The sequence below is a fragment of the Wolffia australiana genome, chromosome 11 (genome assembly GCF_029677425.1).
Source record: "Wolffia australiana isolate 7733 chromosome 11, ASM2967742v1".
NCBI lineage: Eukaryota > Viridiplantae > Streptophyta > Magnoliopsida > Alismatales > Araceae > Wolffia > Wolffia australiana.
The window spans coordinates 2,963,070-3,035,158 of NC_135845.1; the positions used below are offsets into that span (position 1 = coordinate 2,963,070).

General features: G+C 41.9%; 3 protein-coding genes across 3 annotated transcripts; all 3 read right to left on the minus strand.

The window, feature by feature from the left end:
* Window positions 1-21,395: 21,395 nt before the first annotated feature.
* On the minus strand, window positions 21,396-23,708 carry LOC144709893 (uncharacterized). Its single transcript, XM_078583544.1, has 3 exons — window positions 23,111-23,708; window positions 22,902-22,963; window positions 21,396-21,858 (listed from the first exon to the last, which is right to left on the minus strand). The coding sequence occupies exon 1, from the start codon at window positions 23,683-23,685 to the stop codon at window positions 23,125-23,127; it is 561 nt and encodes a 186-aa protein (XP_078439670.1). The 5' UTR covers window positions 23,686-23,708; the 3' UTR covers window positions 21,396-21,858; window positions 22,902-22,963; window positions 23,111-23,124.
* A 2,318-nt stretch (window positions 23,709-26,026) lies between these two features.
* On the minus strand, window positions 26,027-31,124 carry ASP5 (aspartate aminotransferase 5). The gene is made up of 11 exons (XM_078583209.1): window positions 30,869-31,124; window positions 30,710-30,784; window positions 28,971-29,165; window positions 28,830-28,868; window positions 28,391-28,480; window positions 28,196-28,304; window positions 28,018-28,127; window positions 27,797-27,940; window positions 27,565-27,731; window positions 27,047-27,311; window positions 26,027-26,260 (listed from the first exon to the last, which is right to left on the minus strand). Exons 1-11 carry the CDS (start codon window positions 30,938-30,940, stop codon window positions 26,129-26,131), a joined length of 1,398 nt encoding a protein of 465 aa, XP_078439335.1. The 5' UTR covers window positions 30,941-31,124; the 3' UTR covers window positions 26,027-26,128.
* Window positions 31,125-45,633: 14,509 nt separating this feature from the next.
* STP7 (sugar transporter protein 7) lies at window positions 45,634-49,247 on the minus strand. The gene is made up of 4 exons (XM_078583519.1): window positions 49,061-49,247; window positions 48,658-48,977; window positions 47,319-47,945; window positions 45,634-46,195 (listed from the first exon to the last, which is right to left on the minus strand). Exons 1-4 carry the CDS (start codon window positions 49,203-49,205, stop codon window positions 45,749-45,751), a joined length of 1,539 nt encoding a protein of 512 aa, XP_078439645.1. The 5' UTR covers window positions 49,206-49,247; the 3' UTR covers window positions 45,634-45,748.
* Window positions 49,248-72,089: the final 22,842 nt, after the last annotated feature.

The following is a 72,089-nucleotide window of genomic DNA, read 5'->3' on the forward strand; positions in this document are numbered from 1 at the left end:
AATCATCGCACCAGCATCACTCACGTCTCCACCTAGACACGCCTCATCATGCATCATGACACATCGTCAAGGATAGATCCAGAACTGCCCTTTGACGTTACACAATTACACGCCGTCCGCTTTTATTTTATGTCATTTCTCGTATTTCCTCTTTCCACCAAGGCCTATATGTATGCCAATGTTGCAAGAAACATTTGGCAAATTTATTTTCAAGAACTGAGTTTTCTTCTTGGAAGATTTGCCCTAGCCCCTTTCCTCCTCTTGGACTGGCGCTACCGTCGATCTCGCCGTTACTGATGTTGTCGCCGCTCGGCGCCCCCAGCCACCGCCCAGCGCCTACGCCGTCTACACTCTTCCCTGGTTGCTGCCGTACACACAAGCTGCTGCCCAGCACCAAGGCCGTCCGCATCCCTTTGCCGCAGCCCAGCACTAGAGTCGCTGATAACACCCTAGATTCAGTCTTTATTTCATGCTATTAGCACAATGCGTTTAAGGATCTTAAAACAGGGTTGTTATCATATATTTACATAAATTTACTGTTTCCAAGTGATTTCTGATTTTTCCTTAATTTTCTGTTAATTTTATGAATTTCTGGTATTTATTTGAGCTTGAAATAATTATTTTTAAATGAAAATGACAGGTTTAAAAGTTTATTTTCAAGCTTAATTATTATGGGATGAAATACCGATTTTTCTAGAATTTTATGGAATTTTGAAGGATTTATTTAGGATTTAATTGGATTTTTTAAAGAGGAAAATCATATATTTATAATGAGAAAATGAGTTTTAAAGACATATTTACTCTTCCAGGGGCTTTCCGTAAATTACAGTTGCATTTATGCCCTCAAAAACAGCTCTTGATCGTGTATGCAGGCGTACAGCTAATATTTAAATAGTTACAAGGTTTTATTGCAATTCATTAGTGTTTTTTAATAGTTTTATGATAAATCAGAGGAGAGACAATGCGCAAGGGGCATATACACAATTATTTTTGGGCGGCGTTCAGCAGCAATTCCTGACTTTCTGAATGACTTTTCTTCCAAAAAGAGAATTCAAAATGCGCCCCCAAATGAGAGGACGACACGTCATGGCGTGTTAAAAAAAAAGAAATGAATAAATAAATGAATTTAAATCCAATGGCTTAAATGGGTTTTAAATTCATTTATGAATAACTTTTGATCGTGAAGTCCGATTCAGATGATTTATTTATGGATTTGCTCGTCTTGATCCCCTGTTTCTATTTGTACGGTTGGATTGTTCAGATGAAGCCTACATTGACATATAAAAATTAATTATTAAACGGGGGTTAAATGGTGATTTTGACCATGTAACCTAAGTATAAAAGTTAAATTTTGAGAGATGGAGCTCATTGTTGATGGTGCTCTATCACAGCTGCAAGATAGAGAGTAGCTCTAGCTCGGATCAACCTATTTGGTACTTTTACTTCTTTGTATTTGAACTTTTGGTGTATTTTGGATGTTGTTAGTTGAATTTCTTAATCTTCCATCTTGACCCCTGTCTGAACTTCTAAATCGCTTGGTTTGAGCGGAATGTACAAGCCCTGATTAGGATTGAGAGGAGAAATTGAGAGATTTCCTAGCTATTCCAAGTGCATATAAAATAAAACTATAAAAAAAACTTATAAAAAAGGTTAACATTCTAGGATATTAAATTTTCCATTTCATCATCCAATAGAGTAGTTATTACTGAATTGTCAAACCTACAGAACCCACCAAAACACTTCTATATTTTTTTCTTTATCTCTCTAGTTGAATTCTTTGATCTTTCGATTGGATCAATTAATTCAACTTAGAGCCCCTTATTTCATCTACGCCTCTCATCTCTCCTACCTCCCTTTCTAAATTTCTCATCTAATTAGGGTGATTTGATCGTCATTGTAGATCAAATTAACTTTCATTATTGTCAAATAATTCAATTAGATCATCAATTGAATTAACTTACTAGCTTCCCGTGGATGATACCATTTACTTATCACTATGCATCTTTAGTTAGGGTTTTATAAATTTTATTGTATAATCTAAAATTAACAATGACAAGGGGTTTCAAAATTGCAAAATTCACCCCTATTTTTGGCTTATCAATCGCCCAATGTCCAGGCCCCGCACTCCCCCCTTGGCTGTCGCCTAGTGCTAGGGCCACCCGCGTTCAGGCCGCGTGCAACCTTTGGCTGCCGCCCAGTGCCCAGGCCTCCTGCGCCTTTTGGCCGCCACCAAGCGGCCAGGCCGCAACCTAGCACCCAGGCCACATGCGCCCCTTGGCCTCCACCCAGCGCTAGGACCGTCTAGCGCCTGTGCCACGCGCGCGCCCCTTGGCCACCGCCCAGCGCCAGGGTCGGGCCCGCCACTTGGCCTTCGCCCAGCGCCAGGGCTACGCCGCGTGCGTCCGTTGGTGGCCGCCCAGCGTCAGGGTACCTGCACCCAGGCTGCGCGCGCCCTTTGGCCGCTGCCCAACGCTAGTGCCGCCCCGCCCCTTGAATGCCGCCAAACGCCCAAGCTGCTCATTCCCGGCCCTTCGCCCCGCACTCATCCCTTGCAGCCACTCTTGGTCAACATCTTGCAACCTATCGGCTCATGTCCACCGCCCTCATCGTCCTCACGGCCACTTGCTCTTTTTTGCTCTATCAGTGGATCACCTCTTCTTCGAACTCGTGAGCGACACTTCGAGAATTCCTTGCAACCTCGCTAGGCACCATCCGGTGCTGAGGTATTCCTAAACTCTTTGGTGTCCCGTGTTCTCCGTCCAGTATTCCTCAATAGTTCATTCACCGCCGTCGGATTTGCTTTGGATTTTGGATTTTCAAACGACTAGTGATTAGGTTTTTGAATCTACATGCGGACAATAATTTGAGTTTATTGATTTTGGTGCTTCGCACCGCCGAGGTGGTTGAAGACAGTACTCCCGCCCTCGATGAGGAAAGGGGCTGCACCACCACTATTTCATCAGATTTAAATCTTCAAAATCAACCGTGTGATTTGTGGTCTGAATTATCCATTCCATTCCTAAATCAACCCAGTACCTAGCACCCGTCTTGCCTTTTCTCCCCATCACGTCTAGTCAACCTGCATCTGTCTCATCTAGTTGTCCTGCATCAAGAACCAACCCAAACAAATCAAAATTTTCTCCTCTCAACCTCTCTAATTGACCCCTTTGACCCGTTTCTTTGGTTCAAAGAAGCCATTTCGGAGCCCCATATTCTTCTATTCCACTCATCTCTTCTACCCCGCTTTCTAACTTCCTTGTCTAATTAGGTTGATATTCATTGAAGATCAACTTAACTCTAATTAGGGTTGAATTATCAAGAAAATCATCAAATTGAATTCCTCACTAGCTTCCCGTGGACGATACCCTTTACTTATCACTACACATCTTAAGTGGGGTTTTCCTAATTTTTATTGTATAAGCTGAAATTGACAACGACAAGGGATTAAAATTTAGTAAAATTCACCCCTATTTTTGGTATATCACACTGCCCCGCTGCAGCGATTTCTAGAATAGGTGAATACCATATTTTTTGTATTTAGAATTTTATTTTTAAATAGACAAAAAACATAAAAAAAGGCGTAAAAATCAGAAAAATTATTTTCTGCATTTCAACATTCCGAAAAAATTAGGAAATATATAGAAAGCTCATATAATCAAGTTATAGTCATTAAAACCTAAAAACATCTTTAAAATCTATATCTCTCGTTTTTAGTGTTTATAGTTGTTTGTGATGTATTAAATTCCAAAAAATTCAAAAAATATATTTTTTAGTTATTTTGTTGAGAAGAAGTTAGTGTTTTGTGTTTTTCTTTCTATTTTGGCTTTAATTTAAATCACAAGGAGTTATCTAAAATTCCTAAAAATCTAGGAAATTTTATTTTGCACTTCTAAAATCATTTTCTTCATCCCTAGCTTGAGATGTATTCTGAAATTAAATTTCTGCCTATCTGTCAATCGACCCCTTACTTTCCCTATATTAATTATATGGTATTTAAGTGGAAAATTTTCATAAATATTGTTGGCTAAGTCTGAATCAAAACAACGACATAAAACCCCTAAATTTGGACTTATCAGGGGGGTCAATAAGCATGGGGGTGGGGCCTTTAAACCCAAAACAAACGACAACAAAAAAAACAAATGTTTGAAAAAGGATCGTGCTAGTGAATATGGCCCGAAAAACATCAAACTCACAAGGAGTGGTGTATCTTCGTCTTCGTCATGGCGAGCCATTCACGCTGAGCTCAAACCGACAGATCATTGGTGATGACGGTGAGGGCTTTGTTAATGTCTCTGAGGGAGCGGGGCTGCTCGCTCTATCATCTGTATAGTTAGATAAATAAGTGTTAAGCTTCCTTCAATCCTGGAATTATTTTGCCTTGCATTTTATTCATCGATATTATTTACTTATTTTTTCATTAATATTATTTACTTATTTTTTTCTCTTCTATGTGCATGTAGTGAGGGTGTTTTTTAATTTCTTTCAGCACTTAGGATGTTATGTTTTTTATTCTGATTACTCATTATTTGTTTAAGTCGTATTCTAATTGAATGTTTGACATGAGCTTGTTTTTAATTTTCTCTAATTTTGTTGCTGTGTGATCTTATTGCAATGGTGGTTTATCTCATACATTTTTTTATTTATTACCAAATTTTAATATCTGAAGATAAAACTAAGATGGAGGATCAATAATGTTTTGTTAATGTTTTGAAACAATAGATACATCTTTAAATATTTAGCTATAATTTGGTAATGTTTTCCTTTGATTTACATATAGTGTTCTTTCTTTGCTCCTGTTTGTTAAACTTTTTGTCTCTTTTTCCCTTTTTAACATAAAAAGGTTCATTGAACATTATGGTCGTTAGCAAGACCTTAATTAGGTATGTTATGTCTTCTTCCTATATTCCTGTAATCCCGTGGGTGTTTTCATTCAGACGCTTGATAACATCATAAGCACATGTGTATTAACATACATTTTTGTTGTTTTGGTATTATTAATTTAGAAATGATCCTGTTATCATTTTAATTGATTTAATATTTGTGCATTAGTTAGAAAGTCCAATTTTAGCACAATATGGTAATTCTTCAATAACTTCATTGACTTCTCTGTAGTTAAGCCGTTTGACTACTGATGAATATTTTAAAGGAGCAAACGTCCAGAAATTTACAGGTATTAAAAGATACAATTCTTAGGAAATTGGAGATTTTTGGTGAGTTTAGTGATTCAACAAAGGGGCTTGAATGGGATCAAGTGGAGTTGTGGAAATTTAAAAGAGAAATCAAAAGAGGGCTACTACCTGGCCCACCTGTCGGGCTCTAAAAGCTTTCCAAAGCAGGATGTTGAGGATGACAAAGGGGTTTCCATAACTTGTGGAGAAAAAGAGGCAAAATGGCAATAAAATATAATCAAAAATTGCCAAAAGGGGCATTCTAGTAATTCTTCCTATGTGTAAATACTCCTTTCCTCCATCATTTCGCATCATTCCAAATGTGCTCAAGCAAATGGCTGGCCAGAAGGACAAGGTACATTTCAGAATTCATGTTGCTCAACCTGCTTGATGTAAATTATATAGGTTTTCAATCAACTTCAACTCTTGTTTGCATCGAAAAATGCCTGATCCTGGAAACATATAATGATCCACCTTAGCAGGAAGCATTGAGGGCTCATTAAGCTTCAATTGAGGTTTTAGGATTTTAGATTTTCATTTTTGCATCATTAATCGGCCATTTTTACTTTAAAACCATCACTTTCTCCCTTTAAACACTTGTTTTACCTGCTTTCTCACTGTTGAATCATATCTTTCTCTTTGTACATTCATCCATATCCCTGGTTCATCCCCTGAAATGTTCATAAAAATCTCCTTCATTTGCATCTTCTACACCCCTTCTTTATTTTCTCTCTCTCTCTCTATCTATCTCTTCATTTTGAAAATGTTCTCTCTAGAGTAGTTTTATTCTATCTCTAAAACCCATTTCTATCTATATCTAAATACTCCAGCATTATGGTTGATAGCACGATAGTGTCATGTATAATTAATCATGACCTTAATTGTGCCTTATAATTAGCAACTAGGATAAAATAAAATTGGTTCATCAAACAGAATACTTCAAATGGAATCATAATGGTTATGTGAAACCAATTGATCGCATCACCTATGCACTAAATGGATGAGTGATTTCTCATTTTCTCTAGTGAGACATGTTGCGTGGCACAAGTGTATAGCCTGGGCGCATCAAATCGTCTCCTTCATCTTCACTAGCATCATTCTTTCTCCGCTGTAATCGTTATGTCATTGATGACTCTCAAATATGTCATCAAATAATCAAGTTCTCAAGCTTAAATTCATCACAACTATCTTGTGAATTCATGCTAAGTTCATGCATATATATATTGTTTTATGAAATTACTAACCCCACTTGATTCTTTGAATCAAGTGGAATATATTTAACATTTTATGGCTAGTGAACATTCAGAAACAGGTTAAGAAGATCAAGGAAGAGAGGAGGATCAAGAGAAGTGGGCAAAAATTCGAAGTGGCAAAAATTACGAAAATGCCCCTGGGCATGACTTAAGAGAAAACCTATAAATACTCTCTTGAGAGAGGAGTTTAGGTGTTCAGAATTTTCTCTAAGGAAACTAGGGCTTGGAGAAGAGGATTTCTGCACCCTCCAGGAGCTGATGAGCTTTTGGAGTTGGAGAGGAAGAACAGACTGAAGATAGCTTGGATTGAAGAACCACGCCGCCGCAGGACGTGACACCCGACGTGGGGAAATCTCAAGCTTCAGCCCTGTAATCCCTCTCTTCTCAGACAATTTTGGTTGGGTTGGAAGAGTCACAAGATCTTCCAATGTTTTCCAACTGAGGATTGTTTCGTTTCAGATTTGATTTCAGTTTAAACTTTGTTCCTTTTTTGTTCAAATCGTCTTCCCCAAATCTTCCAAAAGAACAGAACTCCTTCGGTTTTTTGCACAAGCAGCGTGCAGCAGCAGCAGCCGCACGCAGCGGAGCCGCCGTGTGCAGCAAAGCCGCCGCGCTCAGCCGTGCACAGCCGCACGCAGCACGCAGCCGCGTGCAGCACGCAGCCGCGCGCAGCACGCAGCTGCCGCCGCGCAGCCGCACGCCGCGCGCAGCACGCAGCCGCGCGCAGCACGCAGTTGCGTGCAGGCATCCCGTGCATAGGCAGCCGCCGCGCGCTGCATAGTCAGCGCGCAGGAGGCCGCCAAGCACGCAACACCTTGCGCGCAGGTTATCCCTGCACGCAAGGTGTTCGATCCCTTGCCCCAAAGGGCAAAGGATCTGTCTACAGAGAAATTCTCTGTAGACGGCTTGATTAAGTTGCACTTTAACGTAATTAATATAAGATAAGAGAGATCTTCTTTGCTGAATTAAAAATTAAAGAACGGTTCTGTGAGTTTCCCTGAAGATTATTTAGCAGGATTAAATACTTCTGTAAAGTGGAAAAGTAACATATCTATGGACTGAAAAGGAATTTCCTGCTGTTTTCTTTTGCTCCCTGTGGATCGACCCTCACTCGCCCTAACTTGTGAGGTTTATAAATTCGTTGAATAAGCTTAATCCTCACACATGTTACTGATAAATAACCAGTAAAAAACACAGTAAAATTGAGCTTATCAGTCATCCCAATCAAATCAGAAATGGAGAGGAGAAAAGGTGTGAAGAGAGAAGAATAATAGGGCATTATGTTTTTTGGGTTGGTGAATTGTTTTAGGTGCTTTGATTATTTATACTATTTCCCTATCTAGATTAATAAAATTATGTCATAAAACTCCTAAACATTAAGTATATCTTTTAACATCCAAAATACCATAAGCATGTGACCGTCTACGCTTATATGTCAATCTATTTAATGGGAGTATACTGAATAATTCCAATGGGTAATAAGCATCATCTGCGTTTCGAATAAATATTATATATCATCATATTGATTAATCAATGGCAACATCATTTTACCCTATTTACTGGCCAAGTTTTTAGACTTTTGGGTGTAAACCTAAACCTTGTGCTCTAGAAGATACATATGAGTGTAATTACCCACTCATAGAACCTTATAGTAATTATTTATCATGTACATATAGTCCCTCATTTGATTGATGCTCCAAGGAAGACTTGGGGTATGGTCAATTTTTGAACCCTAATCATTCAGCTGATTTGGTATTAATGCGTTTGAAATCATTAGAGAACTATTCTTCAATCATCCACAAATTAGGCCAAGGACTTTATTGCATCATCTTCCTGGACCTATGAAACCTTACATTGAGGGAAAATGATCCCATCTAGACCACTCATTCACATCTCATTCAATGTTCAATAATATAATATATTCATTATAATGACTGGGTGATGCTAATGATAAAGTATAGATTGCATGATACAAATTAATGACTTATGAAGATATAATAATAGTTAGATAACTAGAATGTAACTACGTGTTCAAAATGTTCCTATTTAAAGGGTCCTCAAGAGATATATCATGTTATCCAAATAAAATAACAATATCTAGTCTAGAGCATAAGATGAACATGACCAACCATTAGACACATTAAATATAAAGAGTGGGTTATCTTTAATGGAAAACGTTCACTAAATAGATGATGGCGCAGCACCACCCGCAGCCCTGGAAGCGTCGTCGGAGATGTCACCGTCGCTCCGACATCACCACTGGAACGTGTTCAGCCCGCCCGACAAGCCAAGGTGACGGTACGTACTCCTGGATTCAAGTATTCCTGGTAACATTACATTATCCTCATTTTTTGTCATCGTTTTCATTCGCCGTTTGGTTTTGATCTTCATTGTTTTTCGTTTAAAGAAAAAACCGCCATGGTCATATGTAATGAGGGAGGTTCGTCCTATAAGGATCTCCCTCCATGTATCGTCTTATTCCCCCCCCCCTGGTCTTTTTCGTTTTCCTTAGAGTCATATGTTGAATTTTAGGTCTAAGAGGTCACCCATATCCCCCCTATATAAGGGAAGAATAAGTGCCCTAGAACAGAACCTTTTGTTTTTGAAGAAGTTATTTTGGCGAAGAGAAGGGTCGCCGAATATAGAGAAAGGAAAGGAGAAGAAGGGCGACGGAAAAAGAATAATAGGAAGGGGAAGGAGAAAGCGAAAACCAGCTGCGGCCCAGACGCCGCCGCTGAGGCCTTTTCCCACCGCACCAGCGCCGCCTCCACGCGCTGGTGCAACCCCGCCGAGCCGCGTTGTCTCACCACATCGCGCTACCGCACCGCACCAAGCCATTTGCGCCATCCCGTGCTCGCCGCCGTGCGCTCACGCTGTTCGCGCGTGCTCACCAGCCGCCGCCGCCACCCAGGCCACCGCCGCTGAAGGCCAGTTCTCGCCAGACCCGCGCCGCCTTCGTGCAATGGTGCACCCCGCCGTGCCGTGCCGTGCCGCGTTGCCTCACCGAGCCGTGTACCTCACCTGCACCGCGCCGTGCACCCCGCCGTGCGCCGGCACTGACGACACGTGCGCACCCACCATCATCGACGGTTGTCTGCCCACTGCACGGCGCCCTCGCCATTTCGCCTAGATCCCCGGTTCCTTCGTCGCTTTTGGCGTCCCTCTTCCAGTCCTCAAGCCGAGAATGCAGCACCACAGCCGCGTGCCAGCCGTTGCCAAACACGAGCTCAGTTTGTTACGCTTGTCCAGCCGCACCATGCTGCGCCTGCTGCGTTGCGCCACCGCACTGCGCATGCCGTGCCGCACCCACTACGCCGCGCCACCGCGCTGCGCCGATCGCATTGCTCCAGCAGCGCCGCGCCGTGCACATCGCCGCGCAACCACTTCCACTGTCCATATCCGTCCTGGCCGTTGTTTCCCCGATAACGCTCTAGCACTCGTTTGCACACCGGATCCGTCGTCCACCACCTTCCCCCCTTGTCACCAACGACACCACAACTAACCGACGCATGAGGCTAAGATAGTCAATGCCTGGACAACGACGAGGTATGCTGTTCCGTCCCGTCTCATATCTTTTGCAGTGCGCTTTTGATTGCTTCCACTGCGCTTGGGTTAGACGTAGGTGAGCGTGAAAGGTTTAGCGAGAACTTAGCGCAAGACGAGCCTCTTCCCTGCTTGGTACGAGTCGGGTCCGCCTGTCCATGCGAGCACTTCCCGGTGGGAGCTTTTCCGTTCGGTGCCGTATCCCTCGACATCCCGAAAGTTAGCACCCCTTTGTTTGTCGGCAGTTGCCCGTACTAAACTCCCACGCCCGTACATTGCAACGTATGTTCCCCCTTGTAGGACCCTCGGTTGGACGACTTCCCTCAGGAACGACGTCCGACCTTGTCACACTCGACATCAAGCCATCACACCTTGGTGACGGCACGATCTCATCCCCAATGTTGTCCTGCATCATATTGGTATAAGAGCAGGCTGTGGTTGCTCACAGCGCGCCTCCGATGCCACATCGGCATCACTAGTTACATCCGCATCGCATCATTTTTGAAAGGCATATAGGATTCCGTAGGGATGGCCATAGAGATGCGATCAAGCCGGAGAGCTCAACGCGGAGGTTCTACCTCCCCGCGACGTTCTGAACCATCGCCCGACGTGAGAGACAACGCTACTGCCCTCTCCGAACATCGTCCCGTGACACTGGTAGCCGGTCTGATAAAATTGCCTATCAAAGCCTCGCTGACCGCACCCGCCGATATGGGTGCCCCGAGTTGTCCGTACCACGCGATCCCACCAGTACGTCCTGTGGCCACTGGAGTTCTCCACACGACTCAACGCGAGCCCGTGGTGAGTCCCCACCCAGTGATTTCGACGAAGAGACGACCGTAGGTCGTTGACCGCACGGGAAGTCCCCCATAGATAAGGCCACACCCCGGATTGCTGCTGCCCATGGCCGAGGAGCAGGACGTGCATGAGGGGGAACACACCGCCAACTTCGACCCCAGGAGGACTCTTCGGAGGACCTAGGGGCGTATATTCGTGCCATGGCTGCTAGGATGGAGCACATGGAGTAGATGCTCACTCCTGCGATCCCCAGTACACGGTGCCAAACAGGTGCTCACCGCTCGAGGATGATGTTGCAACCCGCCTAGGGCTGCTCAACATGCACACCGAAGGAGGAGCCCCTACGATGAAGATGACGACATGTACGAGGATTTTGACCCCAGGCACGACGACGTTCCTCAGCAGGGACGTCTCGCCAGAGACCAAGCACGAGGCCCACAGGATGCCCATACTTGGGATAGGCGACACCCGTGGGACGACCACGCCCGCGGGTACGAGGCCGATCTACCAGCCCACCCTGACCACAATGTCTAACAAAGAGATCGCGATTTGGGAGCCCACTACCCAGCCCACCGGGATGACCCCGTCTGGCACCGCAATCACAGGCAGGTAGCTGACCTACCGAACCGCCGTGACGACCACGTCTGGCCTCATCACCGCCAGTACGAGGAAGCCGATAATGCCCCTCGATACTCACCATGCGCGATGCTTGACAGTCGCGCACCTCGCGAAGATCACCCACACTATTGGGAAGATCCTGACCGCGAGTTGACACCACCTTGACGACGTGTGGACCCACGTCACGAGGACTACCCAGTGCCCGAGCGGCACTCAGACGACAAAGAGCGTTGACAGGAGGAGCACCGCGCCCGCATACAGAGGAGCGTGCATGCAGACGTCACCGTCTTCGAGGGTTCACAGAAACCCAAGGAGTTCATCAACTGGGCATCGACCATGAACTCCTACTTTTGGTGGTACCGATGGATGACGACCTATGCATTGAATATGCGAAGATGAGACTTGGCGGTCAAGCCAAGATCTACTAGGAGAACGAGCGCGCCACCGTCGAGCGACGAGGACGACCCATCACGTTGTGGGTCAACATGGTGTAGAAGCTGCGGAGCAAATACGTTCCTTGACAGTACCAAATGTCGTTGTTCCTCTTGTGGCTTGACCTTAGGAAAGGTCGACTAACCGTGACGGAATACATCGACCCGTTCAAGGAATGCCGGATGCGCTGCCGATTCGTGGAGGACCCGCGAATCATTATCGGGTTGTTCGCCCATGAGCTCAGACCGGCCCTGCGCAACGAGGTCCTCAAATGCAACCCGGCTGAGGTGGACGAGGCATACACTTATTCAAGCATATGGATCCTCCGAGTGACGAGGCAACACCACCCAGCGCAACCACCACACCTCGGACTACACCGGTTTGACCCACCACGGCTCAAACTACCCCGCCCGCGATCATACAGGCTACCCCGCCCACTAGAGGGCAAGGAACTGCCCCTGCCACTTCTGTGGGATCCACCCCAGCTTCTCGGGTCATCACGAATGACACCCCAACCTGCAGCATCACCGTCAGCAAAGCCCACGTGGCGTGCTTCAAGTGCCAAGGAGGAGGGCACTGGGCAAACCAATGCCCATCTTCAGCACTATTGACCAACGCTGGAAACGTCGACCCCGGCCATATGGATGACGTGGAGCCCCCGCAGGATGATCACTATCATGGGGAGGAGGAGTTTGCCCTCGAGTATGAGCCCGATGAACAGCTAGGGTATGTACAGATCACCGTACCTCGCGCGATTGTGCCCACGGCACCACGGGCCCCCCGCCGCCCGCTGGCCAACATAGCTGTTGATCAGCCCAACACTAGTAGGGCGCGGCCACCACCTCGAGCCACCCCACCTGTTTGGATCGCTCTAGTGGAGCCCCGACAGAACGCTAAGGTAGACGTCTCGCTTCGCACCTCGATATTTTACACTTCTGTAAAGATCCATGACAAAGTGTGTAAATTGATCGTTGATAATGGGAGTTTCATCAATGCCATATCTGATACGATGGTTACCAGACTCGGGCTAACCCTGATCCCACATCCCACTCCCTACGATGTATCATCGATAAACACTTCATCGTTTCCGGTGAAGAGTTAGTGCCACGTACTGCTGAAGTTGAGTGCCTACGATGAGAGCGTCCTATGTGACATACTTCCCATGAAAGTGGGAAGCATCATCTTGGGCCGTCCCTGGCTATATGACCACGATGTCACTCTAGCCGGAAGGACGAACACGTTTTCATTCCTATACCAAGGACGACGGGTCACCTGGCACCCATATACGACGAAATCGGCGAACAAGCCAGTCCCGACCAAGCCCGTAGGGCTAATGGTTGTTCGAGGCCCCTTGTTCGTCTGAGACTTGGGCTGCGAGGGCAACGACACGCCCCTCTGCCTTGCCGTCTCTCTCGACATCTCCGCTGACCCACACGTAGAGCACCGACCACTCGAGGTCGAAGCCCTTGTATCGGAGTTTTGCGATGTCTTCCCCGATCAGCTACCCAACGAGCTACCGCCAATGCGTAGTATCCAGCACGCGACAGATTTAGTGCCCGGTGCATAATTGCCAAACCTGCCCCACTACCAGATGGAGCCGGAGAGATTCAAAGAGTTACTATTACGGGTCCGCGAGCTTCTCACGAAGGGTCTCATCTAGGAATCCCTCAGCCCTTGCGATGTACCCACTCTCCTAGCACCGAAGAAGGATGACACTTGGCGCATATGCTGTGACAGCCGCGCAAACAACAAGATAAAGGTCAGATACCATTTTCCCATTCCTCGCATCCAGGACCTCTTTGGCACGATGGCCGGCGCCACTATCTTTTTGAAGATAGACCTACGTAGTTGCTACCATCAGGTTCGGATTCGTCCCGGTGACAAATGGAAGACCGCCTTTAAGATAAAGGACGGGTTGTATGAGTGGAGAATCATGCCCTTCGGCCTCTCCAACGCACCGAGTACCTTTCAATGCCTCATGAACGAGGTATTGCATGCTTTCATCGGGAGGTTTGTTGTCGTCTACTTCGATGACATCCTCATCTACAACTGCTTGAGAGAGGAGCACCTTGACCATCTCCGGCAAGTTTGCACTGTCCTTTGGCGTGAACAGTTGTATGCGCACCCTAAGAAGTGTAGCTTCCTCACCTCAGAAGTCGCCTTCCTTGGGTTCATCGTGTCCACCAAGGACGTTATCGTGGATCTAGACAAGGTCGGGGCCATTACGTTGTGGGCATCACCGGCTAGTCTCCACGACATACGGAGCTTCATCAGCCTTGCTACTTTCTACCACACTTCATCCCAAACTTCAGTACTATCGCGGCTCCCATCACCGACTGCTTCAAGGTGGAGCCGTTCACTTGGACGCATGCCGCCGAACGAGTTTCCAACATGTGAAGCTTTTGATGACCCAGCGCCCGTCCTCCGCCTACCCGACTTCGAGAAGGTATTCGAGGTTACTTGTGGCACTTCAACTGTCAGGATCGGTGGTGTCCTCAGCCAGGAGGGTCACCCCGTCGAGTTCTTCAGCGAGAAGCTGAACGATGCTAGACTCCGCTACTCGACATACGACAAGGAGTTCTATGCAGTCGTCCAAGCACTGAGACACTAGTGACACTATCTCCTTTCCAAGGAGTTCGTGCTCTTCTCAAATCACGAGGCGCTCTAATACCTGCACTCCTAGCAGAAGTTGAGTGATCGTCACGCGAGACGGGTCGAGTACTTGAAGGACTATTCCTTTGTCATCAAGCACAAGAAGGCCAAGGATAACATCGTCGTCGATGCACTTAGCCGACGAGTCCACGAGCCCAACATCACGGGAGTGAAGGTCCTTGGGTTCGAGACCATCCGGGAGGGATACGACAATTGCCCTGACTTAGGACCGATCATCAATAGAGTTCCATAGGGACCGTCTCGTGACTACTGTGATTACATCATCACGAACGACTATCTGTTCTACCAGAACAGACTATGCGTGCCACACATGTCCCTGCACGACTTCCTCACATGGGAATGTCATGCCGGAGGTCTTAGCGGTCACTTTGGACGTGACAAGACCATATCTGCCGTAGAATACCAATTCTACTGGCCGTCACTGAAATACGACGTCGGCAACATTGTCGCCCAGTGCCGCGTATGTGTCTTGGCCAAACAGGTCAAGAAGAGCGCCGGGTTGTATACCCCGCTACCTACGCCTAAGCGTCCCTAGGACGACGTTAGCATGGACTTCGTCCTAGGACTGCCCCGGACAGCACGATGACACAATTCCATCGTGGTCGTCGTCGATAGGTTCTCAAAGGTGTACGCCTCCATGGCCTGCCAGCTTCGACCATGTCCGACCAAGACGTACGCTTCACGAGCTACTTCGGAGGACCTTGGGGAGTCTCCTTGGCACATGGCTCAAATTTTTTACTGCCTACCACCCACAGACTGACGGTCAAACCGAGGTCATCAATCGAAGTTTCGGCAACCTTCTACGCTCCTTAGTGGGCGAACACCTCGCAACATGGGATTTGATCATCCCTCCAACCAAGTTCGCATACAACTCCTCGGTGAACCGTACCACCAGGTTGAGCCCTTTGAGATCGTCTATGGCCAAGCCCCTCATCGCCCACTAGACTTAGCACCCGTTGACCCGCATGTTAGGGTATCCAAGGATGGCATTGCATTTGCCCAGCATATTTATGCATTGCATCATCATATCCATGATAGGATCAATAGCCAAAATGTATTGTACAAGCAAGCTGCTGACTTGCACCGCCGATCGCGAGTCTTCGGCGTGGGAAACCTAGTGATGGTTAGGCTTAGGCTGAAGAGATTCTCTTTAGGGATGGTTACGAAGCTACACGCTCGTAGTGTCGGCACGTTCTCGATCCTCTGAAGGGTGGGCGATAACGCCTACATCGACAAGATTCATCCTACATGGAGAATAAGCTTCACGTTCAACGTGGCGGACTTGGCTCTGTACCGAACCCCTTCTCACCCCCTCGACCAAGCCTCTCTAGACCCATTTAGCATGAGTGAGTTTCCCGCGACCACTTCCCCATTTGTTTCACCCGATTGGCACGAGGCAATCGATTGTGTACTGTAGGAGATAATTGACTATGCAGGGAACGAAGTCTCCAGGAGGTTCTTGGTACGGTGGCTGGGACGGACCAGCGTAGACGACACCTGGATACCAAAGGTAGAGCTGCGCCGCTTTTGATTGGATCTACTCCAGCCGCTGTCCTTCGTCACACCCAACTCGCCGGAATCGAGTTCTTCCAACCCCGGAAGGATTGATGGCACAGCACCACCCGCAGCCCCGGAAGCATCTTCGGTGACATCATCATCGCTCCCGACATCACCACCGGTACGTGTTCAGCCCACCCGCCAAGCCAAGGCGACGGTACGTACGCTCGGATTCAAGTATTTTGGGTAACGGCACATTATCCTTGTTTTATGTCATCATTTTGATTCGTCATTTTGGTTTTGATCTTTGTCGTTCGTTGTTTAAAAATAAAACAGCCATCATCATATGTAGTGAGGGAGGTTCGTCCTATAAGGATCTTCCTCCATGTATCATCTTCTTCCCCCCCCCCCTTCTTCTTCGTTTTCCTTAGAGTCATGTGTTGAATTTGAGGTCTAAGGGGTCACCCATATCCCTCCTATATAAGGGAAGAATGGGTGCCCTAAAATGGACCCTTTTTGTTTTTGAAGAAATGATTTTAAAGAAGAGAAGGGTCATCAAACTCAGAGAAAGGAGAGGAGAAGAATGGAGAAGGAAGAAGAAGAACAGGAAGGGGAAGGAGAAAGCAAAAATCAGGCGCCGCCCAGACGCCGCCTCTGAGGCCTTTTCCCACCGTGCCAGTGCCGCCTCCGCGCGCCAGTGCAACCCAGCCAAGCCGCACCATCTTACCGTGCCATCTCGCCGCGTCGCGCTACCGCAGCGCACTGCACCGCTCGCACTGCCCCATGCCCGCCGCTACGCGCCGATGCTGTTCACGTGCGCTCACCAGCTGTTGCCGCCACCCCAATCGCCACCACTGAACACCAATTCCCCCCAGACCCGCGCCGCCTACGTGCGCTGGTGCATCCCCGCGGTGCCGCGCTGTCTCACCGTGCCATGTTGCTGCACCGAGCCGTTCTGCTTGCACCGCGCCGTGCACGCCGCCGTGCGCTCGCACTGACCACGCGCGCACCCGTTGTCATCGATGGTTGTCCGCCTGCCATACGGTGCCCTCTCCATTTCGCCCGGATCTCCGGTTCCTTCCACGCTTTTTGCGTCCCTCTTCCAGTCCTCAAGCCGAGGACACAGCGCAGCAGCCGCATGCCAGCCATTGCCAAACGCGAGCACAGTCTGTTACGCTCATGCCGCCGCACCGCGGAGCGCCCACTACGCCGCACCCACCGTGCCGGGCCCAATGCGCCACGCCGCCGTGCTGCGCCTGTCTTGCCACGCTAGCAGCGCCGCGTGAGCCGCGCCGTGCACATTGCGGCGCCCACCGCCGCTGCTTGTATCTGTCCTGCCCATTGTTTCCCCGACGACGCTCCAGCGCTCATTTGTGCACCCGATGCATCGTCCACCACCTTCACCCCTCGTCACGAACGACACCACAACCGACCGATGCACGAGACTAAGATAGTCAATCCGTGGATGACGACGAGGTACGTCGTTCCATCCTATCTCTTATCTTTTGCGGTGCGCTTTCAATTGCTACCACCGTGCCCGGGTTAGACGTAGGTGAGTGTGAAAGGTTGAGTGAGAACTTACCGCTAGACGAGTGTCTTCCCTGTTTGGTACGAGTTGGGTCCGCCCGTTCATGCAAGCACTTTCCGGGGGGAGCTTTCCCGTTCGGCGCCGTAGCGTCCTTGTCCACCTGGACGAGGGTCAGGAGGTCTACCTACTGTCTCTAGGCGGCTCTTTCGACGTCCCGGAAGTTGGCACCCTTTTGCTTGTTGGCAGTCGCCCGTACTAAACTCCCATGCCCCTACATTGCATCATAGGTTCCCCCTCATATGATCCTCTATTGGACGACTTCCCTCGAGACGACGTCCGACCTTGTCACACTCGACACCAAGCCAACACACCTCGGTGATGGCAGGACCTCGTCCCCGACATTGTCCTGCATTAATAGATCCATTAAAACTGCTTAATGGTATTCTTACTAAATATCAATCATGTGGATTCAGGTCATGGTTTTCTAAGTGGTCCTTGGACTTGAGACACCAAAGACATGTCGTGGATCCTAAATCATACATTGAATATGACCTAAAAATATCTATTCTTGGAATTCCAAATAGTCCTAAGTTAAGTGCAACTAGAAGTTTACAAACATGATTGAGAGGTCAAAATAGGATTTTTTCACGTTTGGTATAGGGAGAGGTGATTCAATTAAGATGGTGCCATGAACTCCTTAGACAAGGTAGTCAAAGATATAATAACAGTTCTCTAGTGATTTCTCAACACATAGAGGCCAAATAAGATGATCCATTAGGATTTTATAGTTGATCAGGCCATAAGGCAAATTTGGAGAATCAATCAGATGAGGGACCATACTTTAATGAGCGAGCCAATACACTTCATTATATTTTCTGGTGGTGACAACGTCAACGCATTGACACACGACGCGCCACCACCGTCATGCGATGTCGACATTGGTGCTGAGGACACGCCGCCACCGTTACCCGACCAAGTCAACACGCCAACATCGAGCACGTCTCCACCTCAGCACACCCCGTCACACATCACGACATGCCACCAACAACAGATCAAGAACTGCCCCTTGACATGACACAAAACCACGTCGCCCGTCTTTATTTTTATTTTATTAACTGTATTTTCTCTTTCCTCCAGGGCCTATATGTATAGGCCAATGTTCCAAGAAACAGTTAGACAAGTTATAATTCAGGAATTGAGTTATTTACTCTTCTTGGAGGACTTGCCCTAGCCTCCTCCTCCCTTCCTTTGATTGTCGCCGCCGCCGCCACTCCTCATCGTCATCCCCTTCATTGCCCTCCTCGCCTGCGCAAGTCCCCCCTCCAGCCGCCCGTGCAGGCCATCCCCATACCCCGTAGACCGCCACTCAGGTCGCCCACGCCTTGGCCGCCCGCGCAGGCAACCGGCCGACCGCCCACGCCAAGGCTACGCTCGCGCAGGCAGCCAACCCACCGCCCGTGCTAGGGCTGTCGGCGCCCACGTACGCCAGCGCCCACCGTCACCAGCGCAGCCAGCGCCCGCCGGCGCACGTGCACGCCAGCGCTGCCGGCGCCAGCACAAGCCACCGCCTGCCAGGCGACTGCGCATGCCAGCGCCCGCTGGCGCCACGCACGCCAGCGCCACGCACGCCAGCGCCACGCACGCCAGCTCCCGCCGGCACTGTGCACGTCAGCGCTTGCCGGCGCCCGCGCACACCAGCGCCGCCGACGCCAGCGTGCACCAGCACCCGCTGGCGCTCGTGCACACCCTACAGCCTTGTCTGCCGTCTGTCAGCATTCACCGCTCGTCCACCACGCTCATTGCCAGGGCCGCTCAATGCCCGAAACTTCTAGTTATCTCGTCCAGAGGACTATATAATGCCCAGATCGCCGAGCCTCGTCACAAACAGAATTTTCCACCACTTCATCACGCACTTCGGTGTCGAGGTATGCCTGAACTCTTTGGTATCATGTGTTCTTCGTCTAGTATTCCACGGGAATTCGTCCATCGCCCTCGGAGTTGTTTTTAAATTTCTTGGAATTTCAACAAATTAATGGATTAGGTCTTCTCGCGAGTTTTCCCGCGAACGCGAATTCGAAGGTATTGGATTCGGTGCTTTGGCATCGTCGCGGTGGTTGAAGACAGTACTCCTGCCATCAATGAGGAAAGGGGCTGCACCACCATAATTTCATCGGATTTAAGTTTTCGAAATCAATCATGTGGGTTTTTGGTATGTTTTATCCCTCCTACCCTCAACCAATTCCTGCACCCCATATCCATTGCCATCTGTCCCGTCTCCTCTAGTCATCGGCATCCATCCCTCTAGTTGTCTTGCATCATTTTCTGAGAATGACATGTAGTTATGCAACCCATGGGTGGGAAACTCAACTTATCAACCGAGTTAAGTCAATTTTGTGATTAATTAATGTTAATGACGATAGGAAAAATATTCCTCTCTTAATTATGCATACGAGGATAGCTGGCTTCATTTGTACAAAACTATGAAATTCATGCGTCCATTGGATGACTACCTCGATGTATATAAAAACTGTGATGTTTAGGACTCCAACTTTTATGACATACTGATAACCAAATCCTCTATCCTCGTTTGTATAGTTATATTTAACATATATCCTTTAATCAGTGAAACACGATGATCAACTCCAATCTTTTTACCTACCTTGGTTTTTTATTCATAATTGAAGAAAATAAAATATTGCAATTATATTAAACGAGATGATTTTACATATGTATAATAAGTTTTAGTATTTATTTTAAAATTTAAATTCATGAACAAATACAATACTTTATCTTACCTTTTTATGGCTCATGAAGTGAACGACAAAGTTATAAGTAAAAGAAGCTATTGTCTCATTTTTGCTCTCGCAATACATTTGGATTTAAGGTTTTTGAAATTATAGACTAACCACCTTCAATTTAAAAGTCTGTAGAGAAAGATCTATACCTAACTTTAAAAATTGCCTCTTCTCACCCCCCCTCTGGTGAAAAATCCGACTGCAAGGAGCAAGTATCAAACCTGGCCTTCTACAGAATTTTACATCCAGTTTTTGAGACATGCTTTGATATTATATCTGTTTCTAACAATCCATGGGATTTGGAATTGTGTCTTGTGGTGCAGGTTTTAACAAGTCACAAGGAGAACAAGAACATAGCTTAGGACTCAAGCCAATGGAAACCTTAGTATAAAGATCAACATTTGGATATAATTGACAAATATTTTTAATATTTACTATCTTTTAACCAAACATTTAGTACATGATTGAAAAAGTTAAGAGGAGAATACTGTGAGGCAAAGTTATTTGTAATAACTATACATTTTGAGATCATTTAGAGTCATGCCATGTGATATGATAAAGAAGACAATCACATCAAACATCAATTTACGCTCATTCTACGGGTTCTCGTGATTCTCTAAGTAGTTTACCCATTATTGGTTGTGAAATATTTTTAAATTGAAGGTATGAAAAGGAGAAAATATCCAAAAGACTCCAGCTAGATTTCAAAAAAATAATATTTTATTTTCACACATCTTCAACTAGTAATAATTCAATCTTGATAAATATTAAATCTACATCCTCCCAAGAAAAAAATGATAAAAACGAATTAAAGAAGAGACTCAATAGATAGGTAAAAGTAATGTATATTAACCCATCATGTTATACATGATTGTATGCTAAAGATATTTGTCATTGAAATACAATCAGCGACTATTTCCTATTGAGTATCATTGAAAGTCTATTTAGGTGGAACTATTTTTAATATCTTTGAGTTACATAATTATGAAAACATTTACTAGACTTCGGGGTAAACCAGGTTACAGGGTTGAAGAGAGAGGGTTGTTGGGGTTGAGTCAAGCATCAATGCTTCATGGAAGACTTAGGGGGCCAAGGACCATACAGCTTCACCAACATTTCAATTTTTGTATTTCTATTTTCAAGTGTTTTGCCTTAGGCCATTCACACAAATGTGGTAAAGGCCACCATCACCAACGACCGAGTACCGACCAACATTAATTACAATCCCAAGTTGTAAACAAAACTTGATGTACTTTACAATCTATCACATTCCCCTCTGGTGAGACAAGAGAAGCAACAATGTGATCATATATTCTAGCCCAAATAAGATTTAAAAAGGGAATAAATAATAAATCATTTTTTACTAATGATCCATCTTATATATTTGATGTTTTATTTTCAACTTATTTTCTCTTAATTATCTGCACGCAGGGTAGCTGAGATAGATATACCTATACAAGTACACCAGGCCCAATAATGAATCATGGTGCAACGCAGCCCGAGCCCCAAGGAAAGCCTTCCGAGATGTCGCCCGAGCCACAATAAGGAATCATCTAAACGAACAGAAAGAAGTTTCAGTGCATAGTAGTGTGAAATAACAGGATAAGTCTTTTGTAAAGCTGTGACCAGCGATGAATTAGCGATAACTATTACATTATTCGCATTATGAAGAAAAGATAAATAAGAAATAAGATGGATATTTTGTACTGTATGAACCCGTTTACCCCTCGTGCATGTATTTTTCTTTCTCTAAAGATATGTTTGGCAATTTGTTAGTTTTTAAAATAAAATTTAGTTTTATTTCAACTTTTTAAAAAATAAAACTTCCACTTCCAAGATCCATTATATAATAGTTTTGAATCCACCAATTTAAGGTTTCATTAGAAACAGGTTTAGTGTATAAGAATGCATAAGTTATGATACTTTCAAGATGTGAATGCTGAGGAAAATGTATCCTTGATGCAATACAAAAACTTCTGGAATCTTTAGATTTTGTGGCATCTAATTTCGGATATTCACCAATAAAGGGCAGCAAAACTGAGCCCCAGTGTGGTGCAAGAATTGTCCACAAAACAACATGAAACCCACCGTAATCGTGATTCATAAAGATAATAAAGCACGAGATATTTTCTGGTCTATTTACGGTGCAAATGATCTTTGATACCCTACAAAATTTTACTAAATGAATATCATACGGATAGAGAACACCGAATATGAACAGGCTCATAAATATTTTCATAAGTAGAAGTAAAAATCTCAAAACATTTGAATAAGCATGACATCGAGAAGAAAAACTCGGGTTTCGAACGAACAAATTAACAAGCCAAGCCCAAGAAAAAAATTTGAGTAAAAGAATAAAAAAGGATGAGCTATCAACGACACAAACACAGAAAACGGAGCGAATCGGAAACATTTATAGAGAAGGACGACCAGTTCAACTCCATCTAAATCATGTCACAAAAATATCAGAGGCCAGACTCATGGTTACGTGAAATAAACTTAACAGTAGCTATATCTGAAAAGTTACTGTTTCAAGGATAAAAATCAAAACATTTACATTGGCTGTAACCTACCAACTAGTAACAGATAAACTTACCGAATTCTCCCGTGATGAGAATATTTACACGGGCTAGAAGGCAGGCCCATGACAGAAACAACCTACGCGACAAAATTAAGAAACGGGTTTTTATGTCTAAAACTTTATAAACTAGAAGACAGCAAAAGGACCCGTCTATATATTCGGTATCCGGGAGACCATCTAAGGTCCTCCACTTTGCTTCGGACAAAAAAAGAAGCAAGATTTACAGGTAGCGCCTGAATCAAGGCAGATCGAGCCGCAGCATGTATCTCAAGGCTTGAGTCGCGAGATCCGTAGTTGCTGCAACTTTCTTCTTCAGAAACGATGACGAGGGCAAAGGAAGGGATCCTGGCGATGGAGAACGAAGAAACAGCGAGTCAGCGTAAGGGACGGACACCTTCTCTGGATCCGAAACCGACAAATCACGAGTCGAGATGTCTCCCAAAGCCCTAGTCCGCCCATTCTTTCTCGAAGCGCGATTCAAAGATCGGCAAGTGTCCTCCGCTGTAACTTCACCGCGATCTTTTCCCGGTTGATAATCGGAAGAAACATCATGCAGTGATGAACGAAAACCCTTCGAAGCCGTGGCCTGCTTCGATTTCAGATCTTCGCCGCGCTTCAGTATAACCACCTCCTCCATGATTAGGTTCTTCACCGGCGTTTTCGTCACCGTTCGATGATGAATGTCGCGATTCCTCTTCCAGAAGATGCGATCGCCGTGCGTAGACGAAGAACAACCGTTCTGAGACAATTCAACGTTTCCCTTCGAGTAGTCGCCCCCTCGCCGACCAACTCTCGCCATGGCCGCTTCTCAAGATAACCAAGTTTGAACGAACAGGGCGGGTATATATAGGCGATCAGGGGGGAGCCAATGACAAACTTACCCCTCTGAAGACCCCGGGACGGCCCCGTCAGTTCAAGGGCATTTTCGCACTTTCGGTGATATTAACCGCTAATATTTGGGCCGTAATTTCGACATGACATGTAGGTTCTAGAAACAGTACACGTCAGCCTTACGTGGCACGCTAGATGGAGATAAATGACAAAAGTGCCCCGCTAGGAGGGTAATGTCTTCTCCATGCTCAACCGTGGTAGTTTTGTAAGATGCCAGGAAGATGACAAATTTCAGTATCAAATCTCAATTTATTCAAATTAAGGTTGAAAAAGTTTATAACTTATAAAAAATATACATCCTGATATCAGACCCTTTTCTGGATGCATGGACAATACATACCAAAACTCTTAACATATAATGTATTGGTGACATGATTCATGACTAAGTTTCAAGGGACAACCTCCTACTACTTGATAGAGCTGATCTTGCGTATTATAAAAGAAACTCACCGAGCAGAGATTCATTCATGAGCGTACTGAACACGAACATGAACCAGATAATTTGGCTTTTCATTCATTGATAAACAACATTCGTTCGACATCAAAGTATGAACTTGACATCCCTACTTCTCAGATGGGACAGGACGGACGGCAAATGGTGACATGTGTGACGGGTAGTTACACATGTTTTCTGTACTCGAAAAAAGAGAGCAAGGTGAATAGAATGAGAGTGAGAGGGAAAAAGAGCGAGGTGGATGGAGAGAGAGAGAGAGAGAGAGAGAGAGAGGCAGCAGTGACGACATCGGAGATGGCCAACAGAAATGGGTTTTTTGATATCCATCCATACCAATATCCTGATGCCGGATGACGATATCAGATCTCGGTTGCTACAGTTCCAATATCCAATGCCGTTATCAGTTCCAATATCAGCATCCGTTTTCGTCCCAAAGGTTGGATGACGATATCAGACATCGACATCGGATATTTTTTTTTTTTTGACAATATCATTTTTTTATATCTGGTATACGAATTCAAATTATACTTTAATTTGTTTTTAATACCTCACTTGGGCACTGTGAGTCATATATACTCTTTCATTGAGTATTTTATAATTTGTTTGATGGATTTAAATTTATATTTCGCTTTTAATATCATATTTTTCCAGCCCAGTACAAAATGGGCCAGAAGTCTCTTACTGCTGAGCACATTTCTAGCCCACCTTACTAATGGATCTGACATTTGAGTACGGCGCATGAATTCTTTAACAACTCATTAACCACAGAATTTATACTAACATAATTTTTTACTTTTTCCAAATGGGACACTATTCCTCTATTTTTGAACTGATATCCAGATATCGAATATCTTTTTTTTGGTACAGATCTTGATTTCCGATATCCCGATAACAGATTTCGATATTGGATGTCGGATTCGATATCCAGTACTGGCATCCGCCATGTCCGGAGCCCTGCAATATCTGTCCCAATATCAGACATCAGATGTATATTTTGATATCCGATATCACAAACCGCCCTGATTTCTACCAGATATGGGGTATCGGTTGTCCGATATCAGATATCGGGTGGAATCAAATGGACAATCATTAGTATGAGCAAATGACTGAATGATACTAATATGAGTCATCCTAAAGTATACAAAAGAAGAAATAAATCGATATTGATTATGAAAAATGATAGTTATGACAGTTGTGGCAGCCACTCACATATACCGTTAGAATCTTCCTAGGAGTCAAGACAGCATACCCAACCAACGGAGGCATCTGAAGAGACACTAACAAAGGCATCTCCTGAAGACGAATCCAGGGGGAGTGTCCAACAGACAACATCCTTGGATATGTTCGAAGAAGGCTACTGAAGAGGCAGTATAACTGCCTGAATAAGGATAGTATATATATGTCTAGATAAGTGTGTATAGATCAGGAAAACACTCAAGGAGGAGTAATTCCTAAGGCTCTTAAGTTAATTCTCTTAAGAGATTGGGAGGCCAGTGATCGTCTAATGGGCCATATCCCGAGAGGGAGGGCCTGCATACTTGTATCATCAACTCTGATCAATAAATATTGTACTTTTCTTCTAGTTAACTCTGGTCTGAACTTAATGATCTCTGAGAAGACTGTCTCAGATACTGATGACGGAAAGGTGACGATGATGACGAGATGCGGACTGCTGGTGGCCGAGAAAAAATGTAAAGAGATAAACAAATGGTCGTTCAGTCCCATCCCATCCCATCCCCTTTGTCAGTAATTGCACCAAGTAGCTTCTAGAGACAATAATTGAAAGAGAAAGAAACACAGAGCAATATCTGATTTTTTTAAAAAATAACGAATAAGATCCATAGTATAAAGGATTATATCGAGTAAGTTCATACTCTTATTCAGAAGATAATCCACATCAACTGACATTGTGGAAGGAGTCGATGATGGCGTCAGCAAGATACTCGGTCTTTGCCAGGGACAATCCAGCCAGTGATATTCTCCCATCCTTGGTCATGTACACGTGCCACTTCTCCGTCATGTTGTCGCTCTGCAAGGTCAACACATATTCAAGAACATGATGATGGAAAGGTGACCAGTGCCTGTCCCCCCAGTCAACGGATATTCTAATCTCTAGGAGAGAGAGAGAGAGAGAGATAAAAAAAGAGAGAGAGTCATCCTCCTATACTAAGTCAACGGAGTTTCAAAACGAAGAGAGAGAGATAGTAAAGTGATTGTAAACAGAGATTCAAAAATATCTGACTTGAGCGTGCTCTGCTAGGTCAACGGAGATTCAAAAAATAGAAGAGATAGAGAGAGAGCGATAAAACGAGTCAGAAGAAGGAATTTTTAGGGTTCCAGAAGCTAAAAGATAGACATAGAGATCAACACCAAGAATGAGTATGAAAAGAGAGAGAACATTAGTTTCCCTGAGCCGACTTGGGAAGATCAACGGAGACTCTAAAAATAGAAAAGAGAGAAACATGATACAGTTAATTCAAAGAGAAATGAGAAGCTGGCATAACCCTACTCAAGGGAGGCTCTAAAAAATAGAAGAAAGAGGAAGATAGATATAGTGAGAGTGGCCACTGACCTGAACTGGCATAGCCAGATCAAGGGAGGCTCTTAAAAAAAAAAGATATAGAAAAGTAGTGGATCTGAAACCCCTCAGCCAGATCAATGAGGACCCTAAAAAATCGAAGAGAGAGAAACATCTATAAAGAGAAAAAGCAGCTGACCTGTTCCACCAGGTCAAAGTAGGTTATACAACACAGACGAAGGAGATAGAGAACTATAGATAGAGAGATAAATAGAAAGAGAGAGAGAAGCAGCTAACCTGAGACTTGTTGAGGCCCGTGAAGGAGAACATGCCAATCTGGCGGAGGATGAAAGACCAGTCCTTGCCGCTTTTGTCCTTGGCGCTAAGGCAGTCGAATAGGGCCTGCCGTACCTTCTTGATACGACCCGCCATCAGCTCCATCTCTGCTTTCCATTCGCCAAATAACATTGGATCGCCGACCACGTTGGCCACAATTCTAGCACCATGCACGGGCGGGTTCGAGTACATCGCCCTCGCAATTCTCTTTATTTGGCTCCTCACCCTGACCATGGAAAAAATGTGGAGAATTGTTTTTTGAAATATTGCAGGGTTAAAAGTTTAAGAGGAAAAATAACGCCCTTGTTATCAGTTATAGCTTTTAGCACAGTGGTAGCCTCTTGAATCTAAACATGGTATCAGAGTTTGAATCTTTTTATTTTTTATTTTTTTTGAAAAAAAATAAGGAAGACCACCCATAATTGGTGGTCAACCTGCCACCATTAACAATAGAAAATATGTACAAATCTTTTTAATACCTCAATGCGGCATCTGCAGAGGAGCAGACCACGTTAATGGCACCCACACGCTCGGCATAGAGACCCAGGTTCTTGCTGTAGGATTGAGCCACAAGAAGCTCCAATCCACAAGAGGCGAAAAGCCGGACCGATGATGCATCTGTGTCAAGGTCTCCACTGGCAAATCCCTGCCATTGATTGAGGATCAGATGGAGGAATGCTTCTGTGGTGTGAGAAGTGAAGAGTGATGTACTTGGTAGGCAACATCAAAGAAGGGAATGTGGTCCTTTTCTTGGATCACATCGGCTATCGCATGCCACTGTTCCGGAGTCGGGTCAATGCCAGTGGGGTTGTGAGCACAACCATGGAGAACGATGAAAGATCCAGTCGGTGCTGCCTAAATTTTTTGGGGAAAAAAATCGAATTAAACCCTTTTTAAGGAGGATTTGAAGAAGTTGGGGGGGAAATGAATACCTTAATATCTTCAATCATCCCGTCAAAATCCAAGCCAACGGTTTTTTGGTCATAGTACCGGTATTCAGACCAAGGGACACCCGCATCATTAAAAATGTTCTTATGATTTCCTGCCAGTAATTAATGCTATCATTCCGAATCAAACTTATGAACATTGATGGATCAAGATTTGAAGTACCCCACGTAGGAGCCGAGATCAGGGCTTTTGCCCCTGGGAAATATCTCTGGATGAATGCAGCAGCTAACCTCAGAGAACCGGTACCAGACAGACCTTGAACAGTGGCAACCTGGAATTTAAATCTTAATTAGGTATTTTTCAGCGATGAATAAATATCACAATACAAGAAAAGAGGATGGGTTAATAGATAAATACCCTTCCTTCCATGAGAACGGAACTATCTACTCCGAATATAAGCTCGGCTGTAACCTTGTTAAATCCGGCCAATCCTTCTATTGGAAGGTACTGCATGCGCAACGGTATCATAATTTTCATTGGAAGAGATATTTTTTGAACAAAATGGCAAGCAAGATAATTCTTTAATTGGATGCCGAATCTTTGGAGGAGTTAAATGTAGATTTAATCATATTTAAAGACTAATAAACTGTGAGCCAAGTATAGTAGAGAAGACTATTCAATAGTGGATATCTGATTTAAGAGAAGTTAAGGTGATTTATAGTACCATTAAATTATCATATAATCCATGAAATTCATCAAAAGCATGATTCCTTGATTTAAAATTTTATTAGTCCAACAATCATATCCAGTGTTTGCAAATGAATGCAAATTAACACTATCAATTTGCTCAAACTACCTCTTTGTTTTCAGCCTTCTCTAACAAAAGGGCTTCAGCCTGCGAGAATAATGGAAGACCAGTAATGAAAATCTCAAATAAAAGAGGAGATGAGGTAATTTAAATGATCTGGAGAGTTTAATGCGATGTAATTTAGTCCACCTTCTTAACTACGTTCAGAACGTAGGGTTGCAGTTCTTCTGTTCGGTAAGCGCCAACTCCCAGATTTAGTTTTAGATCATTAGTGTCCGCCTTGAAAGCCTCAGATACCCCCAGAATTGGGTCTGGAGGGGCCATGGTTATAGCATCGAATTGGGAAGCACTGGCTGAAATTCTCGTCTTTTTCGGTCCAGAGTACTGCAAATCACAGAGGACAAAATGAAAAATTAGGTGCCACATCAAGGATGATGATGATGATGAATGGATGATGAAACTTATGAATCATCTGCGTAGTATGTTTTAATCATCCGATGATGAATTTGTGATACATTCTACTCAAGAACTGAAAGGACAGGTCAACAGCATAAAAAGATACATGTTGACTCATTAGGGGGAACCCCTTGAACAAACAGAAGGGGAGCTCGAGGATCAATACTTTTGGAAATGCTTCAAGATATAGTGGTTACTATCTGTCAGGAGCAGGAGCAGCAGGAGCAGGCCAACTGAACCAGTGGAAAGGCGCATTGTCGAGAAGGGGAGCACCTCTACATCTGCTTTCTTTTTTTCTATTCGCTCTTGCCCTCTTGTCCTTGGCATTCATCACGAATTGGATCTTTGAACTATCTACATTGTGACACATCTTGATTTACGATCGAATCTGGTTTTCGATATTACCTTGATACGTTTGAGGTGCATGAATTTTACATCCTCTTGTCATCATCTCATCATTTTCCATTCATCTTGTGTGAAACACAGATGACAATATCAATGACTAATTAGTCACCGTTTTGCAACCTAGAAAACAGGTCAACATCTCTGAGGCTTTTGTAGGTTGTGTTCGTCATCATTGATGTTTTCTCATCATCATAAATGACTCAATAGACCGAAAGTAGGTTAGACAGAAGATGAAACTTTCGCCATTTCCATCGTTGTCCCTAAATTACGCCATCCTCTTTCATAGGTGACTTGGACAGATGATGAAATCTCCCTAATTTATTTCATTGATGATGAAATCTCCATCTGTGGTTTGATAACATGGACGATGCAGGCGAAAGTCGTGGAAACCAGATGCCCATGACGATGACAAAAGATCATGGCCATTAGCCACATTCATTGGTTCGAAAAAACAAAGGTTGACTATATTTGGTCTTGGGAGAGTGACGATGAGGAGGATGATGATGATTCGTAGCCATTGCCCTTGTCCACCCTTCATCATCATCATCATCGACATTGGACCTAACCAGAAGCTAGCAGAGACACAAAATAATGCCGGAACTGATGAGGCAAACACTGAACTGATTTGGCAAACACAAATTTTTTTTGAAGAAAAACTGGTTCAGGTGGAATGTCTTATGACTTGAGGAAAACACAGAAATATTGACAGCATGAATGGTTGAAGAGAAATAAAAATCATATATTTCCAACTCGTGACACTAGAAGAGAAAATATACAAGAATTATCGATCAAACAATTTATAGCATGGAAACCGGAATCATTAAACGATCAATGTTTGTAAACCATTAGCTCCCAAAAATTGGCGACAAGACTTGAGACTGGAATCGAGATTCCAATTTGAAAATGATAAATTCGAATGCGGACGATTGATCAATGATAAACCACTCGAAAGCAAGGATCTTATGCATGTGGACAAATGATCAATATACCATGCTCCCCACAATGCAAAGTCAGAGAATTTGCGAGCTTATGACAAAAAAATAAAGCATTACGGCAATCAAGCTTACCTTAATCTTTGAGATCCGGTTGGCGTTCCATATGGTAACATTTCCAGAGAATGCAGAGCTGCCGATCTCGCTCACCTACAAAATCAAATATACACCGCGGTTATCATTTATTTTGCCCTCCAAAACACTGGCGACATGCGCTGAGCTGAAGAATCAAACCTTGCAATACTTCTGACTACGAGAAGATACGGAAGGGAAGGCGAAGGAGAGACATAACCCCGCCGTAGACATTCCGTCACCTGCCGAAATTACAAGCTACAAATCTAGAGAAATCGTAGGATTTCACTGCTGTTTCTCCACTGCAATCCCTCGAACTATGATCTGAGCAGAAAATTATTGCAACGACGACGGCAGTGACAGATCTGCTGAAGAATCAACAGCACAACTATGCTAGCTACGATTGTTATTTATAAATGTTTTGGTGGCAGTGTAGGAGATTTTATAAGGTCGGGTAGACATTAAGGTCTCACTAATATATGAGCAAATTTGCGGCAATTAAAAGATATTTATATGAGCAAAAAGGCAACCTTATTTCTCAAACACTTAAATAAGCTGAACAATCCATTGAGCACTGTATATGAAATTTCATCAACATGAGAAGAGAGACAAACAAGTCTCTGTTGGATCAAACTCACCAACTTAAGAGCACTATATCAACCTCCTCACATCCTTAAATTAGCTGAATATAAGATGTCAAAAAAAAACTTCAATAGAAAAATAATAAGAAGTCACTAGGGTGCTGCCGTGCAGATAATGAATATGAAAATGGATGTGAGATAATGACATCAGAAGCTGTTTCATTTGGCTTACGTTTGTCATCGAGAATTTTGTAAATGTTATCCGTTATCGTTGTCCGATGATGGATATCGGTTATTTTCTAAATACATGCACCTTTCTCAATTTTCGAGGTTCTTTTGTTTTGATAATCAATATTGTGAATGGGTATTGGATATCAAAACATAATTAAGTGTCTACTAAAGTCATGGTAGTTGGGTGCTACTAATTATATCCATAAGTGTTATCCGTTGTCGGATAACGCAGTATCCGTGCATTGGAAAAATATGGACGTGGACAACATCAGATCCGGATATCGATAACAGATATCATTATGTATTATTGGACGGTCAACAGTTCAGGATATCGTCAGATTGATAACGGCATCGGATGTTGATATCATTAAGGGGATAATGATATCGATATCAAATACGATGTCGGAACAGATAATGGCTAGCATACATGGTATTTTGGGTTTTCCACTAACATCAAACAAAATAGATATTCAGGTTCTATTGTTCGGAGAAAATATGATGGCGAGGACGCCAATGCATCAGCCCGGGACACGTCACCGCAGGCAGTCGGGGTCAACACAGACGTTACGGATCCAAAGATGAAGTCAACAGAAGTCAACCCACCTCGGTCAACAGGAGTCAACGAAGAAGTCAACACGCCACAACCGTCGTCCGCCACGTCACCACCCGCGCACGTCTCCACGCGCGTCATGACACGACGCCAAAGGCAGATCCACAACTGCCCTTTAGCGTGACGTGATGCACGTTTTCCCTTGCGTGTCTTATTTTCTAGTTATTTTCTCTTTCCTCCAAGGCCTATATAAGGTCATTTGTTTCAAGAACTCATTAGGCAATCATAATTCAAGAATTGAGTTTTCTTTCTAACTCTTCTTGGAGGATTGCCCTACCCCTCATCTTGCCCTAACCTTCCCCGTCGTCGCCGGCGCTGCGTCATCACCGCTGCCGCCGCCCGCCACCGCCGCAGCCGCCGCCGTCGTCATCACCGCCGCGCAACCGCGTCACACGCCGCGACCGCGACGCCACCGCGTACATCCCGCTCGCGCCCGTGCGCCTCCGCGACGCCGCGTCGCGCGGCGCTGCGCGCCGTCGGCGGCGCGCCTCAAGCAGCGCTGGTGCGCTCACAGACTTTCGCGCGCCAGCGCCGCACGGAGAGTTCGCGCCAGACCCGGCGTCCCCGCTTCATAACGTCAACCAGGGCCGGACAACGCCCGGAGCGCCCGTTCCAGTATCACGCCGCCTTCGTCGCCACGAGCAGAATTACCTGCAGCCTCTACACGCACTACGATGCTGAGGTATACCTGAACCCTGTGGTGTCGACGTGTTCTCCGCTCAGTATTTTCTCGGGAAGTTTCCACCGCCGTCAGAATTAGACTTGGATTTCCTCTTCTTCTCTCCTTTTCTCGAGTGTTTCTTCGCGACGTGAATTCGAGGTATTGATTTCGGTGCTTAGGCATCGTCGCGGTGGGGGAAGACAGTACTCCCGCCCTCGATAAGGGTCGGAGCTGCACCACCAGATTTCATCGGTTTTAAGTCCAAGAATCGACCGTGATTTCTGTGGATTGTTTTATCCCTTACCCATTCCTACCCATAGCCTCGTCATCCGCCCTAAATCGTCCATCCCATAGTCGTCCTACGTCAAAATATGGGCTAGATAATGGACAATGTGCATAATGTGATAGTGTGGATCGATGAAACATTGTTATGCAATTAATGCTGAATTAATGTTCCATAGTGATGTCAACTTAGGGAACTTAACCAAGCGTACGCTATAAAAGTAAACTTGGTACGTAAACATAACGAGTATCATTTGGTGAGATTGAGGTGACATAGGATTTCATTCCACAAGCCATCTACTTCCCCCCCCCCCAGAGCTTTGGGGCAATGGAGGTAGCCTTTGATAGAGGATGCGGGCGACCTGATACTCGACAAGGTTAATCATTGCAGTGTAAAAGTTGTAGCGGGTCTAGTAGGTGTGGTCAGCCCATGGCTTGGAGAAAGGATCACAGATCAGTGGGATGTGTGGCTCGGGTATGGGGTAAACTGGAGTCAAGTGAAGGCTTGCAAGGATTCATCTCAAACTGGCATGAATCAATGCAATTTGCTCTGATGAGAATTGAGGATCATTGGTAGTGGTCTTTTTGTAGTCAGGCCTATCATTGTTGTCATCGTCAGCTTCAGAATCAGACCTGATGATGTGGACACTTGAGTCTTGTGGTTTCTTTGCGAGGAGTTGGAGTAGTTGCATATCCCGACGTGGTATGCATTGATGTTGTGTTGCCACTTCATCAGCCTACAACATGGCACCTATAATGGCTATATGGCTTAGGTAATGTTTTTTGTAAGACTCAAATATAAAGTGAAAAGCATCACATGTCCAACCAGTTGCAAATGATGTACTTATATTAATGAAAGAGTAACGAAATAAAATTTTTCTGCGTGTTTGAAATCAAAAAATTAGACTCGTATTGCATCAGCATTGCAACGCTTCACGAGCTACATCATAAGCCCAACTTCCATACGTCCTATCGCTCCAAAGCTACCGCGACATCTGAAATAAATGCCATGTCACTTTACCATCCATATGCCTAACATAAACAAAGATAAATTAGAATGATACCTAATGGATCTTGGTCAATGATAAGCCGAAAATAGGGGTGAAAATTACGCAAATTTTTTTAGCCCTTGTCGTTGTGAATTTTTGGCTTATGCAATAAAATTTATAAAACTCTACTTAATATGTATAGTGATAAGTATGAGTGTCGTCCAAGGGAGGCAAGTAGGAATTTCAATTTGATTTTATTTTTGGTGTTTTAGATCCTAATTAGAGTGAATTTGATCTTCAATGAGGATCAAGTCACCCTAATTAGGTGAGAATTTAGAGAGGGGGGTAGAAGAGATGAGATGAAAAGAAGAAATGTGGGCTCTAGATTGAATTAATTGATCCAATTGGATGGATCAAAGAATTCAATTAGAGATGTTGGAAGAAATTTTTGATTTAAGTTTTGGTTGGTTTTGAGAATTTGCTAAATCAGAAATAAAAAGGGAAATCTTAATCTCCTAAGAATTAAAACTAAATTTTTAGAGTTTTCTTTGGAATGCAATTGAATGCCAAGGTAAATCCTCAATTTCTCCTCTCAATCCTAATCAGGGCTTGTACATGCCGCTCAAGCCAAGCGATTTAGAAGTTCAGATCAGAATAGAGATGAAGAAACAAACAACTTAACCTAATTCATTCAAAATGCATAAAAGTTCAAATACAATAAAGGAAAAAAAGTACCAGATAACTTGATCCAAGCTAGAGCTCCTCCCTGTCTTGCAGCTGTGATAGAGCACCATCCAGAATGAGCTCCCCCTCTCGAAATTTAGCTTTTATACTTAGGTTATAGGGTAAAAATCACCATTTTACCCCCGTTTAGTACTTAATATTTATCTATCAATGTAGGCTAGATCTGAATGATCTAACTGTATAGATAGAAAGAGGGGATCAAGACGAACAAATCCATAAAAAAATCATCTCAATCGGACTTCAGGATCAAAAGTTATTAATAAATCAATTTTAAACCAATTTAATCCATTGGATTTAAAATTGATTTATTTATTAGTTTCGTTTTTAAACACGCAATGACGTGTCGCTCTCTCATTGGCTGGCGCATTTTGAATCCTCCTTTTTGCAGAAAAGTCCTTAAAAAGCCTGGAATTGCTTTTGGACGCTGACCAAAAGTAATTGCGTATATGCCCCTAGCGCACTCTCTCTCCTCCGATTTCTCCTAAAACATTAAAAATATATATTAAAAATTGCAATAAAACCCTGAATGATTTTAAATAGGATCTTTACGCCTACCGTGGCGACCGAGAGCTGTTTTCAGGGTCTTTTTGCAACGAAACGTTGCAAAAAGGCCCCGAAAAGTCTAGAAATTGCATAAATACATTTTTTCCTCTTATAAATATGCCCTTTTTTCATAGAATAAATGCATTTCTTCTTGAAATAAATCCCAGAAAATTCCTAAAAATTCGTAAAAAATTCTAGAAAATTCTAGAAAATTCCCTGATTAAGTCCCATGTTGATAAATGTCGAAATAAACTTTTTAATGTGCCATTTTCATCCAAAAATAATTATTTCGAGCTTCAATAAATCCTTAAAAATTCATATAATTAACAGAAAATTAGGGAAAAAACAGAAATTACTTGGAAGCATTATTTTTGTGTAAATATATGATAACAACCCAAATTTAAGCCTTTTAAATGCATAAATCATGCTAATAACATGAAATAAAGACCGAAATTAGGGTGTTATCAGTCAACATCAATTCAACCGTCAAGAAAAATGTCGTACCATTTAGTCTTTTCCCCTCCAAACATAATCTCTCGTAAGTAACAATTTTTTTACCAGCAAAGAAGAATTATTCTGATGGAGCACTTGTAGTAGACACATGCAACTTTTGATAATACTAGACAGACAAGAACACCCTTATTGCCCCACTAGGCACTTGTAGTATTTCCCCCCTCCTTGGTGTGCTGTACGTAGGAAGGTCTCAAATTCCTCCACAAGTGGGGCTGGTGATGTTTTTCTTATAGATGGTTCACTGCTAAGGGCCTGACTCACCCAAGCCTTTGATGGTTGTTGTTGATAGGGCATGGTTGTGTTGCATCGATCACGTAAAGCTGCTAGTGTAGTTGGGAGAATTCCTCAAACCAAAGATTCAACCTTCAAATAGGATGCCTTGTCAAACATTGTCCCCTTGCGAAATGGGTCAAGTAGCGTGGCAGAGAGAACGACATCATTGTTCCACAACAACTTCTCATAGTCAGCTAGTTTTGTCTCCATGGCGATGCATGTAACCAACAATGATGCTCGCTCATCTTTTAGTAGTCTCTTACCGGTGAACAATGTGGACTTGGCAACTCGCTTCATGACGTCTTCTATGAGTCATCATTAATGTCCGCACGAGGAGGACATCTCCAACAACAGACTCCTTCGATTGGCTGGCATGATCTGTTGTGTACGCAAAAGGTCCCAGTAGCAAGGCAAACTCCTTTAACAATTGCCATTCTTCACGCGAGATTTTGGTTTAGCTCCCCCGATCGTGAAGAATTCAGCCCCTACAACAATCAAATCTCTCTTCGCAATAGCTTCTTCTAGCATCTTGAGCGTGCTACTCCATCATATTGGGCAATCAAGTGAGGGCAATCGTGGTTTCAATTTACGTGTCCAACAATGATCAGCATAATATATCTACCATTTTGTTGTTCGACACATGGCTCGAATTATTCTTCTCACTTAGTAATTGCGTCCCCAAGCAAACTGATGCGCCGCTGCAATGAGTCATCCTCTTCCCCCTCCTTTCCCTCTTATTCATTATCATACATGTCGCCAGTCATAGTGACATCACTCTCCACCCTCACTATGCGTGACGTAGTGGGAATAGAAAAACTCTTCAATGCAGCTTGAACAACAATGTTCACTATGTGTGCGGCACATGGCACGTGTGTCTGGCACTAAACCCCATGCCTCTTGTCACATAACATTCTTCCTAATATGGCCATCATTCTTTTGTTACTTGATGCGTTATTAGTGGTCACCGCATACAACTGCAATGGAAAGTACATTATAACCTACATTCAACAGCTCCATCACGAAGCAATACTCGCAGCATTACTCACCTTTGACTCGAGACCAAATTCTTCAAGAACCTCGACAAGAATTTCCGCCATAGACTCCTCGTCGTACTTCCCATAGAGCTCACGAACGACGAGGACATGTTCATGATACACCCAAAGAGCATCAATCCAATTAACTGTTACGCCCAAAAGTCCACTACCATTTTCCACCATCCAAGCATCGGCCCTCATTGACACACGGTCGACCTCTGATAATGTAAGCATGATTTCCACCTTCATTCTCTCAAACAGCTTCATCGTCCATGGCTTGATGACTTGTGCACTATGAGAGGGCATCTCCGTATGTGTCAAACATCACCATGTCTCCTTCCACTCATCCTTATCTAGGATATTGTTTGGCTTTCTCCTTTCCTCCCTGCTTTATCTCAAAGCCACAATTTTATTACATGAGTCCTACGTTTCAAATAAAAGTTCAAGAGAATATGAGAAATCCACTTGACTCTAAGGAGTCTGGTGGAGTTAGCCCCAAAAATCAATGAAATACATAATCTTAGGAAAATATATAATAAATTATCATTTTATCCTTAAATCGATACTAATGCAAGTTCAAATCTGAAAATAAGTGGTAAATGAAGCATAAAATTATATTTTTATTGAATTAATTTAATTTTATCAAGTGGGGACGAACAAGTGGCTGAGTTGACTTGGAGGTGGATAGCATACATCTGGGGGAGAAAGGTGGCACCGACAGCTTCTGTTCTAAAGCCTCGATTTTCAGCTACTTCTACAAATACTGAAGATGACCTTTTCATCTATAAGTATCATTTATCTAATAAGCTATTCTACGATAAAGATGACTTTATTGTAAAAATGTATACTTACATCTCATTTGGTATCATCAGTCTTGGTGTAATATGAGATATCAGCTTGCCTCTAATACAATGATGAAGAATAATGAAATGAAGTCATAAAAGTTGAATTTTAATGTTATTTAACAATAAGGGCACTTGATAACATCAAATTAGGTTAATAAAATTATGTTTTAATACTTATTTTTTAACACATAGTTTTAGATTTTCACCATCATAAATTCATAATTTAAGGATAAAAAAAGAAATTTATAATTTATTTTCCTAAGACATTGTAGATTTTTGAGAATAACCCACTTACCTCCTCAAAGGCAAGTAGATTTCTCACATCTTCTTGGACTTTTATTTAAAAAACAGGACTTAGGTAGTAGATAAAATGGTGAATTTGAGATTAATGGGAGGAAATTAGAAACCTAAGCCATCTAATAGATGCTAATAAGACCATATATAATAAGCCCACTCTAGAAGCCCATTCAAACCTCCTTAAAGACCGGGTCAACGAAAGCCAAGAATTGTGGAGCTAACCCACAATTTGAATTTGAAAGGTCTGTTTTTAAATCTAGGAAGGTGGGAAAGTGGATCCAGGCTGGAAATCAAGTTATCTAGCCCTCCAAACACTTGGAATTAAATCCAATGGCTGGGAGAGTTACGGCACTTCTATTTAATCTCTTCTTCCTTCTCTTTGTATCTCATCTTGGATTTCTTCTCCCAACTTATCGTTTGAGGCCTAGTGCATAATATTTCTTTGATCCATTATTTTTCTAAAATAGTGTTCAAGGGTATCAAGATTCTTGGAGAAAGAGCACCACTTGGCCCTTGGGGGAAGTGACGACAAGGTCTGTGTGATCTCCTGAATGTTTGATTTGAATTTTATCACCATTTTTTAGATAAAAATTCCATAGGATAGCCTAGATACAAAGCTTTCCAACGCATCAAATGGCACTAAAAAATTCCTTCTGTTTCAAAAGTTTCAGCATTTTTCGTCCACTACTCGTTCGTATCGTAATTTCAATTTTGTCCACAACTTGTTTATGTCGTAATTAAACCTCTGCATTGTCCGGGACGTGGACGATGGACAGGACGGGACAACGATTGTACCGTCAGACATCCCAAAATTCTGAGCTTCGTCTGACTCATCCCGTTCTGGGATTCGTCCAATGAAAGAATATTTCATCCACATCCCAAGTCTGCTCAAATTGTCCCGTGCAATAAAAAATTCATCCCGTCCCTTGTCCTAGACGAAAAAATGTGTTTTAAATAATGCAGAACACAGTGCAAATGCCTTTCAGTGAAATTTTTTTAGGGCCTAAACTTCCACAGGGAAACTCGCTATCTGGCTCTCTGCCCTTCCCCGTCCTCCACACCCTCTTGTGCAGCGCCACCGGCCCCCTTTCTGTGCTCCTCCTGTCCTCAGATCATTGTAGTTTGCTCCCCGGACGGCCACAGCCCCCTTTCTCATCGGACGCGTTGAAGACAGTCGAGGTAAGTTTACAAGGTTTCTTCTTCTTTTTCTTATTCTTCTCTCTCTATATCTCTTTCTCTCTATATCTCATTTCTCTATCTACATATATCTCTATCTCTCTCTCTCTATATATATGTATCTCTCTCTTTCACTCTCTCTTTTGCTCTCTCTTTCTTTTGGTTTCTCTCTGTCTCTCTTTTCTGAGTGCATTTGGGAAGTAACCTGTTGTTTTTATTGAGATGGGATTTTTAGTAGATCAGAAGGTGAATTGAGGTCCAATCGTTAACAGAACAAAGCTTTTGTGAACAGACTAATGCGATTGTCTTCAAAGAAATGGGGGAATGAAGACTTTTGACTAATAAAATCAGAACGGTGTGCAATTGGTAGCAAGAGACATATGTAAGCGAAGATTGTTGATGGCACGCTTCAAAGAAGCCAGCGCATACCCAGATTCTTGGACAGGTAGGCTTGGACTAATAACTTGAATACAACAGATTAAATTAGTGGGTTTTGCTTCGATTCAGAGACCAGTCATTTTGTGCACACTACCGCAGAGACGGGGAGGCGATAATAGAAAATTTAAGATGGAAATAAAGAGAGAGAAATAGAAGTTTATAAAGATATATATATAGTAAATAGATATACAGAGAGAGAAAAATAGAGATATAATCAGAGAGACAAAGACAAAAAGACAGAACGAAAAGGAGATAGAGAGAAAATAGAGAGAGAGTGTGTAGGACAAGTTTTTTTGTCCATCTCTATGAGGAGGGATGAAAAAAATTGTCCTATTCTGACCATCCCTCGTCCAAGGCCTCAGGAAGGGACAGTTTTTCCGTCCAAGGATGGAAAAACCGTTCCATCCGTTCATCCTGAGATGAACTACGTCCTGGAGTTCATCCGGTCTTGCGGACGGGATGATTTTTTCATCATGGGACGAATAAACTGTCCCGTCTGTGTCCCTGCACTATAGTCGTCATTTCACTGTGTGAAGTGAGGCTTAAGGTTCTATTTGTCCTTATAGTTTATTTCTTGCCTTAAAAAATACCCAAAAATTCATAAAAGTCATAAGACTTATTAGAAACAACAAAATTATTTATTTCATTTATTGAAAATAGTTTTGACTAGTTTTCTATCCTTTAGTTTATTAGCTCTTTATAAAATGGTTAAAAATGCAGAAAAATATAATATCACCAAAAAAATATTTTAAAATATATTGAATTAAAATTTACTCTCTCTTTACCTGATCTTGTGGATTCAACCCTTACCCACTTCTTACTAAGGAAAATTTTATATATTTTGTTGCATAAATCAAAGCCTTAAAATGACTTATTTAACACAAATTCTGCTTAATATGAGAACAAGGAAGAGTGATAGAGGGCAAGAGTGAGAAAGAGAGAGAGAAAGACTGAGAGAGTGAGTGAGAGAGAAAGATTGCGAGTGGGAGAGCGAGAGATTGAGAGAGGGTGATGGGAAATGTCTAACATTTCCCTCTTTGAATCTCTCTCCCTTTCTCTTTCTCTGTGTATTTCCCTTGACTTTTCTTTTCTCATCTCCCTCTTACGGTATCTTTTTATCTTTCCTCACTCAGCCACTTTCTTTGACTTTTCTCCTCCACCTATTCTCTCTCTTTCTATCTGCTCTCTCATCGCTTAACCGCACATCATTATTGAGTATTCTTCCACTCTCTTCCCTCTACAATTTTCTTTCATTCTCTCTTCTCTATAACTTCTAACTTAGACTTTTCTAAAACCTCTCTCTTACCTCTCTCCCATGATTTTTCTTCCACATACACCACCAATCCTGCCTCTTCTCTCTACCACTTTCTCTTAGACCTTCTACGGTTTTATTTGCTTTGTAACTGCATACTTCCTTTTCCTTTAAAAGGTCTATGAGTCTGTCTGTAGGAACATTTTTTATTAAGTTTGTTGTGAAGTTTGTCTAATGAAGAAGATTGATTCTCTGGTGATAAGGGCACAGAAATTACCATTGCGGCATAAAGCTTCAACATCGATCAACTCCTCTTGGGTTCCTCCCTTCCTTATCTTCTTCCATCGTCTTCTTATCATTTAAATCTTGACATCATTGACCACACATCTTCATCTCACCCCATAATCCCTGTCTTGCCTCTCATTTTCATCCCTTCTTCATATCTTCATCCCTTCTCATGCCTTATCCTATCTATTTTGTGAGTTCATTTTCATATTTTCACATCCACCCTTCTCGTGTGACATGTGAACATCTTCTCTTGCCAACCAAATCTTTCACTCCAAATTACATTCGTTTTCCACACCTTCTCCTCTCATTCATACCCAACTGTGGAATAACAGATCAACATTAATTAAGGTCATTCAACATCAGAACAACCAAGCTATTTGCTCGCTTCTCCAAGGTACCTTGTAACACCTTAACTTTGAGATTATTGTTAATTTGCTCTAACTTGTTGTTGACCTTATGAATCCATGTGTTAAACTTTCATCAGGTATGTTGAATCTTCTGCTTCCATTAAGTTAAGGATATCATAGTCATTCCCTAGTTTGTTCTTGTTAAATCCCTACTTCATGGATTTAGCTCCCTTCTACAAGATTAAACCAATTTGGATCACCCTCAATGAATATTTTGTTTATAGAATTTTATATTAATTTGACAATTGCATGAAGTCTGCTATCTTGTCCCACATCAATGGAAGGGTGACAGACTGGGAGAGATACAGATTGAGCAAGTGACATACTGAGAGAGACAGATTGAGAGAGTGGGAGAGTGAGAGAGAGACAGAGAAAGATTGAGAAAATGACAGAGTAAGGGAGAGAGAGAGAGTAAGAAAGAAAGATTGAGAAAATGGCAGACTAAGAGAGAGATAAATATTGAGGGAGTGAGATAGTGATAGATTGAAAGCTTGAGAGAGATAGAGAGTGAGATAATGATTGATTGAAAGAGAGGTAGAGAGTGAGAGAATGAGAGACTGAGAGATTAAGTGGGTGAGAATGTGAAAATAATGAGAGATAAAAGTTAGTGAGGAGGGGAGAGTGAGAGAGATATGTACAAGAACATGAAGAGTTACAGAGGCAGAGACAGCGAGAGGGAAATAGCAAGAGATTAAGGAATAGTGAGAGATAGAGAGAGAGTGTGTGCGGAGGGATGAGAGATTTAGAGAGATAGAGAAGGAGAGAGCAAAAAATGCGAAGGAGAGAGACGGTAATTATAATATTATCACTACTAGTGGAGTTGGTTCCTGTTTGACTTGAGAACCAAAACCCGACTGGAACTTCCAGTCTGCCCTAAAAATGTGGACTGCTGGTCCAGTTTGGTCCAATCTGACCAAACTTTAATCACGCAACCCATGTGTTGTTGCACATCTCGTTCTCTTGTTTCCCATTTTTCACTCACATTATTCAATCATATCTCCCTATTTCTCATGTCTCATTTATCTATATTTTTGTGCATCTCTCTCTTGGTTCTCCTCTCTTTCTCTTGTCATCCATCTCCATCTCCTTATCATTTTCCCTTTATTTCTCTCACTACCCATCTATCTCCCTCTCTCTTTCTCATTTATCATTTCCCTCATTCCACACCTCTCTCTCATATCTCAATTATCATCTATCTCACATTTCTCAAATATCTCCTTTCACTTCTTTCTCTCGTTTCTTGTCTCTCTTCTTTCACATATGTATCCCCTATCTCACTCTCATCCCAAATTTATCTCTTGTTATTATCTCTTGGGTAACGTGGTTTTTATTTTATTCCTGACTAAATTTTATGCTGTGTGCATTTCAGATGTCTTCCCAAATACCACACCCCACAAGGAGTTTGGCAGGGTAGATAACTTTTACACTTGGTGTGAATTTTTACACCACACTGCATGGCCATCTCTAACAACTAGATCTAGATATAATGCAAAAAGGATGAGTTTGCTAAGGAAAAAAGGGCATAAATTCAATCTATTGAGCAGAATTAGGTTTGTCAAAGCCTTTTTTGGGTAAATGGATGTTTTGATTCATCATTTTGTACCTTGATTTAAGGTTATTATGGAGATCCAATGTCTCCTGACACACAAACTTTGCAGTTCACTTTTATAACTAATGAATATTTTCAATTCCAAGGTGTTTATAAATTTATAGGAGCTAAGTTGGATGAAGATCTTTGGCTCAAGCATTCCAAGTGTTTTTACTGCTATTTCATTGGGCTATTGGGCTAAAATGGAACAATTTTGGTTTTGGGCTTCAAAGGACTACTTAGAGGGGTGGGCCACGCCCAGGATACCTCCAAAATTTCCTCTAACTTATCTTTTAATAAAGAATTTGAAGTTTGAAGGAGGGAGCTAAGGAATTGAAATTTAACCAATGAGAAAACGTGAAATAATGTTGAGGAGAGAAAAGAGGAAAAAAAAAGAATATTTATGCATAAAATATTCTATTCCTCTTTTTTGACACATTCTAGACCTGATCTAGAAGTAGCCTTGTAGGAGAAGGCTCTCCATGATTCTGGTTGTTAAATTTGATTGAATTAAGTGTTTTGAAATGTTCAACCCTTAGTCACCCTTTTCTTTCAAAGAAAAAATGATTGAGCCTGGTGAAACAGTATTTAAGTTTAGTAAAATGTATTGGGGGCTCAAGACATGAGCATAGAAAATTTAAGAACATCGGCATGATCCATTTATCCTATTTTTCTCTATTTCGCTTTCACTTGACCATGATATCTCTCTGTCCATCCATTTTTTTACCACTCTCTCTTTCTCAAGTCCAAAATTTTCTCTTGCCAAAATTTAAATAGTATCTCTAGTTTATCTATGTTTTTTCAAACTTCATCCATTTAAACTTCTAAATTTTTTTTCCATTTCATCTCCATTCAAATCCCATATGAATCCTATTAAAGTCCCATTAAAAATTCTAGTCTATTTTGAAACACCTTGTTTCATTACATTATGTAGAGTTGGCTAAATTTTGGCCAAGACAGAGGGTTGAATGTAATCTGTTTAACCCAAAGATACCTTTAGCTCAGGCCCACTGTTATGGTTCTGTCTTGCCATCGACGCTCTTTGCCACTGATGGCCAGAAATGTAATTTATGTATTTTTTATTAATATATATAAATATATCCTTTAAAAATAGATAAAAGTTCTTTTAAAATATAATTTTAATTTATAAAATTATTTTTATATTCATTTCCAGGCTTAGAAAAATTATAACAATGAAAAACTATCTTCTTATGGATCTACCGCGTACCCTATATTATTTGCTCAAACAAGTAAGTACCAATATGAGTCTTATCAACTAATCAAGGTACTATGTAGTGGAAAAAATATTATAAATACTTTCATTAAAGTATAAATTAAAACAATGGCATAAAACCCATTATATTTGGTCTTATGAGTTTTCCATGAACACCACTCTGTCAAGATCATTCTCATCTAAAACCTTTATAAAACAACATCCAAAATTTTGGATGACAAGGATGGTGCTTGTCGTTGAAGATTGACTATCTCTTGTAATTTTTGTGAAATCTATATTTTAAGCTTTCCACTGCAGAAATAAAATAACAACTTAAAAGTCAAATATAGCCTTAGCATACCAATATTTTTTCAAGCCAAAGCACACTCCAAACAAAGAGGGACATAGATAACAAATAGCTCCTCACATCGCAGTTGTCATTTCAGATAGTACACCAACATCATTTAATAAAGGAAATTTTGGGCAATATTTTTTAACACAAAGTATTTTCAAATGTTCCATCACTGCCGCCATCAAAAAGTTTGATCCCATCTAGAGATATCCATCTAGTCCACCCTATCAAAATCATTCTCATCCTAAACATTATCTGATGACAAGGATGTTTACTGACTTTCAAGTGTGACTTTCTCTCGCAATTTTCATGAAATCCACATTTATTTGGGGCCCAAAAGTATCTTGTCAAACAAACCACACCCCAAACAAAGACATATCTCGTCAGATATCTGTTGTTGAGTCAGATACTACATTAACATCAACAACAATTTTAAATGGAGTCAATTTTTTGTAATAATTATCTAACGCAATATATTATAGAATATTCCTTAGTCATCAATATTTTTTATCCCATCTTGAGTCATCCATCAAGAGCATTTTGCCAAGGTCATAGTCATCTTCAACCTAATCGTGCAACCCCCCAAAATTCATATTCCAAGGAAGGTGGCTGACTTTGAAAGTCCACTGTCTCTATCCATTTCAGAGAAATTCATACTTGAAGCTATTCATTAAAAAAACAAAGAGGGACATAGATAAGAGATAATAATGATGGAGGCCTTTCTCCTAGGGTTTCCCATAGCTGACGTCATCATCTATAGGCGACGGGGGCACAATCTTCTTCCAAAACCAGTGCTTGCCCCACTGCAAAATCATCTCTTCGATGGGCACACCCTTTGTCTCGGGAAGGAAGAAGCCGACGAAGAGGGTCATGAGGGCGATCCAGCCGGCAAAGAAGAGGAAGATACCAAACTTGAGAGAGCAGAGAAGAGAGAGAAATGATTGGGCTATGGCGAATGTGAAGAGCAGGTTGACGGCCACTGTGATGCTTTGCCCCGCCGACCTTGTTTCCAAAGGGAAGATTTCGCTCGGCACCGTCCACCCCAGCGGACCCCATGACCATCCGAAAGCCAACACAAACAGGCAGATAACCGCCACCACCACTACGGAGTAATCCTTCGACAGCTCGCCTGAGTCAGGCAACTTCATGCCCAACATCACTGCCACTGCCACCTGTTGACGTCAGCCAACAATACATCAACATATCAATATCTACAAGTTTCAATGCTCATCACCGAAACCCTAAACCCAAAACCCTAAATATATCCCTGAAATCAGCAGACACAAATAGGGATGGCCACCCACTTGAAGTCTGAGCATGCAATTTCAGGAAGTTACCAAATTGCCAAGTTACCCACAAAACCCATTTTTTTTGTGAATAACCAATCAAAACCGCCCACTCAAGCCGCTGAGATATTCAAGTAGAAATTTGACCCAATGAGCAATTTCCAACCACCCCAAATCCCATATAAACTGAGTATATCAGTTTTGGGACAGAAATCCAAATGGAGTGGGGAAATCACCCTATCGGCCACATGAATCATTTCTAATCAAAAACCGATGAAAACTGCCCATTTCCAACAGCCCCATGCCAGAGTGGAGGAACTAACTCTAATCCCTCAAAGCATGGTTAGGGGCAGTTTGGGTCAGAAATAGGGAATGTCAGCCGTCATCCGTCACATCATACGTCAACGGCACCGTGACGGTGATGCTGACAAAATTAGGGGCCTGTGACGGTGACGGTTGACGAACTGGGCATGACGGTGACGCAACGGTGACGCAGGGACTCAGACAAGTCATGTGAGGGGACAGCCGTCACGGATGACAGCCATGACGGATTCTTAACAATGACCAAAAAAGCTTAAAAATCATTAGACTTAAGCTTTTCGACGGCCGAGATTTTGCCACGTATAGTCGCTAACTAGATTTCTTGGCATTTTGCAGAAAAGTCCCTGCGTTAATTCGGGTGCACAAAAGGGTACCGTCCAAAGATAATGGGAGGTACGCCCTCCAATTCTCTCTCCTCGGCATGGTTGTTTTTCCCGTCACACGTGACGCGGTCCTGTGACGGGGACATGACGGGGATGCCGTAAACAATGACGGTGACACCAACGCGACGGATTTTTCCGAAATCCTCGGACATGTAACAGGACGGTGACGCGACGAAACTGAGAACTTCCGTCTCGTCACGTCCTGGACGATCAGAAATCTCATCCGATCCGATCAGAAAGTTGAGAACTTCCGATCAGAACCGATTGAATAAAGCAAAAAAATAAAGGGTCAGTGTGTGTGGTACCTGGCAGACGATCATCTGAATCCCGCCGGAGATGAGCAGCGCCCTCCTCCCGACCCGGTCGACCGTAGCAATGGAGATGAGCGTCGAACCGCAGAGCACCGCGCCGGTGAGCACCGACGAGTAGAGCGCGGCTCGATCCTTGAACCCCATGCTCTGGAACAGCACCGGCGCGTAGAACAAGATGGAGTTGATCCCCGTCAGGATCTGGAACGCCGGCATGAACACGGCCAGCACGAGCTGCGGCCTGTTCCTCGGCTCGAGTATGTTCTTGAAAGGGTGTTTGATGGACATGGCGAGCTGGCTCGCCTCGTCCATGTCCGCGAGCTCGGCTTCCACGCGGCTGGTCCCTCTGATCTTCTCCAGGACTCTTCTTCCCTCGTCGGGGAAGCCCCGTTCGAGGAGATTGTTGGGGGTCTCGGGGAGGAAGAAGCCGCCGACGGTCATCAGGACGGCGGGGACGGCGGCGAGGCCGAGGGAGAGCCGCCATCCCCATGGCTGGAGCCGTTCCGTTCCGTAATTCACCATGGTCGCGGTGAAGATCCCCAGCGTGGTGGCTAGCTGGAACATCATGTTCAGAGCCCCCCGGAGGTGCGCCGGCGCCATCTCCGAGAGGTACAGCGGCACCGCCTTTGGAAGAAGATTGATGGTTTTTCGGTTAGGATTATCTGAAGTTTCTTGATGGTTGGAGAAGATGGTAGTCATGGATTTTGATTTTTGGATGTAAAAGGCGAAGGGATTTTGATTAATCGTGGATTTGATTTTTTGGATTTAAGGCGGCGGAATTATGGATTGGGTAGAGGATTGGAAGGTAATCATGGGTTTGAGTTTTGGATATAAGGCGGATGAATTATGGATTGGTTAGAGGATTGGAAGGTAATCATGGATTTGAGTTTTGAATGAGGCAGATGAATTCTGGATTGGTGAGATGATTGGAGAATAATCATGGATTTGATTTTTGGAGCAGAAGGCGGAGGAATTATGGATTGGTTTGATGACTGGAGAGTAATTATGTATTTGATTTTTGGAGCAGAAGGCGGACGAATTATGGATTGGTTTTGAAGATTGGAGAGAAATTACGGATTTGATTTTTGGAACAGAAGGTGGAGGAGCTGTGGATTGGTGAGATGAATAGAGAGGAATTAGGGAAGATTCTTGTAGAGAAGGCGGAGAAATTTGGAATTGTGAAGGTGATTGGAGAGGAATTGTAAAATTTCGTGTTTGGACCGAAGGAGGAGGAATTATGGATCGGATAGAAACTCGGGATGATGATTTTTTCGAAAAAAAGAGGATTCAGGGACTTGGAAGATAACTCGAGAGGAATCATGAATCTGACGATCACCTGATTGCCAAAGCCAATGCCGACGCCGAGCATGATCCTGCCGAGGATCAACATGATAATATTGACGGCTGCGGCGTTGAGCGCGGCGCCGACGAGGAAGCTGATACCGCCACAGATGATACTGGCGCGGCGGCCATAGCTCCTCGTAATCGGCGAGGCAACGATGGAGGCGACGAGGCCGGCGAGGTAGAGGGAGGAAGTGAACGCGGCGAGCCCCTGGTTGTCGTACTTGCAGTAATTGCTATCAGATCCGGAGTTCTTCTTGTGATAAACTGTCGGGAAGAACTTCTCCAGGAACGGATCCATGGAGGTGACTCCGCCTGCAAATCATCGATCTACAAATTACCGATCGATCGAAGATCCGGAGAAATTTCGATGCCGATGAACAAGACGACGGACTAACCGGAAATTCCGATGTCGTAGCCGAAGATCGATCCGCCGATCGCCGCCACGAGGCACGCCATGACCACATACGGCGTGACCTTCCCTTGGTACTCCTTCGCCCTCTCCTTGGACACTCCGACGGGGCCGATCGTCCCTCCCGCCATAGCCTTCTTCTTCGTTCTTCTTCTTCTTCTTTTTCGTCTTGTTCTTCGAGTTTCTTCTCGTATTTAAAGGGGGGCAGATCTGCTGGCAGTTAGTTACTTCCAGATTCCTGTAAGTCAACGAGGGAAGTGAAGTCAACGTATTGGAATGTAAAAAAGGTTAAATTATAATTTAAAAAAGGTTTAAGGGCACATGGGTTCGGTTGCGCCGGAAATTGACATGGATGGTTGTTGTCGGCAGATACCACGTGGCGGGTTGAGGACAGCTGGGACTGATCCGACGGCTGAGATGAAGTCTGGGAGTCGTGTCGTTGACTTGTTGTTCAGCCGCCACGCTTTGTGGGCCCAGTTTAGCCGAAGCCTGATAGATTTTCATTAACATTTCGTAGCTCTCTCTCTGCGCCTCTCTCTCTCTCTCTCTTTCCTTTTTCTTCTCTTTATCAGTCTCTCTCTATCTCTATTTCTATCTATTATCTTTCTCTCTCTGTCTATCCCTCTATCTATCAATTTTCTCTCTCCCTATCTATATATTATCTCTATCTTTTTCTCTCTATCAATCTCTATCTCTCTATTTATGTCTCACTCTTCCTGTCTCTATCTCTCTCTCCTCTCTTTTTTTCTCTATCAGTCTCTCTATGGTTCTTTCACTCTTTCTCTCTCTATCTATCTACCTCTCCTCTTTTTTCTATCTATCAATCTTTCTATATATCTCTCACTCTTCCTCTCTTTATATACATCTCTCTCTATGTTTCTCTATCTCTCTCTTTCTCTTTTTTTTCTCTCTCTATCAATATCTATATCTCTATTTTTCTCTCTCTCTTTCTGGTTTTTTTCTGCATCAATCTCTCTATCTCTATTTATCCCCATCGATCTGTCTCTCTGTCTATCTGTTAATCTTTCTCTCTATTTATCTCTATCTCTTTATCTATGTATTAATATTTCTCACCTAGTCTCTTTATCACTCTAGCGCTCTCTCTCTCTTTTCTTTCTGTCTATCCATCTATTTATCTCTCTTTTTCTCAGTATCTCTCCGTCCCTCTTTCTATACCCTTCTCTCCTCTCCATCTTTCACTTAATCTTTATCTCTCTCTCTCTCCCAATCTTTCTCTACTTCTCTCACTCTTCTCTCTTTTACACGTCTCTTCTTCATCTCTCGCTTTCTCTTCCTCCCTAAATATCTCTCTCTCTTCTCTTCTTCTTCTCTATTTTCCCTCTCTTCTTCATCTCTATCTCTTTCTCTCTCTAGGAGAGGGCTTCCCATGGCGCCGGCGCTCAGTCGTATCATGCCGAACTCGCTGCAGGCCGGCTTCACGCAAATTAAGCTTCTTCTCGCCGCCGTCTTTCTCCGTTTAGACGGCATCGTAACGGCGCCGTTAGCTAACGGCGGCGACGACCGTCTCTACCCTCTATCTCCGTCTGATCTTCCGTCGCTGATTGCCGGCGCCGCCGGGCTGGAGGCGGCGGTACGGCGGCGCCGCCCCCCGCCGCCGCTGACGTGGACTACCGCTGACGTTGACGTGGCAGCGGAAGAGGATGAGGACGCGCCACGTTGCGCGGTTTGTCTGAGGGGAATCGGCCGCGGGAAGAGAGAGGAAGTGCGAGAACTCCGGATATGCCGCCACGTGTTCCACCGGCGTTGCATTGGCCGTTGGATCGAGGGGGGGCGGCTGACGTGTCCTCTTTGCCGGTCAACGATCGTTCTGGAGGAGTGTTGATCCTCGTTGAAGATTATGTAATAAATATAAATGTAAAAAAATATAAAGATGTTTTGAGGCACAGTTGTTATTGCAGTTTAGGAAGATGGGAGTGGTCAATTGTGAACATTTTCATTTGTTCAGGAGGTTTGAAAGTTTTGTCACCGTTTTCAACCCCTTGCAAAAAGGAATATCGTGAAGAGTCCCACTCCAAACTGGTGCATACTGAAAGTGATTGGTATTTTACCTGGATTTGTATGTAATACATATAAATGTAAAAAATATAAAGATGTTTTGAGGCGCTGCTGCTGTTGCAGTCTTGGAAGATGGAGTGAACACTTGTGAACATTTTCAACCCCCTACAAAAAGGAAATTCTTGAAGAGTCCCACTCAAAATTGGTGCATACTGAAAGTGATTAATATTTTACCTGGATTTGTTAAGTAGATTTGTAAGTTTAACATGGAGATGTAGACAAGGGTGTGTGCTTTTGGGCGGAGTTTTGCACCGCAGTGGGAGAATTTTTACTCTCCCAAACCCCTTGGGCTATGAGGGGGGTGGTTTTGGGGTGACAAATTGAACTGCCCATCCCTAAATGCCCCGAAATATCCTGTTTTTTTTCAAAATGTTAATTTTCTAAAGGCTCAGATAATGTGAAAACTGATTCTGAGGGGCTTTGAGCTCTTCAAAATTGAAATGGAAACGAGTCCAAACAAAATTGAACATCAGAAGTGTCCAAATTTTATGATGTGAAAGACCAAAAAATCAAATTTGTGTGTTTCTATCATATGTCATAGAAAGGGCAAAAATTCTTGCAAATTGAGCTCTTTTGGTAAAGGCAAAAATTAGTGCCATTGTAGTAGCTTTCCAGTCAAAATCCACAGGTAAAACCTAATCAATATTAGGGTCATCCTCAGCATCTACGTCCTCCCATCTAGTAGCATTGTTGACACCATCCAAAATCCATTACCATCACTTGAATGTGATGAGTAAGTAGTTCACCGCTCTTGTTTGTCAACCTAGACTACTTCTAGTTGATGATAGCACCCGCAGTAGAGAAGAATCTCTCATAGGGTGCTCTAGTCACCATTATTGACAATAATTCCTTTACAATCCTCTGCAACCCTAGATTAGAGTGCTCACATTTTCTCTTCCACTAGTGCAACAGTTCCATCCACTTGATAGGAGGAGAGTTCATGTATACATATAACTCTTGTCTGGGATCAATGAATGTCATCTGCCTGATTGTAGGCATGAATGTGTCAATTGCTTCATTGAGAAAGGCTTGAAATGCCCAGGATGGACCTAAGTTGAATAGTTGGCAACATTGATATCATATGTAGTGACCCCACACGCATCCAACAGTATGTGCACATGAGATTGTACCTCGTTTTGGTATTCTGGAATGAACTCATCTTCATGGAGGGATCAACAAGTGCACAAATTGATATCATATGCAGTGACCCCACACGCATCCAACATTATGTGCACATGAGATTTTACCTCGTTTTGGTAATCTGGAATGAACTCATCTTCATGGAGGGATCAACAAGTGCACAAATTGATATCATATGTAGTGACCCCACACGCATCCAACATTATGTGCACATGAGATTGTACCTCGTTTTGGTATTCTGGAATGAACTCATCTTCATGGAGGGATCAACAAGTGCACAAATTGATATCATATGTAGTGACCCCACACGCATCCAACATTATGTGCACATGAGATTGTACCTCGTTTTGGTATTCTGGAATGAACTCATCTTCATGGAGGGATCAACAAGTGCACAAATTGATAAGGGTTGGTTACAAGTGAGGATTGACATGTAATTGGTATGCTTGATCTTTATTACAATACATGCATTGTAGATGTGATAACGTGCTATCATGATATGTCTTAATGCCATCTATAACCAATATTAATGCCTAATTCATTAGAATTTGATGCACGTTATCCAACAGTTTCATCATTGAAGTATTCACTCTATTTCATCACCTGTTTTCTCTTTTTCATGATTTTAGCGTTAATATGATGTGTTTTACATGCTTGACCTTTTTCAAGGTCAAAACAACGTGAAGTAATCATTTTGTTTGGAGTTTGATGATTGTAGGAGCCAGGTTAAGAGATTTCATGGCTATCAATTATTGCATGTTGAGCACAACCAAAATTTCAGGATCAGGGTGCCAAGTTTGGCACTGAATTTGAATGTGTGAATTTCTTATATTTGAAATGCAGGATGAATGAATTCAAAGCCCTCCAAGGGTAGAAAAATTGGGTGAAGAATTCACCCAATTTGGATCAGTCAAAAGGAAGATATGCCCGTGCGAAGTCTTTATTTCACTATAGCTTTTATTGTCTCTTTAAGTCATTTGGTGCCCATGTGGGCACTAGTCCCATTTACCCACTTGGTGCATGTGTGGGATTCCTGAGAGATACTTTAATAACCATTGAAATTATATTCAGATATTGGGTTTGTCAATTATTCGGTGTGGGACTAAAGTGTCCCTTCATTTTTTTTCTGTTTATAGGTTGTGTGTCTTCGTTAGAGGTGACATCACACAAGGAAAGCCACTGCGGAAGACGCCAACAAAGGCATCACTGACAAGAGATGATGCCAATGGGATGACACCTATGGCCAAAGTGCGGTAGGAGATGACGCCAACGACGCACAGTCAGCCTTGGGCGGAGCTGCGTGCTTTGCCATAGGCAGAGTTACATGATCAGCCTCGGTTAGAGGTGTGCGCTCTGCCTTGAGAGGAGCCGCACTGGTGGAGGTGGTGGCTGCAACGGCGAAGGTGGCAACGACCGTGATAGTGACAATGGTTGCCAAGACGGCGAGAGTGACAACAACACTGACGATTTTCCCTCTCTCTCTCCTCCAAAGCCTACTCTATCTCCTCAAATTGTTTTTCTCTTTCATCATTTTCTCTCTCCTCGAACCTCCCCTTTCTGTGTGGATGCTATGGCTTCATCCTAGCCAATCACTCCCACCTAAGGGTGATCGGACAACCAGGATAGGCCACAATCACCCTTAACAGGGGAGCCAGAAAACAGAACCGGGGTGATAAACCCAAAATTAGAGTAAAAATTATGTCATTGAAAATTTGAGTTTAATCAATACAGTTTATAAATATGTACTCATAAATAATTTAGTTAGAAAGTGATGAGTAAGGGTCCTTTCCAGAGTGAACGTATATTAGGGAAAGTAAGATCTCAATTGGGTGAAAGGAAGATGAGAAGAGTTATGTATACGATAGTGAATGTGTGATGAGAGTGAAAGATAAGACAGGATATGGCTAATTAGGGTTTTATTAATTAGAGATTTAGATAGATGAGAATGGAGAACCGAGATGGGATCATGATGATGGCGCAGTATGTGGTGGATATGGTGAGTGATGTAGAGGTATTGAGATGGGATGATGAGTTGATTAAGGAGAAAGGAATGTTAGCTTAAATGGGAAGATAGAGGTAGGTGATGAGATCGTCACGGCGTAAGTGGGGATGTGAAATGGGTGAGAGTGGATGATACGAGATGATGGAGTGGATGAAGGTGATGGAAAATGAAGATGGCTACACTAACTAAATATATTGGAGACAATTCAATGTAAGGGGAAAGGCTAACCTCAGATCCATATATTCCGTCCGGATCATGGCATCTTCCTGCTGTATATCAACCTCTCCACTTCTTTGTTGAACCTCTCCAAGCACAAGAGAGACACCAAGGAACACTTGATGGACCTTCAAAACTTTACTTTCTTTCAATGAGTCTTTCCAAGGAACACTTGACCGTGAGCTTCACGGGGAGGATAACACTGATTCAAGCCCGCTTGAATCAGCCAAATCGCAAATCCATGTTCATTATTTGTTTTTAAATTGAATGCCAAGCTCAATTAGGTTTAATTTTATGATTTAGAGTAAAATTTTAATTCATCAAAATTTCCCCAAATTCAAATCTGGTACAAATCCAATTTGTGTAATTTTGGTCCCGTTGGAGAGATATCAAGTCTCTCTTCATGTTTTCAGCATCAATTCACACATCTCAACTCAATTTGTTGTTCAGTTCTAAAAAATTATTGCTCATACACGTGGATTTTAACTGAAACATCTATTTCTCAGTGGATTTGACTTCGACTCTCCTTTGTATTATATTTTAATCATTAATTTGACTATGTCGTGTTTTATTTTTATTGATGCAATAATTCCTGTTTTAATGACCATGATTTAATGCCTGTCAAGATGGACGTTTGCTTTCCCAATTAAACAACGCCCCTGACAAGAGAAAGTAGTATTTAACAAGACTTATTTGAAGGTAAAGCTAGATGAATTTTAGAAGTTATCATGGGTTATTGATGGCAGGGAATCGCGTGGTCTTTTTAAATGCATGATTTGTCAAGAATTTATAAAGTTCCAAAATCACTAAAATGTATAAACTTGAGTATGATGATGATTGTATGTAATATCCATAACCTTGATTTCAGCTGTGATTTCAATCATAAAACCCAACCTTAATTCCAGCAGTGACAACAACTACCAGAGTTCAGATCTCAATCTAACTCTCAGCCACACTTTCAATATACACATGCAACTAACCAAAGATTTAATGAATCTATGAAAAGCAATCAACGATGACAATGGAGAATAATGAAAAAATATGGAATAAAATTAAAGATCTAAAGAAGAGATTAGGGAATCAGAAACAGCCCCAATATGATCAATAAAGAGGTAAGGGAGTTGGGATAGACTTACAAAAGGTCAATTTCCAACTCAAATCCTATTTAATCTTAGAAATTTATTTCATTTTAAAATAATTTTTCATGACATCTACTAGTGGAAACCATGATGAAATTCTTGCTACAGCTAAATTAAGAAAGGGAAAAGAACTCACAGATCCTTTTGAAAATAATGTGGAAAAATGAAATGGAGATAATTGATGAACATAATATTGTAAATAAATAAAAATAACTAAAACATGTTGTTAGTTTAGGTGGCCAAGGAATAACCTAAAGGGGGGGATGAATTAGGTTCTCTATTTATATTTTATTTTTATTTAAATTAGCTTAGGAATTTTCTACTTAAGAAATGAGGTAGGGGAAATGGGAGACACGTTTTTTTTAGACAGCTTAGGCTAATCCATAATGCTGTTCCGGGGTATCCGTCCTGAGGTGATGATGTGCCCTAACTAAGTTTGAGTGAATGCCCCCCAAGCAAATCACTTGGAAATAGGGATAAAGAAGGATACCAAGAAAAAATAAAAAGTCGATGAAGCTTTGTCGCCCTCAACCCTCAAAAGGCTTCCACGAAATGACGTTGCTTAATCGACTTCACCTTAGCCCCCAAAGCCTTCTTCTTATGGCCCCCAACGCCTTAACCTGAGTGATCACAAAGATCTTGTAATAACAGTATATTTCTAAATAATGTATTCTCCTCAGCAACACTTAGTATTGATGGCTACTCAAAATAGTATTCAAGACAATGATCAATTTTAAGTAATTTAACAAGAAAACTTTTATGTCAAAATTTTATTAATTCAGAGATAAAGATTCATAAATATAATTATGACTTCCCTTCAGTAATACCTCCTTGTTTTTAGTCGTTCTTTCTTCAGTCCTTTTTACCTCCAAGTTTTCTTTTGATAACAGTCTCGACCAGTCTCGATTCGTGTTTGACCTTTGATTCTTAAAATTCTAATATCTTTTTCAATCCTACCCCAAATGCAATGATTTCACCTGGAACAGTTTTGTAACACAATTGTGCACAACTTTTATCTCAAAGTATTCAAAAACAAGTCAGAGAAATCTCCATAGATCAATCTTTCAACGTCCTTTGTTTACCGCTCGATCCCTCCGTGTCCAACTTCAAACCCCTGTAACTCTTACCAAGCTCAACCAAATGATGCGATTTAAACTTCTTTGGTTTTGTATTAATGTTAAAAATAATTAATATGTCAAAGAAAATCTCAAAATATGTATAAAAAATATACTAAAAATTATAAACTTATCACAAGGTTGAGAATGTGCGAAGTTCGGATCCCAGCCTTCTTTTCTTTGAATCTTGAAATACCCTAGACCGAAAACCACGATTCCAAGGTATATGGACTTGGGTCGATGTTAGCAACAAATGATCTCTGAAAAGAATGCTCAAAAAGTGCTTGAAAATTTCTCTAGGAATTGAGAGATCTCTCTAGCTTTTGGACTGCGATTTTCAAAGGGCAAGGAGAAGGGAGTTTGAAATTAGGGCTCAAAACTGCATATATGGACTTGGAAATCCGAAAGGGCATAATGGTAATCTGTCAAAAGTCCAACAGTGATATTCATTGATTTTGATTAAGTAATATAAAATAATAATCATTTTAATTTTGATTTTTTATATTTATATTTTTGCCATCAATTCAAAATATCTTTCAAGATTTAAGAGTAAAAACTAGCCGTTATGCCAAGGAATTGAGATTTAAAATAATATTAAACTTTTAGATATGTTTACCATAAATTTGAAATAAAGGTATCACCATTGGATAATAGTATCTTGATGTAATTAAGTTTCATTAAATCATCAATAAATTCAGTTTTAAATACTTGAAGGTAGTAATTAAGATTTTGAACAAGTTATTCAACAAATCAAATGAATAAAAATTCACACAAATACCTGAATAGCAGTAAAACCTATTTTTATCTTCATGTCATAAAATTATAAGTCCTAAATACACGGTTTGACTTGTTCAGTGTATGGTCAAACTAAGTAACCTTTTAATATATCTAAGGCTCTTATTTTATCTTCACATACAATCAGGCAACTACTTGACTGAGGGCTGATAAGCCAAAAATAGGGGTCAATTTTACCAAATTTAAACCCTTGTCGTTGTCAATTTTAGCTTATACAATAAAATTTATAAAAACTCTACTGAGGATGTGTAGTGGTAAGTACGAGTATCGTCCAAGGGAAGCTAGTAAGGAATCCAATTGATGTTCTTCTTGAATAATTTGAACCTAATTGGGGTTAATTTAATCTTCAACAGAGATCAAATTACCCTAATTAGAGGACAAATTTAGAAAGGGGGGTAGAATAGATGAGAGGAGTAGAAGAAATAAGGGGCTCTAAAGTGAATTAATTGATCCAATTGAAAGGATCAAAGAATTTAATTAGAGAGATTAAGAAGAAAATTTAGATTCATTTTGAGTTGGTTCTGTAGGTTTGATAATTCAGGAATTACTACTCTATTGGATAATGAAAATGGGAAATTTAATTTCCTAGAAAGTTAACCCTTTTTTATAAGTTTCTTTATAGTTTTCTTGATATGCACTTGGAACAGATAGATAAATCTCTCACTTTATCCTCTCAATACTAGTCAGGGCTTGAACATGCCGCTCAAGCCAAACGATTTAGAAGTTCAGACAACAATCAAGAAGAACAATTAAGAGATTCAACTAACAACATCCAAAATACACCAAAAATTTAAATAAAAAGAAGGAAAAAGTACCAAACAGGTTGATCCAAACTAAAACTCCTCTCTGTCTTGCAGCTGTGATAGAGCACCATCAAGAATGACCCTCCCTCTCGAAATTCGGCTTTTATACTTAGGTTAAATGGTAAAAATTACCATTTTACCCCTCATTAGTAATTAATTTTTGTCCATCAATATAGGCCTTATCTGACTGATCCAATCTATAGATAGAAAGAGGGGATCAAGATGAGCAAATCAATAAAAAATCATCTCAATCGGACTGCAGGATCAAAAGTTATTAATAAATGAATTTAAACCAATTTTAACCATTGGATTTAAATCCATTTATTTAATTATTTTATTTTAAAACACGCAATGATGTGTTAATTTTTCATTGGCTGATGACGTTTGAACACCAAATGGCGGGTTGAATCTGCAACCACCACGTAACCCCCCTATCGAAAATAAAATCAAAAAGAAAATATTAATATAAATCAACGTCGTACAAATAGAAATGCACTTACTAATCCGTTTCTCACAGTACGGACGAATCCGCAAAAACCGTGTCACTGCCTGTGCGTGCGCGTTGTACGCACCGTGCGGGCGGTGAACTTACCTCCCGATGCTGATCCTCATCAAGCGCCGTCGGATTCTCATCCGATGGCCACCATGAGGCCATGTCAATTGCCCGAAAAACCTCTCTAATGCTTTTGTAATAAAGTCCATAAAAAATGGAATTGTTGCCTGACACCGCCCACAAGTAATTTTGTTTATGCCCCTTGCACATTCTCTCTCCTCTGATTTCTCATAAAAACCATTAAAAAATACTAAGTAATTGCAATAAAACCCTGTAACTATTTAAATAATAGCTTTATGCCTGCATACACGATCGAGGGCTGTTTTTGAGGGCATAATTGCAACTGAATTTCACGAAAAGCCCCTCAAAGTTTGAAAATAACTTTAATACTCATTTTTTCCTTATAAATATATCTTTTTGTTAATAAAAAATGCATTTCTTCCTCAAATAAATCTCAGAAAAATCCAATAACATCCTAAAAAAATCCTAGAAAATTCTAATTAGAGAAGCTAGTAGAGGATGCTAAGTAGTGAGCACTGAGCACTGCCACATGGCACATCCTCTTCTTATTTCAATATTATTATTATAAATATACCATTATTCATACACTTTTGTCTTTTTCCGGATGCAACACATGGCATGACGAGGATGATGCAATGTAATCTGAGATAATGATTGCATTTAATGTTATGATGAGACAAAACCCTATAAAATGATTTGGAGGCACTGACGAGGATGAGGAGAGAAAAATATTTGGATTAAATCAATCACTAGGAATTGTCAAAAGTCCATACTTAAAACCCAAGAATCTAGAACTTTGATTGAGCTGAAATTTTGAGGGTAGCTTCATCTTCCTGTCATCTATCCATCCATATGTTGGATATATAAATTAACCCCTGATCATTTTCAAAAACACTGTTAAGCTCACTTCCTCCTCGAGAGGCAGATTGGAAAAAAGTGAAGTTTTGAAGGTCCATCAAGAGTCTTGTTGGTGTCTCGAGAGCTTAGAGAAGGTAAACATAACTGGGAAGGGTGATCTACATTAGGAAGCTGCCCTGGTCCTGAAGTAACATAGGGATCTAAGGATAGTCTGTTGCATTACATTGATCATTTTTCAACAAAATCATTTAGGTAGATTATACTCATTATTAGTATCCACCATAATCCATTATACATCCCCATGTATCATTGTCTACCATCCACATCATGCATCACCTACACCGGCACAATATTTTCTCTTTTTCCACTCTCTATTTATGTAAGAAAACCTAAAATACTACATTCATCTCATTCATAACTCAATTGCTACCTCCACCATTCATCACCACATCTTATCCCATCACCTTTATTTTATCTCACCTCCAAACCTTCCAATCTTTTTATAAATCCTAAATTAATAAACCTTAATTTTTGAACCCTAAATCAGATTTTTCTTATTATTAACTCCCTTATTCCTCTCCCCTAGTGGGTGCATCCAACTTATTTGCCACGTTCTCATGAGCATCTCGCTGCATACCCTAGTAGTCTACTTGTTATCTCTCATGGTCCTTCGCTCTATGGAGCGACTATGCGCGCTTCCTATGGTCAGGTCACCTTGAAGGAGAGCATAGACATCACTTGGTTTCTTGGCAGAAATTATGTCGACCGAAGGATGAGGGGGGGTCTAGGGATCAAATGCCCTCAAGACGTCCAAGACATGCTTTAAAAGAAGCTCGTGTGGTGTAGACATACCACGAACTCCCCATCGGGGAGTTTTATCTCGGCCAAGTAAGACGAGTGGGATCGTAGAGAGTCCAATATCTGGGGCCATAAAAGGTTACAGACCTGACAACAACATTGGTTGGAGCTATCCAATGTGACCCGTTGGCATGTCAGCCAAGTCACGATTAGTGTGTGGTATGATACATGGCTAGTTCTCACACCCTTAGCCCGCCATCCTCACTTCGTACATCATCAACTGCGATTGACTTTGGCACAACTACTCACGAGTAACACGTGACACCTATGGGAGCAACATGGTCTCCCGCTCGACACATTACCACATGCTCAGATTACTGCCATAGGGACCTCTCACGACTGCCCTATCTGCATACTCACGCGCGACGAGAATTTCTCTTGTCAGTTATCTTGGGATTACTTTCGAGAGAGATCCTCAACACAGACCTAGGGTCGCCGCATCTGGCATATGGCGATTTTCACCTGTGTCTCCTTCTTCCTTTGGTGACTCATGCATTGTGGCCTCCCTACTTATGATCGGGTGACCCATATTGGTTGCTCAATCAGTTCACGCTGCCATTGTTGCCCTGTTTCTCCCCAAGTTGAGACTATGGAACACCTTTTCTTCCAGAGTGTGACTGCTCTAGACTGTTGGCGCCAACTTACACATTATTGGCACCCACTACTACGCACCCGCGCTACTCTAACACCATTAGAATGTTTCAACAAGATTTTTATTTCTTTAGCACGCTCTAAGTAGAGCCCCTACCTATACATCACATAGCTTACCTACTATAGGAGATATGGAAAGGGCGAAATTCTTCCCATTTCGGAAGGTCATCCATGCAAAGACAGGATATTATGATGGGTCAAATGATGCGTACCATGCACACATCACCTCATAGTGCCCCTTAGCCGTAGTTCAGCCCTTACGTGTGATCATTTTCGCACTTGGGGCATTCCGGTGACCTTGACCTCCATCGCCACTAGGCTACAGATTATCCACTAACACTCATCGCCAATCGGCAGCCTAAAGCTGAATGTGGATGGTGTGGCCAAAGGGAACCTGAGACCAACTAGTGGGGGTGGTATTCTTCGGGACCACACGGGGAGTATCCACTTCGCTTTTTCCTATTTTTATGGAATTCAGACTAACACAACAGCCGAGGGTATGTCGTTATGTGATGGCTTGCTCCATTTTGAAGAGCAAAACCTTCACAATATCATTTTCGAATCGGACTCACAATTTTTAGTTGATATGGTCGGTGCAGGTACATGCTCCCAGTGGCGTCCTTGAGCTTATGGAGAGACATCTTGAGGTGTCGCCCCCGCGTGACCAGCATTCGTCATCAGTTGCATGAGGGGAACTAGACCGCAGATGAACTAGCCAACCATGCGGTATGCTCTTGAACCCCTACCTCCATATACCTTACTTGGCAGGATCTCCCCTAGGTGGCTTGCGGTTGCCATCGCGTTGAACTCCTCAGCCTACCGGCTCTCTACACGCGTCGCACCCTGTCAAAGGATGGCCCCCGTGAATGGCGTATCACGTGAAGCACTAGAGGCGGGAGCTCTCACCCTCTCGCCCAAGTGTTGTATCCGACGCCCACCTCGCCGCTAACATCTGATGAAGGCAGGCATATTACAAACACTCCATGCACAACCACTACTGAGGGACACAACTACACTACGAGAGACGTGCGGCCTTCTCCCAGAACTAGAGATGGTCGTGCCGTGCGATGCGAAACTTTTCATTGTTTGTGCGAATTTTCGATCGCACGAAAGCCACTGTGCGATGGGCGGTGCAAATTCTTGAGGTTATCTATATTGCACATTGCACAAATTCGCACATATTTCCTTATAAAGATAGAAAATTCCATATTAATTCTTTCAACCCTTAGAACTATTTTATTGGACATTTACGCCGGCAATGCCCGACAAAGAGCTTTGTTGAGGGTATATTTGCAACAAAAATTTAAGAAAAGTCCCTCCGACTTTAGAAATTGCTTGAAAGTCCTATTTTCCTTATAATTCTATCATTGTTTTATTTAAAAATTTATTTCATACTCAAATAAATTCTGACAAAATTTGATAAAATTCTAAAAAATTCATAACTTCATCTCCACATTAATTATTATTAAAATAAGTTTTTAAACCTGATAATTTCATTTAAATAGAGTTATTCTTTGCTTAAATAAATTCCATAAAATTCATGAATAAACATAAAATTAGGGAAAAATCAGGATTTACTTGGAATAATAATTAACATGTAAATGTATAATAACGGGCCCATTTTAAACTCTCTATATGGAAATAAATGTGCTAAATATTTAAACTAAACACGGAATGATAGCATTTCTCAATTCCAGTGTTCTTAAAAAATTTCTCTTATTTATTTTCCATGAGTAAATTATTTATTATTATACAGTAAATATTTCATGTTTTAATTTCCATCAGAAATATTTTTATAATTACACAGTAAATATTTCCTGGTCCATGAGTAAATTATTTATAACTATGAAATTGTCACAATAAAAATAGTTTATCATCATTAGGTATCTACTCGATAATTATTATGAATAAATTATTTATAACTATGAAATTAACATTTATTAATTACGTGAAAATAATAATAATTTATGGGCAGTAATAATAGATTGTTTATAAGTATTTGATCTTGCAAATGAAAATTTAATTTAGTCACTCCTCTTAATTTAATTAATTGGCATAAATAAATATGGTAAGATTTACTTGAAGTATAGTGAAATATTCAAGGCCACCAGTAATTGAAAAACATAAACAAATGTATAAATGATTCAACAAGTTGAAGCAAAAAGAAGTGAACTTAATCAACACTCCTGTCTTCATCACTATCTTCATCAGTTTGCTTGATATCATTGTTGACATCGTCTTCCGCTCACCACCAACACTTGAGTGCCATTAGTTATTTGATGCTCTCAGGGGTCAACCTAGATCACATGTAGTTGATGAAGGCACGACTGACAGAGAAGAATATTTCAAAGGGCGCACTTGTCGCAAAGACTGATGGGAATTCCTCCGCAACCATTGACAACCTTGGATATGAGTGTTCTCTTGTTACTTTTCACCAATGCAATGGTTCTGTCCCCTTGAGAGGTGGTGAGCTCAAGTACACATCTAGCTGATGCCCTAGACTAATGGTTGGTGTCTACTCACTATTTGGGAATAAATCGTCTAGTGCATCACTGAAGAAAGTTGTAGGCATCCACTTCGGTTGAAAACAACCAGAAGAAGCTGAATGAACTATGCTTGCATCATCGGTGACCTTATGGGTATGTAATAAGTTTTTCACATACGCTATTATTTCGTCCCGGTGGTGGCGATGTCAACAAGGGCAGGAACAGTGAAGGCCTGGTTGCCTGTCAGGATTGGTGCATATCTGGTCATCTTGATCTTCATCACCTCATGAGCCTTGTACACAGATGTCTGCTGTCCGGTGGTATAACATTATTAACTCAAAAAATCCAAGTGTCTTGTTATTGCTTTGATGATAATAGTGGCCTCATTTACTATGGGCGCCTGTGATTGGCATGCAACTGTAGTAGCCAACTAAAGGGGCTGTAATATACCTGCAAACTCCTTAATCATTACCCATTCCTCATTACATAACACTTGTTTCTTTAAAACATTCAACACAATGATATCTATAATATCCCTTTTCTCGACAGCAGCTACTAGCATGGCGTACGTAGAATTCCATCTTGTTGGGCAGTCCAAGGGAACCTTTCTATGGGCAGGTAGACCAAACTATTTTCGTAATGCTGCATAGTGTTCTTCACGTTGCGTTGAACCCCATATTCCTAGGAGTATCTCTTAGAGCTGGAGTACGACATCACCTAATGTAGATGTACTAAATGCATCAAGTGTGTTGCCTTGTTATGTATCATTCATACCAACCATGTTGTCCGTGTCTATAATTAGTATCTCTGATGGCGCCTCTATCACATGTAGGAAGCTCATTTCGGCCTGGACCACAATCTTTAGCATGAGCGCAATGCAAAGCACATGTCTCCTTGCACTAAATTGAGGGTTCACTAATTACAGATGTTTTTCAAGAATACTCATAATTTTTCTGTTATTCAATGTGTTGTTTGTGGTCACTACACACACTTGCATAAAATTGTGTCATCAAATATAATGGAACAAACAAGAAATCAGCGATACCCAATTTAATGAAGTAACCCCTACCTTTGGCTTCAAGTTAAACTCCTCCAGGATTTCAAGGATGCATGCACTCATATTTTCACCAGTGTGGGACACCTTCCATTTTTTGGCATATGCCCATAACATGCTCGCACAACTAGGGATGGTCGTGCGGTCCGGTTCAAATTTTTTGGCCAGTGTGCAATTTTTTTGATCCCACGAAATCCCTGTTTCATGGCTGGTGTGAATTTGTGCGAAAAAATTGCATCGCTCATTGCAAAAAATTGCACAAAAGATGAATGGGAAGGAAGAATGAGAGAACGAGATAGTACCGAGCTGCGTACTCAAGAGAGGGAGGGAAGAATGAGCAGGACAGAGAATAGTGAGCAAGAGAGAGAAGAGAGACAGAGAGATAGAGGGAGAGACAAGAGTGAGAGAGCGAGAAAGAGGATGAAAAAGGTGAGCATGAGAAATGGATAATAGAGCGAGAGAGAAAGAGGAAGAGAGAGGAACGACCATGAGAGATAAGAGCGCGAGAGAGAGGAGCATCGTCTGACTGTGTTAAACAAGAGAAACATAGAGGAACGAGAGAGAGAAGAGCTCAAGAGAGAATCAGAGAAAGAGGGAGAGAGAGGAACGAGAGAGCGAGAGAAGAAAGCCAGAGAGAAAGAGAAGAGTGATAGAGAGAGGAATGAGAGAGAGACAAAGAAGAGCACCAGAGAGAAAGAGAAGAGCAATAGAGTGAGTAACGAGAGAGAGAGAGAAGAGCTTGAAAGAGAAAGAGGGAGAGAGAGGAATAACAGAGAGACAAAGAGGGAGAAAGAGGAACAATAGAGAGAGAAGAGCGCACTAGAGAAAGAGGGAGAGAGAGGAACGAGATCGAGAGGGAGGAGAGCAAGGAACGAGAGAAAAGACTGCGAGGGAGAGAGAGGAACGAGCGAGAGACTAGAGAATGAAGAATGACAGAGAAAGTGGGAGAGAGAGGGACGAGAGAGAGAGAAGAGTGCGAGAGAGGAAGAGGAAGAGGGTCCATAGCCTTAAAAAATCACACTAAATCGGACATTTGCACTGCACAGGCCCATGGTCGATGTGCGGTGCAAAAGACTGTAGAACTGTCCAATGTGCGGTCCGAAAAATCAAACTGGACCGCACATCTGACCCTTTTGACACCGGTCACATGAAGGGACCAACCCTACGCACAACTTCCACTCAGAGTCCACTGAATGCACATTCACATCTAAGAATGCAATATTGTTTTCCGAAGTCAAGGCATCAAGTGTTAATGACACTCATGCAATGTTGGCCAATCTTCTTCAAATGCTCTTCTTCATATCTTGGTAGATAGAAAATGTTTTTGCCTTAATAGCCCTAACTGATGGAACTGACATTTCTTCGTCGAAAATGTAACGTAGATGTCGTATGAAGTACTTCTTCCTTAGAATATCCCATGGCGTATCAGAAAGACATATGAAGCACACCAGCTCTTCTTTAGTTTTCTCTGTTGTATGGCCAATACAATACTGTTTCTTACTATTTGCTATGTCAAAAAAGTCTACTACTGACCTCTCTTTTGTATCTCGACTCGACTTTGATTTCAAAGTTTGAAATGTTTTGCGGTGGAATTTTTCTAGATGCCTCCAAAATGGAGTGCTGCTTCAATACTTGTTGTCTACAATGAGACCACACAAGTTGCATTTGAATTTTTTTCCACCCAAAGCTGTGTAGTGCCTTAGTGCATCACATACATTGAGGTGATTCTGTTTCTGTTTGGTGTTTGCGCTACTGTGACATGATTCATCTTCTACAGACATTTCTGCAGCATGAGGTACATGCAAAGATGTACCAACTTCTATCCTACAATTCGCAGGATCATATTGTGGATGGTGAGAAGAAAAATAAATTCATGACATCACGAGCTCATAAATGGATGGTGAACATAAAGCTAAATTAACAACATCACAATATCATAATGGGGATATACACAAAAGTTATCAAAGAGGTTGTGACAAATAATCATAATTTGAATGAAAGTTATTTTTAAAGTAATGAAATCAACGAGCAGTTTGAACATATATATAACAAGCAATTGATTAGTTTTTATAACTTCAACATTTTTGTTCTTGGGCAACTTCATTAAAAAGGAACTCAATAGGCCTACAGAACTGGTGACATTTAATTATTGTTTATTATTTTGGAAAGGTTGATATTCAATAAAAAAAACTTCATGAACAAGGCTCTTTATTGACAAAAAGTTGATTGATCAGGAATTAGACCTGATATAGGAATCTTAATTTCAGCCAACACAAAATTTGATATATGGGTTAATAGATCACATAGATTAATGATGTCTTTTAGGTATTTACAAAAATTCTAACTTTTTAGGGATTTACAGAAAAATGCACTACAAGCAAGAAAGCGGTTGAGCTTTGGTTGTGATGGACTGGGCTTGTAATCATAATAAAAACCTGATAGTGATAAAACCCAAATAGTGATAAAAACCAGGTAGGTAGGTCTAGATAGATTATTATTTATTATTCCCTTCCCAAGGATCAAGATCAAATAAAATCTGATCTCTTTATCTCCAATAAATATAGATTATTACTTTGACTTAAAAAACTAACAATATGGAAAGACATCAATCGTTTAGTGTTGCTAATTTTTTGCAAGAACTGATCATAGCATATCCATTGGCCATTCGAATTTAGAATTTTTTTTTGTTCTTACCGCTTCCTTTCTCTAGTCCTCTCTAACTCTACTTACTATTTACTTATTATTATACATCATCGTAATTTCTACCTTATCTGATTACCTATCTTTTTTTATATCCTCATATTCTCATTTTATCACTATATCCGTTCATATATTCTACTATATCAGTCCTTTCTCTTACTATCCATATTATTCCTTAGTGTTCCAACGCTTAACTCAAGCACTAGATCTTTAATACTAGGCCAGTCCCTTATTGTTCCAATCGTAATAGGCAATGTGATCAATGAAATTGGTCAAATGATCATCAAACAAACCGCTTAAAAAAATGTAGCATCATGATAGAAACCAGATATCACGTTGTTGAGAAAAATGAGATATTGCAGATAGACTTTCCAATCTTGGTACTCAGATAAAAACCAGATAAAAGCCAGATATTACGTCCCTTGCTTCTCTCTTCTCTGCGACTGCGAGCACAATGTAAGCTTGGAGAGCGATGTCCCTCACTCCCTTGATTCTCTCTTATTTTTTCATTTGACGCTTCTCTCTTAGGGAGGTGTCGAGAAAGAGAGAGACAAGTTTTTTTGGGGAGACATGGAGAGAAACCAGAAACCAGACCCTTGTTATCTCATTTTTTGGCGTGAAGTCCCTCACTCAGTCACTCTCTTCCTGAGTCTCCCGAGTCCCGAGTCTAGAGTCCTGAATAGGTCGCCAAAAAATTGCACATTCGCACCACATAGAGGTCTGTGCGGTGTGAGGTGTAGTTCCTACATAGGCTGTGCGAAGTGCAGTGCAAAAATCGCACCACCGCACTATTGCACAAAATTGATTTGATCACACGTTTGGACCATCTCTACCCAGAACTAGTGTTCAACCATCCCGATGCCGGTACCGGATACCGGTATCAGGACGGATGCTGGATGGATGCCGGTACCGGAAATTTCCGGTATCCGGTTTTTTCGATATCCAGATACCGGATATTGGTATCGGATATCGGTTGCTACAGTGACGATATCCGATACCGGTATCCGTCCGATACCGTCTCCCGTCTCAGGGGGACAGATGACAGTATCGGATATCGGATGTGGATATTGGTTTTCGATACCCGCATCGTATACCCTCTCTCCCTCTCTCTCTCGTTCTCCCCTCCCTCTCTCCCTCTCTCTCTCGTTCTCCCCTCTCTCTCTCTCTCTCTCTCGTTCCCGCCCTCCCTCTCTCTGTCTCTCTCTCGTCCTCTCTCTCTCTCTAATTCTCCCCTCTCTCTCTCTCTTGTTCCCGCCCTCCCTCTCTCTCAGTCTCTCTCTCGTCCTCTCTCTCTCTCTCATTCTTGCCCTCTCCCTCTCTCTCAGTCTCTCTCTCGTCCCCTCTCTCTCAGTCTCTCTCTCGTCCTCTCTCTCTCTCTCTCTCTCGTTCTTGCCCTCTCCCTCTCTCTCAGTCTCTCTCTCATCCTCTCTCTCTCTCTCTCTCTCTCTCTCTCTCTCTCGTTCTTGCCCTCTCTCTCTCCCCCTCCCCCTCCCTCTCTCCCTCTCTCTCTAGCTTTTCATACCTCGCTCTTTAAAAATATGAGAAGCACGAGTAATAAGTTCCTCTGAAAATATGTGCGTATGACATTTCATATTTCTCAGAGTTAGCGTTGGCAAAGGGCACTAGAAGAAATAGTTATTTGATTATATATCCAAGTCATTATATACAGATTATGTTTCTTTATTTGTTCCATATGGGATAAAGGGATTCTGGGTTTTGTTGTAAACTCGGAATCCCTTTATCCCATATGGAAAGATGAAAAAAAAATGTTACTATATAATAACGGGCATAAAATACACATTGAAATCTACTTATAATAATGTAACTAAGTTAAACTAAGCGAGATAAATGATTATTTTACCGAAACCGGTATCCGATACCGGATATCGCGAAACGGATATCCGGATATCGGTTTTCTGATATCCGGTATCCGGTACCGTCTTCGTCCTCACCTCCCCGTATCGGATATCGATATCCGTCTAACCCCTGATAGACGGATATCGCCCGATATCCAATATCCGATATCCGGAACCGTCCCATTTTTTTCTGGATATCGGATATCGGTTGTCCGATACCGGATATCGGATGGATATCGGACGAGCGAACACTACCCAGAACTGCCTAGGTATCACCATTGTATCATTTTTTCCCTGCACCATGGGCGTGGACGAGTAGGGTTTATATATAATTGTGACATTTACGCTCGCTCCACACCCACAAACACTTATGAACACTGCAGTTAATAAATAAAACCCCATGGGTGACGTCCAGGGCACATATGGATCAGTCTATGGGCACAACCCTAGGGCTGGCCATACCTAGCACCATGTTTCTTGCCAAAAGAACACCCTTATTCCCCATCTCATCTTAGCATCACCTCTTCAGGTCTTCATTCATCCTACCCTCTTGTTTTCCCTTGCTTTGTTTAAAGTTCACTCTTGACCACTTATATAATAATAGGCTTACTCTTATTGAACAGGTGTTCCCTATCGCTGATTACTGACTTCATCCTACCGCTAGCTCTTACACTATGTCTATCCCTTCTCGCCATCTCAAATTCACTATATGGAGAAAGGTATTTCCATAAGATCCAACCCCTGTGGAGATGACCATTACTCATTACTAACTAGTCAAACTATTCTATGAGTAACGGTTTAAAAATTATTATTGATCAACTCAAATAAAAAGCAACATAATGTCACCCTAATCTTAGTGTCAAAGATTGCTAAGTTTGTAGCTAACTAGATAAAGCTGGGTGTGGATCTTGTAATAGGCGAGTATCGAAAGAATCTGCAATATTAGAAGGCTCACCAAGAACATTCAAAATTCATCCCAGAGTGGGTCCACCGACTGGGATGCTCAGGAGCTCTCATATCAATTACGTGCATTCCTCTCACATCAATTAGTTCGTAATAATTGATGTAACTCACAACTTTTATTTCCTAAGTATCCGCATCTTGATCTTGAATTACTAAGGCGTGATAAATATTGGGCATTTTACCTAGGAAAAAATGATACCAAGTATTGAGCCAAAAATATGATCGATATGTTATAGGTTTTATTCTTCTAGTTCTGAAATTCCAGTCCTAGATGTAGTAGGATTTATTTCCGAATTAAAATTTTTCCAAGTGCAAGTTGATCAGTTAATTCAATAACAAATGAAAGTTGGCACTTTATTTAGGTTCTAAGATCCAACTTCATCTACTTAAACCAGTTAATCTATATTTTAAAGTTTAAACACAATATTTTTTCATCGAAAGTAGATAAAGATATACTAAGAAGCATGAAGAAGTGTGCTTCTTCTATCTACCATCATAGGTAACTCCAGACATATCGTATCTGATAATACATATTTTAGTAGGTTAATAGGACCATATTTACATATATCTTTCTATTAAATTGATTATATTTGTGTGTTAGAATGATTTTCCAGTATTTTGTATGATTTTCATGATGTCATATTCTTAAAGAGCATAATTTGATGAGTTGGAACATGACTTTTTCTAGCTTTTTTGGCATTATAGTTGAAGATGTATCATTTTAAAATTTTAATTACATATATATATATTCTAAAAAATTATGAATTAATATCTATTTTCAGGAATTATTAAATGGCACTTTTACATTTCTGAAATCAGAGGACAGAGAAAATTAGAGGGCTGAGAATGATCCACATTCAAATTATGATATCTAAATATCCTGAAGGTATTTAGGGCCAATATTTTGAGCGGAGCTTCCTTTTCCCCTCATCTTTCCATCCATATAATGGAATCAATAAATATAGCTTTAGATTTTTGAAAAAAAAATCTTTAATCTTACTTCCTCCTAGAAGGTCAAACTGAAAGAAAGTGAAGTTTTGAAGGTCCATTAAGAGTGTTCTTGGTGCATTGAGTGCTTACGGAAGTTTAACAAAGAAGTGGAGAGGTTGGTATGCATGAGAAAAATTCCTTGATCCTGGCATAGTATAAGTATCTAAGGTTAGTATCTTGCTTTACATTGGTTTCCCTGATTTTTATCACCTCCTTCTCATCAACATCTTCCATCATCTCATTATCATCACCATCTTCCTTCATATCAACCTACCACAACCATATCGGATCTCCATCTTGGCCCCTTTGTCTCATATAAAAATCCCAAATCATCTAGTCCATCATCATCCTTGTTAAATAATTATTATCACCGTCTTACCACCTAGGATCCATCACATAACAACCCTTTATTATATATGTAGCTCCTGTCACCCCTCTTGAATAATCATTTAAAGAGTATTTAAACCCTAATATCAATCCCCTATGTAGATGACCCTTTCTCATCGTTAACTAGTCAAAATATTTTATGAGTAAAGGTTTCTAAATTATTATTGATTAACTTAAATATCAACAACAGACTAATATCCTAAGTTCGAGTTCATCAGTAATATCCAAATGAATCTAGTTAAATCATTTAATCTGAATGAATTTAAAAGCTTAAACACAACCTTTTTCAACTAAAGTAGACGAAGATCACTAAGAAGAATGAAGAAGTAAGTTTCTATTATCTACCATTATA

What these genes read in the sequence shown, in the direction of transcription:
- LOC144709893 (XM_078583544.1), bottom strand. Translation starts at nt 23,685, where the DNA reads ATGGCGAGAGTTGGTCGGCGAGGGGGCGACTACTCGAAGGGAAACGTT.
- ASP5 (XM_078583209.1), bottom strand. Translation starts at nt 30,940, where the DNA reads ATGTCTACGGCGGGGTTATGTCTCTCCTTCGCCTTCCCTTCCGTATCT. An exon ending in CCGTTCTCATGGAAGGAAGG is followed by an intron (nt 28,305 to 28,390) that starts GTATTTATCTAT and finishes TTTAAATTCCAG; the next exon opens with GTTGCCACTGTTCAAGGTCT. An exon ending in GATCTCGGCTCCTACGTGGG is followed by an intron (nt 28,128 to 28,195) that starts GTACTTCAAATC and finishes AATTACTGGCAG; the next exon opens with GAAATCATAAGAACATTTTT.
- STP7 (XM_078583519.1), bottom strand. Translation starts at nt 49,205, where the DNA reads ATGGCGGGAGGGACGATCGGCCCCGTCGGAGTGTCCAAGGAGAGGGCG. An exon ending in CTACGACATCGGAATTTCCG is followed by an intron (nt 48,978 to 49,060) that starts GTTAGTCCGTCG and finishes GATGATTTGCAG; the next exon opens with GCGGAGTCACCTCCATGGAT. An exon ending in GCATTGGCTTTGGCAATCAG is followed by an intron (nt 47,946 to 48,657) that starts GTGATCGTCAGA and finishes CTTCTTCCAAAG; the next exon opens with GCGGTGCCGCTGTACCTCTC.